We start from the raw sequence: 72089 nt of genomic DNA, 5'->3' as shown, positions 1-72089 counted from the left end.
TTGTTGAAGCAACAATGATATGTTGGCCTTGTTTTTGTAGCTAGGGTATTGTGTCCATCCCGATGTAAACTTGACCACCGAGTATGTGTTATAAACTCACGGCAAGTATGGGATGCTTGGGTCATTCGTTGGTCATGAAAGTCAAGCATGTAATTTGCAAAACAATGTACTACAGGTTGCAGAGGTTGCAGGTGTCGGCTCATCGCTTAAGGCTCCGAAGGACAAAGGTGAAGGAGATGGAAGCGATACCTTTCAGGATGCTTGTGATGCAGACAAGGTACAGATTATTTTTCATGCTTTTGGAGGACCAAAAGCTCCTCAGTGGGGAGGATTGCTCTAGGTGGCTCCAGAGACACATAGGACAAAGAAGGCTTATGGGAGCTCAAAAATCAAAGTGATCGAAATACTTTCGAACTAGGACTAGAGCGTAGATCCCATCGTCCTGATCGTGGCAGTGTGAACGGTTTGTCAATCCGAGCTTGTATAAGGGAGAACAAGTCAGTCAAATTTTTGGTCAAAGTTCAGATATGGGCTAGGTTTAAGTGTCCTACAAATTGAATGAGCCCCAAGCATGGAATTTGGCTCCTGAAGATAGGCGAAATTGTGGCCTCATTAAATTGCCCAATATCCCTTATTTTCTAAAGATTTGAAAAAGCCACCCCTATTATTATAAAAAACAAAAAGATATATATATTTTGGGGTGGCGGGCAACAAACCCCGCCACCCCCCGCTAACCAACATACAAAATTGTTAAGTTAAAATTGGTTGATGGGCCATGACCCCCGTCGGCCCTCCCAACCCATCGCAACCACATTAAAATTAATATGGGGTGGGTGTGGGCCACTCCCAGTGGTCCCGGCCCACACCCCCAAAACATTACCATAAAAAAGCCGAGGGTGGCGGGGCTCAAACCTGCCCAGCCGATGTGGTCAGCCTGCCTCCCAGGCACCCTCACACATGCAACAACCAAACCTTAATGCACCCCTCGTACCATTTAATGTGCCCAACCATGAGCCATCATACCAAAACCTTAAAACGCGCCAACAGATCCCAGTTAATTACGTGTGCAGAGGGTATGGGGCGGGCCACCCAATGTGGACCCGACCCCCAAAATATTCATACGGTTGTTAAAAATCAAAACAACATATAATTTTGGTGAGGTTGGGATTTGATCCCCCGACCTCCACATTACTAATTTCGCCTTCACACCAATCTGCCAAACAGATTCTTTGGGATATCCACCCAAAAATGTATATTAACCTTCATTTCATCAGTGCGCCCAGGCATGGAGGAACCAAGGGAGTGCATGGAAATCGAGGCAGGGTAATTTTTAATTAATGTATTGTAGGTGGAACCATGATTGAGTGAAATTTCCAGGAGGGTGAAATTTTTGCAATGTCGAAATTGGAAAAAATTTATGTCGATCTTATACCTCTCAGTGACACGAAACCGATAGCACAGTCAGTTTCCTGATCTAAGCAGCGGATTTGCAGAGGACACAGAGGAGGCAATCTTTGAGGAATTTAGGGGGAATCTAAAAGATTCCTTAAGCCCCAAATTTCCACTTTCTCAGAATTCATAAATTTGACAGTCGATTTTGCACTATTCGATGCCACAAATCTGATGGTACATTCAGATTTTCTATTTTCTCATTTCATTTTTCGGCCACTTTTCTAAGTGGAGTGCAGGTGTCAACATTCGACGTGCGAGCAGTCATTCCATGAGATTCAACACAACGAGATTGATGGTATGACCAGCGTCAGCAGTTTGACATTCTTTTCTTCAGACAACCCCAGGATGTGAGGTATATGTAGTGTGTTCATGTACTTATTTTGCTATGCATTGTGCTACACAGATCCCTGTTTGATGTTTGATGTGGGATCTTGTTTTCTTACTTGTCTCATGATTCCTGCTTGATGTGATGTGGAATCATTTGTGGGATGTACTTGTTGTCATGATTTGTCATGTCTTTTTCGAGATCCCTTTATCGTTATGTTGATGGGATACTCATGTGTCTCCATGTATGTTTGCATTGAGATCCCTTTTATGCCATGTTGGTGGGATGCACATTATCATCATGCATGAGTTTGTGTCATATTGATAGGAGTCTTTTTTATTGAGAGTTATTATAGCAGAACATCACTTGGAGCCACTCTTCCGTGAGGGCATTTTCCTTGTATGATATAGACATCACCTCTTATGTACATCATCACTATTGACAACACTTAATGCAGTGGCCTACACCAACTTGACATTGAGACCTGGAGATGTGGTCCCTCCTGGACGAACTCCATTATCAACGGCTTATGTTTTCATGTGTTGATGAATTTCATGTTCCTCTTCCTTAAAGCATGTAGATGTATTCATTTATGTTCTTTTAAAAATGAAATTTAGCACATCATGAAAGTAAAAGGTCTTGGAAGGGTCCTTTGTCACACCCAGACCTAGATCAATCGTGTAGATATTTTTGAGATCTTTCCAATGACAATTTAATAATAAAAAACCATTGTCATGTGAAAGAGTTATCAATGTTTGAAGTTTAAAAAAAATAAGCTACAAAATTGCATCAATTCTACAATTGACAATTTGTTTTGCAGCTACTAGATTGTGACGATTTTGAAACTATGGTTTTGTTTTGAAATTGCAATTGAAAAAGAGACGAAGTGGATGGATAGTTACACCAATGTATGGACAAGTCACCAATCATCATTAAATCTGTGGTATCATCTCTATTGGCACTAACAAACACCAAAGAATAAGACGCTTAACCATCTCGATTCAATTCACAAAATAAAATTCGATTCATAATCGATTACAAAAAATACGCCAAACACAAGGAATTTGCTTGATTAATAGATCGATCCAACAAATTTATCCATTCTACAAATATCAGTTTCAATTCAACAATCATCAAATTTTTTAATTAGAGGTTTATAATGGTGAAAGGTATAATAAAAATTGTGTCAGCCCTCAGCTTTAATTTATGTAGAAAATCTTATAGATTCACAAGACCATGCAATTTACTAAAGCATAGGACAAGAATCTACTTCTACTTTCAACTAGCGGAAGCCAATAGATCGATGAAAACAATAATAATAAGAAGAAGATAAATCAATGACACATAAAAAAAGATGTATCCAGGGGAAGCCACTACTCAAAACCTCGCTATCTGTATTGCATATATTAGAAATATGAGTGAAGATACAAAGCTTGTTCTCACTATAACAATTCCGCACAAGTATGCTCAACTCTATTAGCTCACAAGCAAGCTCAAGCTAAATCCTTAGCCTATTCTATAGCTCTCCAAGCCCCTATTTCCTTTTGCAATTCCTATGGTTGAATAGCCCATATTAATGGGACTCCAGTGCTTCCAAAACTATTCAATCCAAACTAGGTCCAGTTCCTAATTGCATGCATGATATATACAACTCAGTAAATCATACAACTAATAGTACATTGTCCCTGCACTCTAGTCTCAACTGGGTCTTTCTCTGAACTGACATGCATGAGTTTCTCATGATGAAATCTTCAATTAACTGGAGTACCACTAGTGGATGGATTAGTGCACCAATTGAATGTTAGTCCTCTATTAGTTCCAAAAACAATTTAGAACTAATTTAATTGAACTTAACTCAGTAAACTGAGTGATCTAATTTCCAACTCGCTTTAAACTCATAGTAGACCCCTAAAACTTAGGGAGAACATATACATGACTACAGAAAGACTTCCAACTTGAAATTCCTAGGCTAATTAAGTTAATTAAACTTAATTAACTATTTACAAATTGCTATGAAAATATAATTCGATTTTAATTCTCAGTTTAATTCAAGGACAAATTAAACTGGAATTTCTTGTTGCCATTTCTTAACACTCCCTCTCAACAAGAAATGGATTATTAGCCACCCCAATCTTGTCTCTATGAAGCTCGAATTTACATCTTGACAATGACTTTGTCAAAATGTCAACATATTTCTCCTTCGTGGGAACATACTGTAATAACATAATCCGCTTCAATAAAGAATCCCTGAGATGATGATATCAGATATTAATATGCTTGGACTGATCATGAAAAATTGGATTTTCAAAGATTTTAATACAACTCTTATTATCAGAGTAAATCACAGTTGGATCCATCTGCTGACTAAAAAAACCAACTAGGATCTTCCTCATCTAGATAGCGTCACATCCTGCCTGAATCGCAGCCATGTACTTTGCCTCTACCGAACTGAGTGCAACCAATCTATATTCCCTATTGTACCAAGAAACGGTCACTGACCCAATATTGAAGATCCGTCCTGATGTGCTCTTCCTGTTGGATGGACTCCCTACCCAATCTGCATCTGTGAAGCCTTGAAGCTTCACTCCCTCTGTTTGTCTATACCATAATCCATACTAAGAAGTGCCCCTGAGGTATCTCAACACATGCTTTGTCACCTTCCAATACAACTGGGTAGGCCTAACCATTGCTTGACTAAGCTGGTTAACTACATACCACATATTTGGTCATGTGTTCACCAAGTACATGAGTGAACCCACGGGCTTCCTATAAATAGTAGCTTCCACTACTTCCCCAGAACTAGCATCCTCCTTCCTCCAGTTACATGTTATAAGAGTCTCCATGAGTTTGCTTCTCTCCATATGGAATATCCTAAGTATCTCATTGGCATACATGCCTTGAGACACAAACAACTCCCCATCTCCCTTCCATACCTCCATGCCAAGAAAGTAATGCATGAGCCCCATGTCCTTCCTCTCAAACTCTCTTGCAAGGTCCTCCTCGCAAGATTTGATCAGCTAATTATCACCTGTCAGTATGAGATCATCAACATAAAGTAAAATGATCAACAACTTACCTTCCACCAATATGTGGTACAGGTTCGCATCCGCTTCACTCTTCGTGAAGCCCAACCTGGTGAAGTAGCTATCTATCTTGGTATACCAAGCATGGGGTGCTTGCTTCATCCCATACAATGCTCTCTTGAGCTGGCACACATGCGACTCACAGTCAAAGGTTTCAAAACCTTCAAGATACTATATGTACACCTCTTCCTCAATCATGCCATTAAGGAAGGTGTTGTAGTTGCTACAACACCACCCAAATTTTTGGGCATATTCAAAATTTTGGGTGCCCCATTACTCACCCCAAGCTACTAGGGTTTTGATAAGATCCCCAGCCAGTTGCTCTCCCCACGAACATGCCTATCCAACCCCTTTAGTGCGCCCACTCACGTTTCATGCATTTCATTCACACATCATGTTTTATCTCAGACATATGCTTTAGGATCACATTAGGGTTTTGAAGGTCCATAGCTCGATTGATTCAATTAAGAGTCTCCCATGATTTTGAAACTCATGACATGCATCGCAATTAGTAGATGCACTATATTTGGAAAAACATCCATTCAATTTGGCTTTCATCATGACTGAAAATATTAGGGTTTGGGAGAAATTTGTCAAAAGAGTGATCCCCTCCCTGTTGTTTCCCAATTTTCATGCCTATAATGGTGCATCCTCATCAGCATCACATAACATCATGGTGAGGGTCATTGCAAAGCATTTTCCCCAAGTTCTTGGCGGATCCTTCACCTCAGCATGTGCATTAGGGTTTATGGAGCACTTTCCTCGATGATTTTCCCTTACAAATTCATTAGGGTTGATGAGTTGTTGTCCTCACCGTGTGCATTTTTGAAGCCCTAACTGGTCAGAATGAGAGTCACCTTCATTTTTTAGCCTCGCCCTTATGGCCCCATGCATGCACTCCCATAAGCATCGCATCTCACTGGCTTTGCATCGTTATAGGGACCCCTTGAGATGTGATCACCACCCTGGATATTAGGTTAATGGCTGTGTTCGGTATTAAACAAGCTTGTATAAAAGGATCGGAGTCCAAAACATGACATTTTCAAAAGAGCATTGAGCATGCATTGATGCACCCTAGGCTGTAGCATTATTATTATATATATATATATATATATATATATATATATATATATATATCTATATATATATATATATATATATATATATATATATATATATCAGGAAATTAACATGTGTATTATTGTGCTGTACAGGGAAACGAAGACAACACCTTTCATTCTTTATGTCAGTCTTAAAATGTAGGCCTCACCTTTATCGAAGCCCTCTCAAAACACATATGGTGTCATCGTAATGGACCAACCCACACTCTAATCATGCACAAGGTGTAAGTGGCACCATGAAGGAATGACATGAGGCCACACCAAGATTTAAAACATGATGGTGAATCATGTAAATCCCACATAATACAGGTTCATGAATCCCTAGTGCAAACAGTGGCATTGTTTATACATCATTCGAGCCTAGGTGTGTTTACAGCACCAAAGCGATATGGAAAACCAAAATATCGTTATCCTATGGAGACTAAGGGAAGGTGGTCGGGTTTCACATCAAACAATGCAACACCTACTATTTCATGGTCAACAAGCCATGTTTATTCATTGAAGTTGCATTTGAATAGGCTCCTCCAGGTATTGGATAGGACAATCATGCTAGAAGAGGCACATTCATATTTATGAAGCAGTAGTGAGGTCACAATCTGAAATATTTAAAGAGTTGTGTTAACAATGCTAAAGTTGTGTTCATCACTTCACACTAGGCATTCAGTTCGAATTGGGATGCATCACATGATACACTCTAATCGATGTTGAGAAGGGATCTATCTCGCATCGAACTCGCTCTATTGCATGACATCAACCCATAAAATTATGATAATGAAAGATGCCTAAAAATTCGAAGTCTCGATGATCAACATATTGTAAGATAGTGGTTGGTTTCCCATGTGGAGATAGAACATATCTAATATTGGAGTTAACATCTCCCATAGCTATTCCTTGACCAAGAAGTATCATGGGCATCGTTGGGGAAATTCATTTCAATAGTCATAAAATAAGCAGCAATGTTGATAGGGTACGCAACAGGGCGCTGAGTTGTACTTGTGACTTACGCCGGATACGATATTGTGCTCAGAGCATTGAGGTGTTCACACCCAGGACGTAGACATCGGAAGGCCTTGGGATATCACGTGAGTGACATAGCACTAGACACTATTTTCTGGCAGTCAGAAGCATTGTACCATTGATGGTAGCCCTTTAAGAAGTCCACATGGGAACATGCAGACCCGAATGGAATCTAACATGATTGGGATGAGATTAAGAAGGCCACCTTGGAAGCCATGCTGAATAATGCGGCTCAAAAATTCCCTACCACCGCATTCCAAACATATAAACTATGACCCATTCCAGGATATGTTAAGGACCACAGCCACATCATTAGGGATCATCGCTCTTCTAAACGAACACTTCGTATGACTGGAAGGGAAGCACTGCACCTATTCGGATGTCTACAGAATAGGTATGTTGTAGATTCTGAAGTCATAGCATTGATTTTAATTGGTAGTTTTGACTGTAAGCTACACGGCACTGCGTGGAAGACAAGTTTCAAGCAAAGGGACATAACACTAAAACTTCAAGTTAACTGGAGCGGCCGCGAGGCCACAGGAGAGGATTCTCAGAGATGAAGCTCTAAATGCAGCCTGCGACCATGCTACTTCTCTGAGTCACAAAGAACAAAATTTCGAAGCCTCAAACAAGTGTTAGAAGTGCGACCTTGTTCCAAATGCAACTGTACAACTAATGGTCATTATGTTGCACTCAAAGACCTAAAGTGGGAATCCAAGAGATGTGACCTGCGTTGCGTTGTGGCCTGGCGACCTCCAAGGGGTTCATAATTTCTACCAAGACACTGAGTCGCATTACAACTCCTTAGGTGAGCTCACCAAAAATACGACTAGCCATCAGATGCGACCATGCACGCACGTAGGTTGTGTCACACATTAGCATGAGTTAAAGCATGTTAGCCATGTTGTCGACATTTGAAAGACCAACACGCACTCCAGGTGTTCGATGGAAGAATTGTCTAACCACAAGCCTTGTAGAAAGCATTGAGCGCTTTCAAAATATGATGTCATGTGTTGTGTTAGAAGGAAAAAAAATCATATACAATGAATGGGAGGAAACACATGAAAATTCTAGCCACACCACCGATCGATACAATGCTAGTTTTTCAAAAGGATTACACTGAAATTAGCAATGGAGTCAGTTTGAGTAAAATGTAAACCCATTTCAATGCTTAAGTTGACACTCAAACCATATGCTAAGAACGTGAGGACTTTTAGGACATTAACTGCTTACTATGAAGATCTTGGAAAAGGATATTATGTTCAAATATTTCACTGGTCGTAATTTTTTTGGTGAGCTCAGAATTCGCAAAGTCACGTCTTAAAATCTCAGCAATGCAACCTGGAGGTGTGCCTGCTTATTGTGTGACTAAGTGACCTCCATAAGTTGTGTTTCTAAGTTGTGACCCAACTTGCCAGAAGGGATGTACGGTGCAACCAAAGTAGAAACCATCGTACTGTATGAAGAGATGCATTGTATTGTATGAGGTGTTTATTGGTTGCATATGATAAATTAAAGTGGTTGAGGTTTCATAATGAAAAGGACATGATTTATATTACTACAAAAGCAGTGATGGTGGGAGGAAAACTCATCAACATGTTTTGAGCCATGTATAGTGCCATGCAATTCAAGATGATGTGGAAGGCATTAAGAGAAGGTCATAATTTCCCATGTAAATCACACTCCATAATGCGATTTGGACTGGGTCACATCGTCACTCTTCACCAAGATCACCATGACAACTCGCAAGTCGCAATACGATTCCCCATACAAGCACAAGGTGTGTAACTTTCAGTAGGCTCAGACCATGCGATCGAGATTCAGGAATCTTTGTTCTTCTTATGTCGCAATCCTGTGTGACATATTTTCGACCTACTCCTAGATCACAAAGTCACATTGGAGGTCTCACAGATGTCAAATGAAGATGTGACCCACCTTCCACCTCCGACCTCCTCATCAAATCTGCGACCTAAGGACGAGCTCACTCCTAAAACATACAGTGTCAAGAAATATGCTAGGATATATCTTGGAGAACATATTAAAATGATGATACAAATAATGGTGAAGACCATTATAAAGAGCCATGGAAGACTGAGCTATTTTGATGATAATGTATCAAGGGCCATGAATTCTTGCTTATTATTATTTTTTATATTTTCTAATTGTCTTATTTAATTAAATTCATATTGATAATTAATAAATGGTTGTATGTGCTTGCAGGGTTAAGGTTGTGAGAAGTTTGTTGACATAACGAAGATATCATCCAATTTCTAAGCATTATGCTAGATGACATTGCATAACATGAAGCTGCATTCAACACTCATTATGTGGATGATAGCTCAGAGAAACAACCTAAATGGCAAGAGGGTACCTCCGGTAGCAGTAGAGGATGAGTCTCAAAGTTAGAAAGAAGGAAGCAAGATGTTGGTCCATGCAGAAGAATTACATTTTATCATGAAGCTTGCCTGGCTAAGGTTCTCCTCCAACAAGCCAGATGGTCCCTTACAAGCTTCAAGAACCCCTCAATAACCCCAAGGCACATCACCAAAGGATTGATGTATGCGAGAAAAGCAGTGGCAAGAGAACTAGATGGTTCAAGGACCACACATCTACATCATTGTGATAGATGGGAAACGAGCATTCTAGGGTGTCTAATAACCCTCTACATCCCTCCCCTCTCTCTTTCATCTTAATGTAAATTTCACCCACCATTATATCACCCACTATGTTGGGACTAATGTGGGCATGTAAAAAATCATTCTTGGCTTAAGAAAGGAGTGGGTAATCTCAAGAGTCATGAGGGTAGCTGAAAGGTAATGAGGGAAGACCAAGGGTCACGGTAGGTGAGCAATCACCTCATCTCTATAAATTTTCCCTTAGGCCTCATTCATAAGGAACTTTAGCACTTGAGTTAAGGCTGAGATAGATAGATGATTTATGGTTGAGAACTAGTGCCACTCAGCTCTTGGTATCTGGTAGAAGAGATTTGTAGTGGAGTTATGGTTTTGGCACTGTGCAACAATATGAACATCCTATGTTCGACTATTGGGTATTGACCGATTACATGTTATGTATTTGAAGTTGTAGGAATAATAATAAGATGTTTTCTCTTATCTTTGGCATTGATTCCCATGCTTATTAATGGTGGTTGTATTATCTGTCTGGCACCTCACCATATTTGAATGTGTGCTTTCATATACGCAAGATGTTATGTACTGATACATAGTGGTTGCATGTATGTTTCACTTTTGAATCTGTGTTTACTTGTTCCTTGTCATGTTGCTAACTTATTGTGAACTACTTTGCAATTGAATTCTTGTGTGTTCCTGTTTATAATGTCTGATGGGGTTTTGGCTCACTAATCCCTCTCATCGTTTGTCTCTTCTTATTGCTGTTGAGACTTGTTTACACCTCTTTTTGAAATTTGTCAATCTTCGACTGATTTTGTCTCACTACCCAAGCATTTCATTCTTTCCCCACTCTACCACCTTCTCATTTTATAACCAAGAGCAGAAAAAGTTCATGCTGGTAGCTGGGCCCACATACCAGATGGTGCTCGTATACCAAACAGTATGAGGTCTAATTGGGACTTCACACCAAGGAGACCACTTAGTCGTTGGTGGTACATTTTGGCCCATCAACAAATTAGCACTAGAAGGAGGGCCTACTGACAAGCTTTACCATTAGAGCCTACAATTTACTCTCATATTTGTTAATGGCTTCGACCATATTCTTGCTCCCGGGTTGTTTATCTGGTTTGTCTATTTTTCGATTTTCCATCCCCTAGGAGTAGCTCCATCACTTGTCCCAGCTAAAGTTTGATGGTGAGGATGGAACACCCATAATCGAGCACATTTCTGATTTCCTTGAGTTTTGTGAATCTTTGAGATCGACGACGAAGAGTTTTCTTATGTGTTCTTCTCCCTCACCTTTGAAGGCCGCGCCAAGCAATGGTGCCACACGTTCCCAACAGTGTCCATGCATTCATTCAAGCAACTCATCAGTAAGATCCAATGAGCATTTGACAGGTATGATTTTCAAGATTTGTTAAAGAGGATAAACGAGCTTAGGATTAAACTTGAAGAATATTTAGAGGATTTTTCTTACATATTTGAGAATATTTGTTTTGAATTTCCTGAAAGTGATGTCGATTGGGTGTATTTGAATATAAATTTTCAATGATTGGTTCTCGTTTCTTTACAACATTTTCAATTAGAAACATGTCTTGTTTCGCATGAGTATCATCATAATTTTAAGATTACAAAGTGTCCGGATTCTGCACATAATTTTGTTTTTCCTATCTATCTAAATCTGGAACAACCTCAAGCCCCCAAGGAAGAGATTACTGTTTGTGGTATTTCTCATCCTCCTCTTGACTCGTTACACAATAATATTGTGGCTGTAAATGGTTCAAATGATGAACAATGCTTTCTAGGAAATGGATCTGATGGCCTCGACACTAAATCCATTGTACATCATTTTGATCTTTAATTTGAAAATTACATAACATCTCTTCTCACTGATGGAACTTTGATCGAGTCCATTCAACATACGACTCACTATATTCCAAGATCTCATTCACCTGTGCATGATGGCTTTGGTCTTGTCTCAAGTAAAGTTGATTGTCCTATCAAATCCATGGACCACATCAGGCGTGGAAATTTGTCTTTCTCTTTGGTGAGCATAAATTGATAGGATGTCAGTTCGGGTCTGATCAGTGCCCCTTCATCTGACCCTATGCATCCATTCTACCATGATTTAGTCCATGGTCTACTGCACCGATGGTCCATTTCGATGATTCACATTTGTATATTACTCGCATTGATTACAATCATGTACATGGGGGTGATGTTTCATAGTCAAGGGATCCAGAGTCTGAATCCCTTATGCCTGATCTTGCCACTCGCAGTCTTTAACAGGTGAAGAAGAGGGCCATGCATCTCGCTCGGCTCAATATGGTTCTCTCATTAATCCTTCTTCACTCCCAATCCAAGAAGATCCTTATGTGTCAGATACCCAACTTGATCAAACTGGTGGTTTCAATGATTCTCATTTTACCAAAAATATTTTCACTCACACCTCTGGTGATTATCCTATGTATTCGTCTATTGATCCTATGAAGCCTACAGTTTGATGATCCACCTTTCAAACGTTTAGGGACTCATTAGGAAGTTGAGGCACTTCATCTTTCGTTTATGATTATGTCAGGTTTTCACGTTCCTGATGAGACCACTGAACCACGTCGAATTAGTGTTTTTGAAATTAGGGTTTCTGCACATCATGCTCCTCTCAACATCATCTCCCCAGATGCGAGCTCATCTTGGAAATCCTATGATACTAGCAATGTCTCTCTGAGAAAATATTTCCATCACCTTTCAACTGATGTGCATCAACCACTATACCCTAATTTATTTGCTAAAGGGAGTACTTTGGCCATTGTCTCAAATATTTTTTATTGTTTCCAAGCCGATACAGTCTGTCAACATACACTATCAAGTGATGTATTACAATTTCATATATGGGAAGGTGCCAATCGCCCGATCTACCCTCTGCTTGACACTCTTTCGGTTGATTCAGTTCATTCCTGGGAATCTAAAGAATCTCATTTGTCAAGTTGTCAATCTATCAATATTGAGACAATGGATCCAATCCACAATATTTTCATTGATTGTTGTCTGGTCACAACCAACGATAACCATATACATCCATCTACAAATCTTGTGAAGCTACCAATATTTGATGGCATTTCATTTGAAAATTTAGAGTTTTGTCAGGACAGTGAGCCACTTCAGCTTCTGCTGATGGCTATGTTAGATCCTCACGCCCTAGCCAAAGTCTATGAACAATTTCAAACTAGGTTTTCTGAAATTAGGGTTTCTGCGTTTGAATCCTCAAGGATCTCAGTTACACCCAGCAGAAGCCCCTCTTTTTGTAGTCATCAAGTTGATCGACCTCTACATCATGATCAGGTTGCTGATCAGATTAATCTGGAAAATTCCTTTGCTAGTCGACAACATCTTTCCTTACTTACATTGGATTTAGGGTTAAGTAGGAATGGATATATGTCATTTCTAGGTGACTATAAATTTCACGCTTATGATTCGGTTCGCCAAGATTGGGTTGTAGTTTGCATTGAAAGGTACTTTTTGGCATGTTTCCCTGGAAGTAGATGAGATTTTCTTTCTGTTGTGCATGCTTTACAGGTAAGCATTTTATTTTTTGCACAACTCTTTTCACAAATTCTGATTGTTGTCATCTTTGTTTTGGTAGGTTAGGAATTGCTGTGGTGGCTGCATTGGAAGTTTGATTTCACATAACTCGACCTATGCTTCTGTTAAATTAGGATTTAGGATTTAGACTAGTTAGGTTTTAGTTTTTCTTATTAGTTGGCTGGTTAGAATTTTCTTTATGATTTAAATTTGTCATTATTCATTTTCTTTACTATAGGTAGTTAGTTCCTTGCTTGTTTATTTATGCACTGATGTCCTTGCATTTTTTCATTATGGCAATCATGAAATCTCTGCATATGCATTGAATTGGTCCTTTATTTCAAATTAGTTGATCTCTTCTACACATAGCATTACATTGCATCATTAGCCTCATCTACTGCATTTCATCATACACTTTCCTTCTTGCTTGGCACACACTCACCTTTGACCTAGCTTGAAGATTTCATTTATGTTGCATGCCGCTACATGAGCCTTTACTAACCTAAATTTTTCAAACCTGTGGTGTTGTGAATAGTTTTATCACACCTTTTTCTCTTGCCCCAACCTCAAAGTGCATTGCTTTGACCTCTTCACACCTGTTTGAAAACCCTAGGAGAGTTTCTCGGTTACCTTAACCCTAGAACTGAAACCCTAGCCCTAATAATGGTGTGGAGTTATGATGGTTACACCAATGAGTAGCCACTCTTGGAACAAGTCATCAAAGTTCCATCCTAGATATCTCTCCTACGAGTCTGATTTATTAACAAGGAAGATAAGAATAGATTTCTCATGGGGAACCTTCATAAGTTTGAATGACCTATACCCATAACTTAAAGCTAGTGCTCAACGCAGTCTTGATTGTTCCAATGAATTTTGTTTTTTTTTGTTTTTTCGTGTTCACTTACTAACTAGAAATGGGATGTGGAATATTGGCAAAAGGGAAAACATAAATCAGGATATCTCTTAGTTTTTATCAAACAAGAAAAACCTCTCTTTCTTGTAAAATAAGTCGAGATCCCTCATCCGCCCTGGCGCAACGAAATCTTAGTAATAAGTTAAATGCACACATAAAAGAAAATGAAACCAAATATAGGGTAAAGGATCGAGAAAGGCTTCCTGCGCAGAGAGGTAATGCAATGACTCCGCCGAGGTACTGACCAAGCTTGCTAGTAGTGGAGCAACATTTGTGATTTCTTGGAGTGACTCCACCAGGGTACTGTCCAGGCCCGCTGGCAATGGAGCAACACCAGAAGCTTACTTTTAAAATTTTGAATATTATAAGTCCTTTGCCTCATTCTTTACGTCATCATAAGCTACCAGCGTGTGTGAACTTTTAATTAGGTGTTTTCTGACTAGCAAGAACTAGCTAAGACACAAAGGGAAGACATATATCCAAAGTTCAAGGAAACACAAGAGGTTCCCGAGGCATTTGTTTGATTTTCCCTTGCATCATTATTCATGCTTGGACTACTGCAGGGGTGCTAAAAGAGATATTAGATTCTACAAGTGGTTCGCCAATTGTTGTAGCCACTACAACACCACCCAAATATTTTGGAATATTCAAAATTTTGGGTGCCCCAAGCTACTCGGGTTTTGATAAGATCCCCAACTAGTTGTTCTCCCCACAACCTTGCCTATCTAACCCCTTTAGTGTGCCCACTCACGTTTCATGCATTGCATTCACGCATCATGTTTTATCTCAGACATATGCTTTAGGATCACATTAGAGTTTTGAAGGTCCATAGCTCCATTGATGCGATTAAGAGTCTCCCACGATTTTGAAACTCATGAAATGCATCACTATTAGTAGATGCTCTATATTTGGACAAGAACACATTCAATTTGGCTTTCATCATGATGAAAATATTAGGGTTTGGGAGAAACCATAATTTGTTAAAAGAGTGATCCCCTCCCTGTCGTTACCTAATTCGGATGCCTTTGAGGGCGCATCCTCATCAGCATCGCATAACATCATGGTCAGAGTCATTGCAAATCATTTTCCCTAGGTTCTTGGTGGATCCTTCACCTCAGCATGTGCTTTAGGATTTATGGGGAACTTTTCTCGACGATTTCGCCTCGCCGTCACCATCATGCCTTCCAAACTCATTAGGTTTGATGATTTTTTTCCTCACCGTGTGCATTTTTGAAGCCCTAACTAGTCAGAATGAGAGTCACCTTCATTTTTCAGCCTCACCCTTATGGCTCCATGCATGCACTCCCATAAGCATCGAATGTCATTGGATTTGCATCATTACAGGGACCCCTTGAGATGTTATCACCACCCTGGATGTTAGGTTAATGGCTTTGTTTGGTATTAAACAAGCTTGTATAAAAGGACCATAGTCCAAAACATGACATTTTCGAAAGAGAATTGACCATTCATTGATGCACCCTAGGTTGTAGCATTATTGCTATATATATATATATATATATATATATATATATAAGGAAATTAACATGGGTATTATTGTTTTATACAGGGAAACAAAGAAAAACCTTTCATTCTTTATGTCAGTCTTAAAATTTAGGCCTCACCTTTACTGAAGCATTCACAAAACACATATGGTGTCATCGTAATGGACCAACCCACACTCTAATCACGTAGAAGGTGTAAGTGGCACCATGAAGGAATGACATAAGGCCACACCAAGATTTAAAACATGATGGTGAATCATGTAAATCCCACGTAATAAGGGTTCATGAATCCCTTGCGAAAACAATGTCGTTGTTTATACATCATTCGAGCTTGTGTGTGTTCACATCACCAAAGCGATATGGAAAACCCAAATATCATGATCCTATGGAGACTAAGGGAAGGCGGCCGGGTTTCACATCAAACGATGCAACGCCTACTATTTCATGGACAACGGGCCATGTTCATTCGTTGAAGTCGCATTTGAATAGGCTCCTCCAGGTATTGGAGAAGACAATCATGCTAGAAGGGGTGCATTGATATTTATGAAGCAATAGTGAGGTCACAATCCGAAATATTTAAAGGGTTGTGTTAAGAATTCTAAAGTTGTGTTCATTATCTCACACTAGGCACTTAGTTTGAATTGGGATGCATCATCTGATACACTCCAATCGATGCTAAGAAGGGATCTGTCTAGCTTTGTGAACTTGTTCTATTGCATGACATCGACCCATAAAATTATGATAATGAAAGAGGCCTAAAAATTTGAAGTCTCGATGATCAACATATTGTAAAGACAGTGGTTGGTTTCCCATGTGGAAATAGCACGTATCTAATATCAGAGTTAGCATCTCCCGTAGCCATTCCTTGACCAAGCACTGTCGTGGGCATCATTAGGGAAATTCGTTTCAACAGTCATAAAATAAGCAGCAACCTCAATAGGGTACGCAACAAGGCACTGAGTTGTACTCATGACCTACGCCAGAAATGATATTGTGCTCAAAGCATTGAGGTGTTCACACCTAGGAAGTAGACATCGGAAGGCCCCGCGATATCACATGAGTGACATAGCACTAGACACTATTTTCTGGCAGTCAGAAGCCCTGCGCCATTGATTGTAGCCCTTTGAGAAGGCCGCATGGGAACATGCACACCTGAATGGTAGCTAACATGATTGGGACAAGATTAAGAAGGTTACTTTGGAAGCCATGCTGAATTATGCGACTCAGAAGTTCCCTACCGCTGCATTCCAAACATATAAACTACGACCCGTTCCAGGATGCGTTAAGGACCGCAGCCACAGCATTAGGGATCATCATTCTTCTGAACAGGCACATTGTATGACTGGAAAGGAAGCACTACGCCTATTTGGATGTCTACGGAAAATGCATGTTGTATATTTTGAAGTCATAGCATCGATTTTAATTGGCAGTTTTGATTGTAACCTACACGGCACTGCATGAAAGATAAGTTTCAAGCAAAGGGAAATAGCAGTGGAACTTCCAGTTAATTGAACTGGCCGCAAGTTCATAGGAGATGATGCTTAGAGATGAAGCTCTAAATGCAACTTGCGACCATGCTTCTTCTATGAGTCGCAAGATCACAATTTTTGAGCCTCAAACAAGTGCTAGAAGTGCGATCTCACTCTAGATGCGAATGTGTGACTAATGGTCGCTAACTTAGTCACACTCAAAGACCTCAAGTGGGCATCCAAGAGATGTGACTTGTGTTGCATTGTGACCTGGTGACCTTCAAGGGGGTCGCACTTTCTACTAAGTCACTGACTCACATTACAACTCCTCAAGCGAGCCCACCAGAAATGCGACTAGCCATCATCTGCGACCATCCATCCATGCACGTTGTGCCACACATTTGCATGAGTTAAAGCATGTTAGCAATGTTGTACACATTTGAAAGACCAACGTGCACTCCAGGTGTTCAATGGAAGAATTTTCTAACCACAAGCCTTGTAGAAATCGATGAGCACTTTCAAAATATGATGTCATGTGTTGTGTTAGAAAGAAAATAAACACATATACAATGAATTAGAGGAAACACATGAAAATTCCAGCCACACCACCATTCGATTCAATTCTAGCGTTTCAAAAGGATTACACTAAAATTAGCGATGGAGTCAGTTTGAGTAAAACGTAAACCCATTTTGTTGCTTAAGTTGACGCTCAAACCATATGCTAAGAGCGTGGGTATTTTTAGGAGGTTAACTTCTCACTACGAATAGCCATGAAAAGGGTAGCGTGTTCAAATATTTCACTCGTTGCAATTTTTTTTGTGAGCTCAGAATTCATGAAGTCGCATCTTAAAATCTCAGCAGTGCGACCTGGAGGTGCGACCTACTTATTGTGTGACTAAGTGACCTCCATAAGTCGCGTTTCTAAGCTGCGACCCAGCTTTCCAGAAGGGATGTAGGGTGCGACCAAAGTAGAAACCATCGTACTGTATGAAGAGGTTCATTGTATTGTATGAGGTGTTTATTGGTTGCATATGATAAATTAAAGTGGTTGAGGTTTCATAATGAAAAGGACATGATTTATATTACTACAAAAGTAGTGATGTTGGGAGGGAAACTTATTAACATGTTTTCAGCCATGTATAGTGCCACACAATTCAATATGATGTGGAATGCGTTAAGAGAAGGTTGTAATCTCCCATGTAAATCACACTCCATAATGCGACTTGAACTTGGTCACATCGTCACTATTTACCAAGATCACCATGACAACTCGCAAGTCGCAATGCGATTCCCCATACGAGCACAAGGTGTGCAATTTTCAGCAGGCTGGGACCATGTGATCTGGATTTAGGAATCCTGTGTGACAGATTTGCGGCCTCCTCCCAGATCATAAATTCGCATTGCAGGTCTCATAGATGTCAACTAAAGATGTGACCCACCTCCCACCTGCGACCTCCTCATCATATCTACAACCTAAGGACGAGCTCATTGCTAAAACATACAGTGTCAAACAATATTCTAGGATACATCTGGGAGAACATATTAAAATGATGATACAAAGAATGATGAAAGCCATTATAAAGCACCATGGAAGACTGAGCTGTTTTGATGACAATACATCAAGCGCCATGAATTCTTTCCTATTATTATTGTTTATATTTTCTACTTGTCTTATTTAAGTAAATTCATATTGATAATTAATCAATGGTTGTATGTGCTTGTAGGGTTAAGGTTGTGAGTAGTTTGTTGACATAACGAATATATCATCCAATTTCTAAGTATTATGCCAGACGACATTGCATAACATGAAGTTGCATTCAATGCTCATTATGTGGATGATAGGTCAGAGCAACAACCTAGATGGCGAGAGGGTACCTCCAGTAGTAGTAGAGGACGAGTCTCAAAGTTAGAAAGAAGGAAGCAAGATGTTGGTCAATGCAGAAGAATTACATTTTATCATGAAGCTTGCTTGGCTAAGTTTCTTCCCCAGCAAGCTAGATGATCACTTACAAGCTTCAAGAACCCCTCAATAACCCCAAGGCACATCACCAGAGGATTGAAGTATGTGAGCGAAGCATAGTGGCAAGAGAACTAGCTGGTTCAAGGACCAAGCATCTACATCATTGTAACAGATGGGAAACAAGCATTCTAGGGTGTCTAATAACCCTCTATATCCCTCCACTCTTTCTTTCATCATAATGTAGATTTCACCCACCATTATATCAACCACTATGTTGGGACTAATGTGGGCATGTAAAAAATCATTCTTGGCTTAAGAAAGAAGTGGGTAATCTCAAGAGTCATGAGGGTAGCTGAAAGGTAATGAGGGAAGACCAAGGGTCACGGTAGGTGAACAATCACCTCATATCTATAAATTTTCCCTTAGGCCTCATTCATAAGGGACTTTAGCACTTGATTTGATGTAGAGATAGATAGCTAATTTATTCTTGAGAGCTAGAGCCACTCAGCTCTTGGTATCTGGTAGAAGAGATTTGTAATGGGGCTACCGTTTTGGCACTGGGCAATGATATGAATAGCGCATGTTCCACTATTGGGTATTGACCAATTGCATGTTATGTATTTGAACTTGCAGCAACAGTAATAATATGTTTTCTCTTATCTTTGGCACTGATTCCCATGCTTATTCATGGTGGTTGTATTAGTTGTCTGGTACCTCACCATATTTGTATGTGTTCTTTCATATACACAAGATGTTATGTACTGATACATAGTGGTTTCATGTATGTTTCACTTTTGAATTTGTGTTTACTTGTTCCTTGCCATGTCGGTGACATATTGTGAACTACTTTGCAAATGACTTCTAGCATGTTCCTATTTATAATGTCTGATGGGGTTTTAGCTCACTAATCCACTCATCGTTTGTCTCTTCTTTTTGCTATAGATACTTATTTACACCTCTTTCTTCAATTTGTCAATCTTCAGTTGATTTTGTTTCCCTACCCAAGAATTTCATTCTTGCCCCACTCTGGCACCTTCTCATTTTATAACCAAGTGGAGAAAACATTCATGGTGGCAGCCGGGCCCACATACCGGATGGGGATCCTATCCCAAATGGTGTGAGGTCTAATTGGAACTTCACACCGGGGAGACCACATAGTCGTTTGTGGTACATTTTGGCCTGTCAACAGAAGGCTATCTTCACATCCATCTAATGTATCTTCCAACCCATCTATGCTGATAGTGCCAATATAGATTTGATTGACGAGTACCTTGCAACAAGAGAAAATGTCTCATCATAGTCAATCCCCTCTACCTTTGAAAAGCCAAGGGCCACAAATATAGCCTTATGCTTCTCCAGACTACCATCTCCAACTTGCTTTACATTGTAAAGCCAATGGGAGCTCACCACTGATGTGTCTTCCAGTCATGGGACCACATCCCAAACATTGTTATGAACTATGGAGTCATACTCCTCATGGCATCAACCCAAACCAACTGTTGCACTTCTTCCTTAAAGGAATGCTCTATGAAAACAAATTCGCCCATAAGAGCCATGTATGTAGTGTACCTCTTAGGTGGCCTCCTCTTCCTATGCTAAGAAGTGGGTTCTCCCACATTCTCCCATATATCATCCAAAAATATGTCAGCCTCTTTGGTGTGATTTCTTCCCTCTCTAGAAAACTCTTCCTGAGTGGATGTCTCCACTCTCGGATCCTATGCATGTGGTTACTCCACATCAATCTAAGGCTCCTCAACCTTATGAGCTAAAATATTCTCATCCACATGTAGCTCAAGCTCCCTCTCAAGGGAAACTCAAATGGCCTTCTCCTCATCAAATATGAAATCCCTATGAACCACTGTCATCTTGTTGGTTTCCAAGTACACGCGATAGTTGTGAGGTGTATCAGTGTACCCCAAAAATATCCCCAACTCTACTGTCGACTCATGGTTCTTCTGTGCATATTTGGTCAAATGGAAATATATCGATGACCCAAAAATCCTGAAGTGACCAACATCTGGCCTCTTACTGGAATAAGCCTCCTCTGGTGTATTCATTTGAAATATCTGATGTGGGCTACGGTTCTGAACATAAATTGTTGTGTTGAACACCTCAACCAACAAGTATAGTGGTAGGCCCTGATCATGCAACATTTCCCTCGCTACCCCTACTATGATTCTATTATTCCTCTCAGCCACCCCATTCTGTTGAGGGTTATGGGGTGCTATCAACTCCCATTTAGCCCTTCCACTGCACAGAAGTTTTTAAACTCATTTGAGACATACTCACCACCATTATCACTCCATTGAGCTTTAACCTTCTTTCCCTACTCTTTCTCCACAAATTCTTTAAACTCACAAAACTTTGTGAAAGTTTGATCCTTTTCGTGCATGAAAAATATGCAACATTTACAAGAAGAGTTATCAACAAATATAACATAATACCTGTGTTTCGTCGTGGACGTTATCAAGAATGGTCCACACACATCTGAATGGACTCTCTCAAGAATAACCTCTACTCGACTGCCTCTTTCGTGAAAGGAAGACTTGGTGTATTTTTCCAAAGTACACCCCTTGCATGTATCAACTTGCTCAAGCGTACCTTTGGGAAGACCGATAGAGATCTACTGCAATATCTTCAAAGCTCCATGATGAAAGTGGCCCAATCACCTGTGCCACAACTCGTCAACATCTCAAATTTTCACCCTTTCTACTTTTGTGCTCAAAGCAACACACTCCTCTACCTCCAACTTATAGATATTCTTCACCCGAATCCCTATCTTCTTTACCTGAACCATGGTTATGTGTCGAAGGAATGCCTTTCCTTTCAAGAAGATCACATCATAGCCTCTATCCTCAAGCATGTCAACAAATACCAAGTTGTTCTTCAGCCCGAGCACATACATAACATTCTTCAAGGTGAGAAGAGCCCCATGCTCCCTTTGCAAAGTAATCATGCCCAATCCAGTGACATTATACTTCCTGTTGTCACCCATCATGATATGCATCTAGAGATATTTATCCTCTAGGTCACTGAATAACTCTTTGTCACCAGTCACGTGGAATGAAGCTCCACTATATAAGTACCATACACTTCCCATCATTGATGACACCATGCATGCAACAAGGGAAAATTCCAATTCAAATTAAGAGGAATTCTTCTTGAACTTCTTGAGTGGACAATTTGTAGCAAAATCACCCAGCGCATGACAATGAAAGCACTTAACTTTTTTCATGGCTTTCTTCTTACGTCCATGATAAGAATCCAATCTGGAATGGGAAGCTTTCCCATTCCCCATTCTTCACCTTAATTTCTAAGGCACAATTCTCTTCATCATCAGTCTTTTATGAAGAGCCATCTCTGGTGTTCCTCCTGATCTCCTCTTTCATGAAATCTGACCACAATCGTTACCAATCTGGCAACTTCTCCCGACCATTGACAGAGTCCTAATAGCTATGCCAACTCTTTGGGAGTCCTAGGAGAGCAAGACTCATCATGACATTGAGTGAACTTGGTAAAGTATTTTGAATAGTCTCACCTTTCTCCATTTTGATTTTTTGAGTTTTGTCCTTCAGATCCAATTTCCTTTGGTCACTTCTATTTTGATACAAGTCTGTAAATTCTTTCCACATATCATATGGAGTTTCCTTGCCATGGAGACTCGAGACAATTTGGTCTCGAATTCCCTCAAGGATTATCGCCTTGCCTTTGCCACACACTTCTTCCATTCGACCAAATTTTGTGCATCCGATGCTGTTGACTTAGGAATTTCTTGATCAAAAAATTCCTTCAAGCCATTATCCTGTAGCACAACCTCCGTTCTGTCCCCCTAGGCTATAAAATTTGAGTTTCCTTCAAGGCATACTCGAGCTCCAAACCATAGAACATCATCTGCCGATCCTGAAGTATGTATTGCAAATTCGAATTTCACATGTAACCCAAAACTAAAAACTTCGAAATCTCCTCTAGTATCCTGTTCTCAGCTCTGATACCATGTAGAAAATACTGTAGATTCACAAGCTCATGCAATTTACTAAAGCACATGACATGAATCTACTTCTACTTTCAACCAACGGAAGCCAATAGATCAATGAAAACAATAAGAACAAGAAGGAGATAATCAATCGCACATAACACAAGGTGTATCTGGGGAAAGCCACAGCTCAAAACCCCACTATCTGTATTGCATATATCAAAAATATGAGTGAAGATACAAAGTTTGTTCTCACTAGAACAATTATGCACAAGTATACTCAACTCTCTTAGCTCACAAGCAAGCTTAAGCTAAATCCTTAGCCTATTTTGCAGCTCTCCAAGCCCCTATTTCCTTGCGCAATTACTATGGCCCAATAGACCATATTAATGGAATCCAGTGCTTCCAAAACTGCACTATCCAAACTAGGTCTAGTTCCAGGTTACATGCATGATCTATACAACTCAATAAATCATACAATTGATAGTTCATTGTCCACGCACTCTAGTCTCAACTAGGTCTCTCTCTGAACTGGCATGCACAAGTTTCCCATGAGGAAATCTTCAGTTAACTAGAGTAGCACTAGTGGATGCATTAGTGCACCAACTGACTGTTAGTCCTCTATTAGTTCCAAAAACAATTTAGAACTAATTTAACTAAAATTAACTCAGTAAACTGAGTGATCTAGTTTCCAACTCAATTTAAACTCATACTAGACCCCTAAAACTTAGGGAGTGTTGGTACTATATAATTTCGTGCCAATTCATAAGCGTATTGAGCTCATTTCATGGCATTCCCAAATTTAAGGATTTCATAGCTCATACTATTTTATTAGTAGAATGTTTTGGGTAAGGTTGCAATTGAACCAAAAGGATTGTCATGACAATCAAGAGCATTGTCTTCATGGTGAACAACTAGATAATTACTTGAAAATAGAGGAGGCAAAGGTTGAAAACATATCTAAATTGTTGTTGATCTTAGTACCAAGGTTATTGTGAATAGTGAAGGTGGTGAAAGACTTTCCCAAGTAGTAGAAGGACTTCTTTTCCTATACCTAACAAAGCTATTCCAATTTTGGAATTAATCCTCATAAAACATATCACAACTCTTGATATTGGGATAGTGCAAACACTAGGTGAATCTAAGCTTGACTTTGAGATTGTTGATGGTGAATCTGAGAAACTAGGGTCTGCTTATGTTAATATGGTGGTGGTGCACTCATCATTGATTATGGACATAATAGAATAGTTTCAGACAACTTATAGGATATAAGAAAGCACAATGTACATCATTTCTTATTCTCTCAGATGGCACTAGATTGGATGAAAGTCACAGGAAAAGCTACCTCAATTGGAGGCAACACTCATGGAACATCCTTTGAATTTTCTCTTCATTCATATTTGTACATTCTTTTGCATGCATTGGCAGTTGCTCCAACTTCCTAGGTGTTTGGGGTAAAATAAAAGATTTTGGGTGCTCATCTATTCTATCTTCAAGGTATTGCGTGGGGTTTTCTAAAGCTTCTTGAAACATGAGATGGATGTCACAACTGAAAACAAGGGATTTACTGGACATTTTCGCCCTTGTATCCAGTTAACGTCCGAGATAGTTTCTTGGTAAATGGGGACGAGTTCTAAAAATATGAGAGAGGTTATGGTCCAGAACAAATTAAGGAACATTAACTGTTTTTAGTTTTCCCACAAGTGTTACAGACTAGGAGAATAAAATGCATCTTTGAGCCCTAGTTTTTGGGATTCAGAATTTCCCTGTTTAACACATATTTTTCAAATGCAGATCCCGGGTAAATAGAGACGAATTTCAAAAAAATGAGAGAGGTTTTTTCTTAGAACAAGTTGATATACAAAAACTCCCTCCAAAGTTTATACAACTATCATGATTTACAAGATATGAGCTCCTGAAATGACCCCTATCTTTCAATAGTCTCGTCCATTTTTTTATGGCAGATAGTTCCAAACTTCAATGTAACTGCTGCTATCTTTGGAAATTTGGTTAGATTCGACCTCTTGAGACTAGGGGAGAATTATTTCCTATATATTATTGTAATTTTAATGTGTAAAGGTTAATTGTAGCATTGTTCTAAGCTCTTGGAGTGGTTGTAATCCTTTTCTTGAAATTCAATAAAATTGGGTTTTGCAAGCTTGGATTCAATCTACAGAGATTCCTTTGATGTATTGGATGGTGTTTGTCTTCTCTATGTACGTATTTATTTATTTTCTAGGTTTTTCATATCTACTTATATGTTTAGATTGAGAAATGTGTCAGAATTCATTCTCACAATGCTTTGATTTTTGCCTTCTAACATCTGTCTGTAAAGTCTTCAGCATGTTTTCAAGGTATTCTATAGCTGAGACCTTGATGCCCCACTGAATGTTTCTATTTCCATCCCACTACAATGACAACCCTCTTATTTTGGCACAGTCCATATGTCTATCTTACCCCTGTTGACAAATTCCAGAGTGGATTTCCCAGATTTGTTTTCATTTCAAACCTCTTGACTCCAGGCCCAATGCATATCTTGGCTTGTGTTGCAAGGAACTGGATTCAATCATTTTATAATTTAATCCCTAATCTAGCCCCTTGAGTCAAATAGAGGTCAGATCTAGTATTTGATCCAGAGAGAGCCCTCTCTTAGGTTGGAAGTGGCTAGTTACCAACCTAGAAGTGGTTTGAAATGGTTACCTCTGTGGTTCCTCTCCTTAGCTTGGAGGCAATTACATAGCATTAATAGAGAGAACATATACATGACTACATAAAGACTTCCAACTCGAAATTCGTAAGGTCATTAAGTTAATTAAACTTAATTAACTATTTACAAGTTTCTATGAGAATAGAATTCGATTTTAATTCTCAGTTTAATTCAAGGACAAATTAAACTAGAATTTCTTGTTGTCGTTTCTGAACACTTTATTGTGGAATTGATTCTTGCTAAAAACATGTTTTGATGCACATCCGATCATAATCAGTTTAAATGATCGTGTGACCAGCAATCATTTTAACATGCCAAATATTTTATCATTGCTCCAGAATTTTTGCTGAATAGCGCAAGGCTCTGTTGGAATTAGATTTACAGTTTTTTTAATTTCTGTTTCAATACAGGTAGCCATGGATAAGCCTGTGCACTAGCTCATTTTGTAACCTTCATTCATGCAATGCATGAATGCATTCATTGTTTTATTATGAATTTGTGTTATGCATTGGAGTTATGAAGTTTTGCTTTTATATGAACTTTTTTATTGTTTTATTTTAATACATCCTTTTACATTTTACGTCTTGTGAGTTTTTAAATGGTTTAAATTTTTAATATATATATATATATTTTCTAAGTAAAAGTAATCTATTAATATGTACAGAAAGATACAAAGAGGACAAGGCCTCGAACAAGGTATCGTAGAGTATCAACAAAATCTAGACTGCCCCAACATTGGGGAAACTAGTCCAGTGAGAGCAGAAACTTCAAAAATGGTATCACTTCTCAAGTCCAGACCCCACAAAAAAAACAGTAAGATGGTTCCTTGACGATTAGTCCATATAGGAAGCCATAACCCAAGCAACACTAGCAAAAAACAAAAAAACCAGATAATGAACACCTGGGCAGCCACAGCCGGCCTCGTACTATCATCAGGCAGCCCCTGCCTATTCTCCATCCCTTGGTTTCCACCCCTTGGATTCCACCGATGCGATATTGCGATGCGATCTGATCGCCATCGCATATCGCTGGAAGTAAAGGCCTTGCCCTTTGGTCTGCCCATTTTGTGATCCGCCGTCGGTTCCGCGTCATCGCATCGCACATGTGAAAGTGTGGAGGCTCCACCCCTTGGTTTCCGCCGATGCGATATTGCGATGCGATCTGATCGCAATCGCATATCGCTAAAGGTAAAGGCATTGCCTTTAGGTCTCCCCATTCTGCGATCCGTCGTCGGGTCCGCGTCATCGCATCGCACATGTGAAAGTGTGGAGGCTCTGCCCCTTGGTTTCCACCAATGCGATATTGTGATGCGATATGATTGCAATCACATATCACTATTGGTTAAGGCCTTGCCCTTAGGTCTCCCCATTCTGTGATTCGCCAATATTGCGATGCAATCTGATTGCAATCACATATTGCTGGTTATCGATCTGTGATCCGCCATTACTGTTGCATTGAAGAGATTCGAAGTCTGAGGTATGCTGGAGCATGCTGAGGCATGAACAAGAGCGGAGGACAGGATATGATATCCGGAACTACTTAAAACAATGCCAATGAACCCTACTCTTCTCAAATGCAGAGATCCATTGATTAGAAGCCACATATCCGACTTGTCCTGGGTAGGCAGGTGTCGCCCCATCTCATCCCACCCCTGTCCCGTCATATTTAACGCCCATCTATATACCTGCATCCGGGAGAGCTGCATCCCTTTGGACCAGTATTTTGCACTCCTAATTTTGATCATGATTCTGAATTATGTCTAGAGCTCCAATGAGAAGCGTGTGCCTAGTTTCCACCCCCAAATTGGCAAGTAGATCAGCGACCTTGTTTCCTTCCCGTTTAATGTGATTGAATATGATGGCATGATGGGTGTGAAGTGATTGTTCTATTGCATCCAATCTGGCTTCAAGTCTCCAACTGTTGGCAATTTTGTATGCATGTGCCCCATTGAGGAGTTGATTAGCCAGGTTGATGAGGATTAGGGAATCACCTTCGATCTCTACAGGTTGGAAGCCATGACGCTGGGAAAGGAGTAATCCTTGCCAGAGACCCTCCAGTTCATCCGAGTTGTTCGTGTCCCAGCCAATGTTTCCGAAGTATATTAGGAGAGGCACACCCTCATGATCTCTAAATATGCCACCAAATCCTGCTTTGCTGGGATTTCCCTTTGAAGCTCCATCAAAGTTGAGTTTGAAAGTATGTGTTACACAAAAATATCGTCATCATGATTATTTGCAATCAGTATGGGTCTATCATCACTTGTACTGTCCTCCTAAGCAAGTCTCAGACCTCAGCTCTTCAAGTCAAGCTTTGAAAATGAGAGAAAGACATTGAAAATCAACAAAGCTCTGGTTCCGCACTTTCTCTCACTGTTGCCTGCGGTCCCACACCTCCTGTTTACAAAAGCTGTGGACCTACCCTCTCTGTCCCTAAAGGATGCGGACCCCTGTGAAAGTCAAAAAGGCGCAAATTTATTCTAAAAAACTCACTTTGGGTTAATTCTAGATGATTCTAGAAGGAATTTTGACGTGGATTGGTCGCTCTTAGGTGGTTCATGCATCCCAAAAGAGAAGGAGCTAATCCCTTGATGAGAGGAGCTATCCCTTTGAAGGAGAGCTCTATCCCTTTGAAGGAGGACCTAGTAACTTCCCTCCATTGCACTATAAATTAAGGCATTGGGCTGGTTGCTAGGGAGGTTAGAAGTTGAACAGTTTTTAGGGTAAATGCTGGTGATATTGAGACTTCCTAGTTAAGCTTGAGAGGAGAGATCACATACCTTTTTGGCTTCATTGGGAAGAGAGTGAAACTTGTCAAAGTAGAGGAGACTTCTTGTTGGACCCTGGGAGGAGCTTGTACAACATCAAGGCACAGGTTGTAAAGTTCTTCTTTGATTTGAATTAATACAATCATATTCATTTTTCTCAACAAATTGTCTTATGTCATTTGTTTCATGAATTCCTTGATCATCATGTTAAGTATGCTTTATGATATTGGTTTTTCAGGTGCTATTTAATTTTTTTGCTTGTTTGTGTTTGCAGATTCGCAACAAGGGAGCTCATTTGTATCAAAGGAGCGAGGCTTCCACAAACTTGCATTGGACCCAAGGTAGGCCTAAAACACTTGTTTGCCTTTGTTTATAAATGCATATTTAGAGAAAGATAGTTTTTGATTGGCTTGCTTGTCACTAGATATCGTTAGATTCTAGGAAGGTCTATCTTGTCCGCAAGATCGACTCATTCCGTGTGACAAAATGGCGACTCCGCTGGGGACTTGATTTTTTCCTTGTTTTTACTTTGACCTGAGAAATGGTGTTTTTGTTTCTGTTTTTGGCTTGTTATGTGTGGAATTGGGTAGATTTAGTAGATCTACGATTATTTTTTGTTTTTCATAACTTTGGGAGTGGACCGCACCCTCAGCTTGTGACACAATGCGGACCTATCCGCACTTTTGCTTTTAGCAGAAAGCGGTACCACACCTGTGTTAACTGTGGGCCTGCGGACCTTGTCAAAATTTTGGAAAACCTAAGATTTTCTCTGTTAGTCAGCTTAGTTTTTTGTTTAGATGTTATTATCCCCTGCCCAGACCTGCATATAACCTGTCAGAAGCTTTCCTTAGGTTAATTTCATTGGTGTTAGGGTTTTAGGTGAAATTCCTAGAAGTTTTGGTTGTTGGGTTTGGTTTTCATTTTGGTATTGTAGTAGCTCTGAGCTTAGAAGCTGTAGAAACCTTAGATCGCCTTGGTTTTTACCAGCCTTCTTATGAGTCTGACCATTTGCAAAATCTACCTTTGTTGAGGAATCCACCTTGCGTTTTCTCCTTATGAAACTTCGAAAAAGCTTGTGTTAAAAGTTTGGATTTCATTTTTATAAAAGAAAACAAAAATTGGTTGTTTTTTGACTGATTTGTGATTCTGCATGAATTAGTCCTTAGTTTACATCTGGCTAAGTAAAACATCCTTGAAAAAGACATCTTGTAAGCTTTGACTTCAAATAGGTTTTTATAGTTTATAGATCTCAAGATTAGTCATTTCCATAGTTTTGAGTGTTTTATAAAAAATAAAAAAATCTCTTTTGGAAAAAGTTTGTTTTTGCAGTGTTTGAGTGTTTGGAAAGAAAAGGGAAATTTTTGTGAAAATAACTAGTTGTCTCGTTTTGAGTGCATTGGAAAAGACAAAAAGCTCTCCTTTTAATTTGTTTGTTAAGAAAGATTTGTGTTTACAAGTATTTGCATTCTCAAACTCTTTCCTAGCTAGAAGTTCATTGAAGGGAAAAGATTGCTTAATCATCTTAAGCGCATTTTTTAGTGATTTCGAGTCGAGTCTTCACATCACGAGTTTCATCTCCACACCTCTTGACTTAAACAAAAACCAATAAAAATAACGCTTAAAGTAAAATCTATCTAGTAATATTTTTATTTCTAGGGCTCTGATACACCAATATAGCTTAGGCTAGTGTCTTGGAGTAGGGAGTAATTAACTCTCCAAGACAGTAAAAAAAACAAGTAGTTGTATCTTGTGGTAGGAGAGAAATCCAATTGTTGCATTTATGCTCTGGGAAAGCTCCTCTTAAAGGAGAAGCACGAGATCGTGTCCAAACCAATGTGGGAATCAATCCTTCCTCATTGCAAACGATGCCAGATATTCACGTATTAAAAACGGTAAACCTCGGATTAACCATTGTCGAGGAGCCTGGGGTCACTTGTTGGTAAACCTTGGATTATGTCAAGGAGCCTTCAAAGGGATTGAGCTTGTTACTCTGCCCTTGCGTGCGTATCGGATCGTAGACTGTTCCCCCAGGTATATTTGTTTCCGTTGGTAACCTTAGTGACCATATTCTATAGGATTCCTCCTAAGGTGATAGTGGTGGGAAGATCCCACTGTACCTGGAGCAGACGTCGACTAGACTCACTTGGATTTTCTGGGGGGTTCTCTTCACTCGAGACGGTTTAGTGGAGGAACTTGTGCCAGTCTATTCATTAAGCAGGTTGCCGGGGTAATTGTTCCAACCGCCATTTCTGTATTGAACTCTGCGACGTTGGGCTTCATCACCAACTAGTGTTTTCAGTACGGAAAGTTACTGTTTGTATTTGTTTGATCTCTTAGATTCTTTAGGCGTGTGATTCAAATTTGTTTGGTTCTTTAGAGGCTTTAGGTGGTTTTCATTGAGATTTTACTTTGTTTGCATGTGAAGTAGTTAAAATTTTTTAATCATGGCTGAATTACCGAGGAAGTCCCGTAGACTTCGGGGCCAACCTCCTGAGTTTTCACCGAGCCAGCCTGAAGGGTTAAGAGCCCTCGTAACTCCTAGAGACAGTAGAGTTGGGTCACCTGAAGAAGGAGAGTCTTCTTTGGTGGTACATCCTGATTTTCAAGCTTTAGTAGCAGATTATAATCCGCAATCGGTGTCTGTTTCCGAAGTTACTGGTAGCTTTTCATCTACTAGTGATATAGGTGAGGAACCTGAAATATCTGAACCTGAAAGTGAATTTGCTGCTACTCCAACATCGCGGTTTGCTTCTCCAGCTTCTAGTGGTCCTGGTTCACCTAGGGTAGAAAGAGTAATTACCCAAAATCTTCCTTCTGGACTTATAGCTATCGAAGAACTTGCTACTCTGGAAGAAGAAGTAGGCATCCCTATCCCTGAAAATCAACATGCTATTGAACTAAGGGAGCGTGAATCAAATTTTTACAGTCCACCTAGGAGCAGTGCTTGGTATCTTTCTTTGACTAATTTCTTGGAAAACCCAGGGCTAAGTTTTTCACCACCTTGTGTTCCTTATCACCCAACACCTAGAGGTTACTATCCTCTGTTAAATATGTCAAGACAGTCATCCATGTTTACTCAATCGCCAGAATCTTTTTTGTACGGCGGTCCTTCTGTTCCCTCTGGGTATCAGTCACTTTCTGGTACTTTTATGGGAGCATCTCCTCAACCCATTGAACAAGGGTTATTAACTAGAAACAATGGTACTAAGCCATTGAGTGTAGAAGATATTCTCATGATGACAGGTACTATTCCTAATCCTCAACCTCAAGGTGGTTAGTTACCGCCTGGGGGGCAGCCTCAAAATCCTCAATTATTGCCTGGGGGGCAACCTCAAGGTACCCAATTTGCGCCTGGGGGACAACCTCAAGGACACTACATATCTACGGGACAGTACGTTCCTCAAGGTCAACCCCAGACTCAATATGTACCTCAAGGTCAACCCCAGTATCAATATGTACCTCAAGGTCAACCCCAGTATCAGTACGTGCCTCAAGGGTATCAACCCCAAGGTCAGTACTCGAACCAAGGTTTCCAACCACCCTCCAGTCAATCATATGTTCAAGGAACGGGAAATGTACCTTTGAATTATCAATCCTACCCTCAACCAGGTTATGGTCCTCAATATCCTCAACCTGTTATGGGTCCGTACCCCGGAATGAATTTAGTGTGGGATCCATCGCAAACTCAACAAGTCTTGCAACCGAATGTACAGTTGTCATCTCAAACTGGACAACCCTTAGTTTCTGGTTCACCCCAGCAACCTGTCCAGTCTACTATTCAAACTTCTGTACCTTCAGTAGTTTCTCAGCCTAGGCCTAGTACGCCTCGTACTCTGCCTCAAACGACTGCTGCAACTGCCGCAACATCTGTTCAATCTACCCCACCTACTTCTGGAGTATCGACAGCTCCGGTTTCTACTGTTCCTGTATCTACTCCTCAGACATCTTTACCTCCGTCTGGATCCACGATTCAAACTTCGGTTCAGATGCCTGTAGGACAACCTGGTTCAAGTACGGTTGTCACAAGTCAACCACAATTTACTTATCAACCGTACCAGGGACAGTACCAATTCGGTCCTGCTGTGCAGCAACCAGTCTATCAGTATCAACCGTACCCTGGGTACACATATCAACAACCTCAACAACCCCAGTACGGTCCGGTTAATCCTGGTTTTTCGGGAGGATATAATATCCCAAACGCAATTCCTATTCCTAGTTATCCTGGATATCCTCCTCCTGGGGCTGGTCTCATGACCCAGAGTTTTAGGGACCCTAATCGTCAGTTACCGTTTATCGCAACTTTGGACTTGCCTGACTTGTCGCGCCTAACAAACGATCCCATTAATTATCTTCCGTTTTGGCCGCCAATGCCGAATAAGTTGCCTAGTGATATTCCTAAGTTTGAAGGCAAATCAGGAGAGGACTCGTCGAACCATGTGATGACTTATCACCTCTGGTGTGCGTCTAACTCCATTTCAGATGATTCAATCTGTCTAAGGCTTTTCCAGTGCACTCTAATTGGTCTCGCGGCCAAGTGGTACATTGAGTTACCGCGAGGCACTTTTTATAACTTCAGTCAGTTAGCTACCTCGTTTTTAACACATTTTCAGTTGCCAGTCAGATATGACAATGGCACGGAATTACTAACTTCATTAAAGCAGTCGACGTCCACTTACATTTAATATCACATTCATGAATGGAGACGTTGACGGCGTTTAGTGAAGGTTTTTATTCCGGATCAGATCTTAGCTGAATGGTTTGTAAAATCTTTATTGCCAAAGATCACTAAGGATGTAGCTAAGGCCGGAGTCGTTACTGAGGAGCAAGTAATTTCTCAAGCACAGTACCTTGACTTGGTTTATACTCAGTCAGGTACGATACACGAGAAAATCTCCGATCTTCCTAAGCAAAATCAAATCGCTGCATCTCCTTCAGGGTCTCATGTTGCTGATGGTATGATTGGTACGGTTAACACCAAAAGTAAGAAGAAGTCTTCCAAGAATTCTTCACCTATCATAACCTTGCCAGATTCCCCGACAGGAGATTCTTCTGCGGAGATTTCCACCGATATTCACGTTGTAGAGTCATCTACAGCCAAATCAAAATCCGGTGGTAAGAAGAAAGGGAAGAAGAAAAATAAAACAGATAAAAATTCAAAAGAGAAACCTGAAAAAGCAGAATCCAATGATGAAAAACGCAAACCTCGTTATCCTTGTCTCATTTGTGACGAAGAGCATTTTACAAGAGACTGCCCTCATCGTGTAGAGGTTGCGAAGATTGTCAAAGGTTCCCAAACGCCTACTGTTTTGAAGGATCCTTTTCCAAGTCAAGACAGTAAGATGATAGGTTCTTCCTCGAGTGTCAATGAAGAACCCATACTGATGATGTCCCATGTTAGGATTGCGACTTGATCGCATGATTATGGTAGTAAAAGTCCTGTTGATGGTAAAGAAGCAGAATCTTCTCATTCTAATCCATCAACCTCAGCTCCCGGTTCCGATCCACTACAGATCGAGAAACCTAATCCAGACTTAGTAATCAAACTGCCCGCCAAGGGTATACTTCGAAAGTCAGCTTTCAATCCACATGTGAGAGCGGCTCAGAACTATAACATTGTTGAGGATTTAGTTGTTTCACCTTCAGCAATGTCAGCTTTGGAAGTGCTGCAATCATGTCCAGCACAGCGTAAATTACTTTTGTCAGCTATAGGAGCTGTTGACGTTCAGGACTCGAACCTAATAATTTTCGATCTAGAAAATAGTACACCACGCTTACCTCATCAAATGGCTTTCCAGATCCCAGTGATAGTAAAAAACATGCCTATTCATAGGACTGTGATTGATGAGGGAGCCTCAACGTGTATTATGTCGATACAGTGTTGGAGATCGCTTGGTTCTCCTTCACTAAATCAATCCCCGACAATTCTAAAGGCCTTTGATGGCTGTGGGTTTCATCCTTTTGGCATTCTACAAGATCTACCTATAGGGGTTGAAGTAAAAACTGTTAATCTAGATGTGGAGGTGGTTGATGCCCCTCTAGATTACAACCTTCTCTTGGGTCGTAGTTGGTCTTACGCTATGACAGCTGTCGTTTCATCGGTCTTTCGGGTTATAAAGTTTCCTCATAATGGAAAGATCGTAACAATAGACCAGTTGGCTTACTTTTCATCCGACCCAGCCTCTTCTGAAAGCATTCAGCATGTCGGTAAAACAACTATCCCGTATAAGGATGTTGGAGTAGGACTAGTTAAAGATGGGGGTTTACTGGGAACTTTTCCTTTTCCTCTGATCAATGCGTCGTCTTCTTTTGCAACCATTCATATGATTTCGTCAAACACCATTGTTTATGATGATCCTTGGATCGTACCTTCTGAATCTGAGATAGACTCATTTGGTGATGTTATGCCTTTGAGTCCATATGAAATTGCGTATGAGGTCGTGCAATCGTTTACCGACCCATCTTCAACCAAAATTGACTTAATGAATGTGGTCCGTGAGGAATCACTTTTCACATCAAGCTCGGATTCAACAACGTTTTCCGAACTTGTTCACTCTGATGAGCAAATTTGTGAAATCCTATGTGTAGATGATTTACCATGGGAAGATCTCCATCACAGATCTTGGTTCTTACCCGAGAATGATCGTTTTGAAAATGATTTCTCATCAATTTTTATGACTGAATATGTCAAGGAACCTCAGAATCCAATGAAAAATCCCGATTCAGAGTTAAATTTGGGAAACATTTCTCGCACTATTCCTATTGACATTTCGGTTAAGCCTGGAATTGTTGAAAACATTCATATAGGTGCCTCGTGTACAGACGATGAAATTCAAATATATAAGGCCCTATTTCAAGAATTCCGCGACATGTTTGCCTGGTCCTATGAGGAAATTCCAGGAATTGACCGCGCAATTGTTGTTCATGAAATCAAGACTTACTCGGACGCTAAACCCGTCTGGCAATGTTTGCGTTAGATTCACCCAAGAAAAGTTGCTGCTATTAAAGAAGAAGTTGAAAAATTACTCAAAGCAGGTTTCATTTATCCGATCCCGTTAACGGATTGGGTATCGAATATTGTTCCGGTTAACAAAAAGCAAGGGACAATAAGAATATGTATCGATTATAGGGACATTAATCGAGCCTGTCCAAAGGACAATTACCCAACTCCCTATATCGATCAAATCATTGATGATTGTGCCGGCAACGAAATATTCTCCTTCATGGATGGTTTTTCCGGATACAATCAAATCAATATTCTACCTGCCGATCAACCAAAAACGGCTTTCATTTGTCCATGGGGGACATTTGCTTATTGCAAATTACCTTTTGGGCTCAAGAATGCCGGGGAAACTTTTCAAAGGGCCATGTCTTATGCGTTTCATGACATCAAGCACATTGTGCAACCCTATCTCGATGATTTGCTTGCTCATTCATTACATCGAGCTAATCATCTCATCCATTTACGAGCAATCTTTATGAGGTGTAGGCATTATCGGATTAGGTTGAATCCACACAAGTGTGTTTTCTGTATAGAAACGAGTCGATTGCTGGGGTTTGTTGTTTCGAAAGCCGGCATTCGCGTCGATCCCTCAAAGGTTGAAGCTATTGTCAAATTGCCTCCTCCTTCGAGTCTTTGCCAACTCCAAAGTTTGCAAGGGAAAGCAAACTTTTTACGATGATTCATTCCTAACTACGGCGAGGTTACAAAGGGTTTTACCCGGTTGTTGAAACAGAATACTCCATTCTATTGGGATGAGATAGCTCAAAAATCTTTTGATGCACTAAAAAACGCATTGACCCATGCACCTTTATTGCATCCTCCCAACTACAACCAGGACTACTTCTTGTATCTCGCCGCCTCTCATTCCACCGTTGGAATGGTCTTAGTTCAGGAAGATGAATTCGGTACTGAACATCTGATATATTACCTTAGTCGAACTTTAAATCCAATTGAGCTAAAATACTCACATGTGGAGAAATTAGCATTGGTAGTTGTTCAAGCTGTCCAACGTTTTCGTCACTACATTTTACTATGTAAAACTACAGTAATTTCTAATTGCAACCCTATGATCTACATTTTGACCAAGCAATTGCTAAGGGGCAAGTACTCTAAATGGATTGTCATCCTGTAGGAGTTCGACTTGGAATTTGAAAAATCTAAGTCTAAGAAATCTTTAGTTTTTGCGGAGTTAATGTGTGATTTCCCACGTGCTGACACGGAAACTGTGGCGGAGGAGCCCATTGCGGACGAATCCTTGTTTCTAATCAGCACTTTAGATCCGTGGTATGGGGATATCATCATTTATCTCCAGACCCAATCCTTTCGGCCAAAAATTTCAAGGTCAGAACGTCGGAAAATACGATTCCAGTCCCAACAATTCAGGATTATTGGAGATACTCCTTATCGCCGTGGGGCGGACTCTGTTTTTCGACGTTGTTTAACTCACGAGGAAGCTGAAAGGGTTCTAAATGACTGTCACTCTGGAGCATGTGGTGGTCATATGTCTGGGTATGCCACAGCCCAAAAGATATTGCGCGCTGGCTACTTCTAGCTGTCTTTGTTTAAAGATTGTATTAACGCGGTCCGAAAATGCCACAACTGCCAAATTTTTGATCGAAAGATGCGTGCTCCACCTACTCCTCTCCACCTTATAATTGTCGTTGGTCCTTTTTCCAAATGGGGTATCGATTTTATTACATGTAACCCTCACTCGGCCGGGGGGCATGCGTATATCATCCTTGCGGTAGATTATTTTACCAAGTGGGCCAAGGCGATGCCTACATTTGAGGCAGACAGCAAAACAGCTGCAATTTTCGTGTTCAATCATATAATTGCTACATTTGGTGTTCCACAAGCGATCATCACTGATCATGGGCATTATTTTCGAAACGTTATGATGACCGAACTTACAGGCCAGCTTGGCTTGCGTCACGATAGTTCAATTCCTTATTATCCAGAAGCTAATGGTCTGGTTGAATCCATCAACAAAGTCTTAGTCATCATGATCTGACGAATCATTGGAATTCATCGGTCGAATTGGCATAACATGCTATTTTCAGCGCTTTGGGCGTATCGCACCTCAGTAAAAACGTCAACAGGGTTCACTCCTTTCCAACTAGTTTATGGTCTGGAAGTTGTGTTACCCATTGAATGTGAAATCCCGTCATTGCAAATGACCATCAAGTTACTTCTAGCCACTTCTGAAGAGGAAAAACGTTTGTTATACTTGGCTCAATTAGATGAGAATCGACGTGATGCTGCATTGGCGATCGAAACTCACGCAAAATGTATGAAAGCTCAGTATGATCGAAATGTGACCCCTCAAAATTTTTTGGAAGGAGATCTAGTCTTATTGTACGTTCAAGCTAATGATAAATTAGGCGCTGGAAAATTCGTTCTTATGTGGCATGGTCCCTATGTTGTCAAGCGAAAGCTAGCAAAACGGGCCTATGAATTGGTAGACTTTGACGGGGACTCTTTAGGTAAACCCAGAAATGGTCTTTACCTGAAGAGGTATTATGCTTAAAGAATGGGTATGGACGATTTTAGTTAGGATAGTTTTCTTTCTAGCTAGTGTGTTTTAGATTAAAAAGTGTGCTTAGCTTAGAGAGTGTTTTTTGTCATTATTCCTGCTTATCTTGGTTTTACTCTTGATATTGCAGATGTCGATGCCTCTCCAAACATACATTGGTTTCGCTAATGGTGCTTGTCGTAATACATGGAACATTTCTTCCATAGCTTGGGTTATCTATTCGCCCTCTGACGAGTTGGTATCTATGCATGGGGTAAGCCTCAGTCAAACAACGAACAACGTTGCCGAGTATAATGCAGTGATTGAGTTATTATCTGAATCTATTTCATTTGGGATTCGGAGTTTGATAGTGAGGTTAGGTTCTGAACTCGTTGTATTACAGCTTAATAGAGTGTATGCCATTAGAAATCCAGTGTTATTGAGATTATTTTTGAGAGTGCGTCTCTTGGAACGTGAATTTGATTATATTGAATATCAGCATATTCCAAGATCTTTAAATACATTAGCAGATGCAATTTCTTCTCGAATGTTAAGTAGACATTTGCAATAATCATACATGTAAATTTAAAAGCATTCCATAACGTGATTTACAAGATAAGCCGGTAATAGTGATATATATATAGGAGTGTGTCAAAAAATACATCGTCCTCGATCATAGGTTGAAAAACACCTTATGATCGGCAAAAATGATAAGTACAAAAAGCAAAAATGTCATATGTGCCTACAATAGGCGATCATCCTATCACTGGTGATGATCTCGATAAGAAACCACTGCACGGGCCACTTTGCAAAGGAACCTCCTAAAAGGTCCTGCGACCCCAATCACATAGCGCTGAAGTCAATGAGGAATGTCATCTATGCTGGTCTCCGGAATGTCTCCTGTTAAGCGCTCTAGATGACTCTCCAACTCGGCCAAGGTCTTTGCTGATTCGTCCTATGGGGTTGGCGCGGCTGCAGCTGGTTGTTTCCTCTCGTAAGGCCGGAGAGCAGCTGGTTGCTGTGGACCCACATCTGCATTTGAAACTTTTACTATCAGTTTTGGGACGAGATTAAAAAAAAAGGTTTAAATAGGAAAATGTTGAAAATGATTTTACTTGAGTCATCCCATTGCTCTCCTGGTGGAAGAGCCATGTCTGGGTCACCACGAAAATCTACCCCAGCGTAAGGGAAGTCCTGAATAGAAAAAACCTGGTTTTCCAACCATTGGAAATACTCAGGTTTGAATCGAACAACCTATGTCCCCTCGTCCAGATGACGGGCCATAACTGCAACCCATCGCATCAGTTTAGGCTCTTGAGGAAGCCCAGCTCCAACAGTAAGGTGCTGCGGGACCAACATTGGGACCCTCTCCAGACCAAAGCTCACAACCAAAGCCCCATAACCAAAGGTCTTTAGTTTTCCGTTCTTGGCTCTAGTCAGTTGGCCTTTTACATTGGCCAACACAGCATCACACCAGTTGAAGATGGTGCCTCGAAAGCAGTCAACTGCCATCCGCATCTGGGATCCGGTGGCAATATGTAGTGCGGCACTCTCGCAAAGTCTGGTGATAGTAAACGCGATCACCATGAGTTCAGGACGGGATATGGTTTTAATGTCTATCCCTTTGTCTCTAGCCTGGCTGTTGCAGAACTCTAGCCGGAGGCTATCGACAGACTGGCCACCTGGCCTAGTCCCGAATAGAGTCAAGTCTTCGCCTCTCTTAGGCAAACCGGTCAAAAAGTATATGTCTGCCGGCTCAATTTCGAGCTGGTGGCCACCAATGAAGAAGCACTGGTCTTGTATGCTCCACCTGTCTACCAGCCACTGCAAGAAGTCCACCTGGGCCCTCATGCCAGGTATGGCCCAGAATTTGTACAAGTCGCATGCCTTCAATGCATCGATCGAAGGTTGATGATTTAACGCGCCAAGATCCACGTCCTCATGCTCCCGTTCTCGCCAATCTAGCATGATGTACACTCTACATCCAACAAAAAGGAAAATTAGAATGCAAGAAATTAAATTGGTTGGGTCAATTTTGAGAATTTTTGGGTTAAAAACCCTTGCTGTGGGGACCGCACCCTCTGTATTAGAGACAGTGCGTAGGTCCGCATCTTGCCTTCATGGAAGGTGCGTACCCCTAACTTTTTCCCAATTGAGAAAAAGTCGGGGTCCGCGGGCTGCCAGTGTTATGCCTGCGGGCCCCCGCGCACGGGTTTTTAGCCTAAAAACCCTCTAAAAAATGAAATAAAACCCTAAAACAAAAATTGAAACGGTTGAAATTGAAGAGTAGGATGATGTGGATTTCCTAGAGAAGACGGCATTCGATTCTGACGGTTGGATTTTCCGTAATCTTCACAGGAAGTTTCTGAACAAAAGCACTATTTTCCCACCCAAATCTCAAACGGTAAAAATGAATTGACGAAAGCCCTTTTTATAAGTTTTTTGAATAAATGAATTGTAAATTTGTTTATGTTTCACTTTAGAAAGGTAATTTTTGCAGCATTTTTATCCATTTCAAACAGGTATGAGTAATGTTTGGATTTTTGTTCAGGATAATGGATTATTCAGGCGAAATCTATCATTTTCGATGAAAAACATTTAGAGTCACCTTTAAGCTCTTTTCTGACTCCTAAAACATGAAAAGATCGCCGAGTTTTTCTTTTTAAACTCGTTAAAATGGAACTAAAAAGATGGTCCACTTACAGCTCTTTTCTGACCGTAAAAACATGAAAAGATTGCCGGATTTTTGTCGTTTCAAATTCGATATTGGTTATAAAACGACGTGTCGTTGATCGCTTTTTTACTTTTTCGGATTAGGGGCACTAATTACGAAAAGTACTTCTTGGTCGTAAAGATCAAGCGGTTCTCTCAAGTATTATTTTATACTTTTTCGGGCTTGGGAGACACAAATTTACGAAAAAGGTCAACCTTGGAGTCTTCTTAAGTTTTTTCAGACTCTCTAAAATTGAAAAACGCCGAGTTTCTCCTATACTGGACTCATTAAAATTTCACAGTAAAGGACCTGTTCAATTACAAACAGGAACGAACCACTCCTTCTTAGGGTTCGAATTTAAACTAAGTTGGACTCATCCAAAGGATGAGCTTATAATCAAGCAAATGTTATCCTCCTCAAGCTTGTCAAAAATAAAGAGGTACTTGCCAGAAATGGTGGGGGAAAAGAGAGAAAAATGAGCCTGTTTGTCATACTTTGTAACCACTCTTGAACACGACACTTTTATTCACCTGGGTTGGGAAATCCTTTGCCTAATAGTTGATCAAACCACATTTGAAAGTCTTCAGCCAGTTTCTGGGTATTAACTTTGGGTCAATTGTCACCAAACCATCTGTTGTGTCGTTATGTGTTCAAGAGGTTAGTGCCAATAAGCCATTCATCTGCAAAATATCTGCCATCCATCTTGACCATCCCTGAGTCAGTCCTTGCAACTAAATTTCTTCAACTTGATCTATGATTTCGTGTTGTGGGCTTGCCTGCGACGGATTGCTTTCTATCGACTTCAGCTCATTATCTAGAAAGATGATCTAGAAATCGTTAGTACCTTGGGATCTGCATGCCTCAATGGCAGGTTTCTCGCCTTTGACGACAGGTTGCATCATTGACCTTCGATCAAAGGATTCCGTGATATGTTCGACATCAACACATCTATTCACATCTCATGGATTGTACTAGGTACTTTGAGAGCCATTGACATCACTGGTGGTTTCTCTCACACTTGTTAACAGTTTACATCATTGACTGGTAATCAAGTGGTTTCTACCATGTTCGACTTCAACACATTCATTCGCATGGATAGAATCGTACTGTTTCGGGAAGTAGAAATGAAGACCCTGGATCTAGTTTCCGCAATCCAGGCTGCGAGGAATTTTGTATTCATTATATAGTGGACTATTCATAAATAGATGGATGCGTCCATACTGTGTCTACAAGTGTCTATACTTGTAAAGTATTACAAGATCATTCCTATATCAGAGCAGTAGTTAGTTTTCTAAGTCAGTTTTGATCTGAGTATGGGAATGCCTACCTCAGCGATGATATGATCTCATATATATCTTGAATTGAATGTTTTTACAGGTTCCGACCGGGCTCTCCACAAGATGATCCTTGAAATGATAAAGTACTTCACTCTTCCTAAATGATAAATGAAATCCTCATCTACTATAGACTTCGCACATTAGGGGGAAATCTGTTACACAAAAATATCGTCACCATGATTATTTGCAGTCAGTATGGGTCTATCATCACTTGTACTGTCCTCCTAAGCAAGTCTCAGACCTCAGCTCTTCAAGTCAAGCTTTGAAAATGAGAGAAAGACATTGAAAATCAACAAAGCTTTGGTTCCGCACTTTCTCTCACTGTTGCCTACAGTCCCGCACCTCCTGTTTACAAAAGCTGCCGACTTACCCACTCTGTCCCTAAAGGAGTGGGTGAGGACCCCTGTGAAAGTCAAAAAGGCACAAATTTATTCTAAAAAACTCACTTTGGGTTAATTCTAGATGATTCTAGAAGGAATTTTGACGTGGATTGGTCGCTCTTAGGTGGTTCATGCATCCCAAAAGAGAAGGAGCTAATCCCTTGATGAGAGGATCTATCCCTTTGAAGGAGGGCTTTATCCCTTTGAAGGAGGACCTAGTAACTTCCCTCCATTGCACTATAAATTAAGGCATTGGGCTGGTTGCTAGGGAGGTTAGAAGTTGAACATTTTTCAGGGTAAATGTTGGTGAAATTGAGACTTCCTAGTTAAGCTTGAGAGGAGAGATCACATACCTTTTTGGCTTCATTGGGAAGAGAGTGAAACTTGTCAAAGTAGAGGAGACTTCTTGTTGGACCCTGGGAGGAGCTTGTACAACATCAAGGCACAGGTTGTAAAGTTCTTCTTTGATTTGAATTAATATAATCAGATTCATTTTTCTCAACAAATTGTCTTATGTCATTTGTTTCATGAATTCCTTGATCATCATGTTAAGTATGCTTTATGATATTGGTTTTTCAGGTGCTATTTAATTTGTTTGCTTGTTTGTGTTTGCAGATTCGCAATAAGGGAGCTCATTTGGATCAAAGGAGCGAGGCTTCCACAAACTTGCATTGGACCCAAGGTAGGCCTAAAACACTTGTTTGCCTTTGTTTATAAATGCATATTTAGAGAAAGATAGTTTTTGATTGGCTTGCTTGTCACTAGATATCGTTAGATTCTAGGAAGGTCTATCTTGTCCGCAAGATCGACTCATTCCATGTGACAATATGCTTTGGAGGGGGGGGCCATAAGTGCTTTCTGATGTTGTTGCCTTCTAAAGGTCTGTGCTTGTGAGTACCTTGTGGGAGTTGTATCTTCCAATTTTCCCGGATGGCTTTCTCATTTGCAAGAGTGAGAAAATCTTCCATGTGCCAAGTTTGAAGTGCCAAGGTCTCTTTAAGATTGAGACAGAAGTTGCCCCAAATGATTTCTACAAGATTGCTTTGATCTTTGAATATGCGCTTGTTTCGTTCTTTCCATATTTTACAGAGGAGAAGGCCAGGAATCAATCTCCATAATTGGTTGAGTAGTTCGCTTTTATAAGGGTTCTGGTGCCAATGGCGAATGGAGTTGATTATATCTTCGGACACTCTGCATCTTTTTTGACAACGGAAGCTAGCCTTCTCCCACAGTTGGTTGGCAAGAGTGCAAGAGTCTAAGAGGTGTTGGAGCGATTCCTCCTGAGAATTACAAATGGGACATATGAAGGGCCCGTGAAAGTTTCTTTTCTTAACATTGTCCCAAGTGAGGATTTTCCAGTGCCCAACAAGCCAGACGAATAGGGAGACTTTGGGCCAAGTACTCGGTGACCAGATTCTACCCCAGATAGGATCCAGGGGCATTGGATCATTGCATATAATTTTATAAGCCTCTTTGGTGGTGAAGGAACCTTTTGGGGTATATCCCCATCTTAAAATATCCCTGCCTTCGGATGATCTAATGCGTCGATTCTAGAGCTCACTCTCCATGACCTCCTTAGTCTGGTTATCTGCATTCCTGATCAGCTTGTCGATCTGCTTCCATTGTCTGTACCCCTGTTCTGTCTCCGGAATCCATTGTTGCTGGATGGATTCCTTTTGTTGCTCCTCCCACTCTTGGCAAGGAGGCGGTCTATAGATGCCGTTGAGCTTTGGTAGTTGGTTCCAGGCATCCGTCCAGAACCGAGCAGTGCTGCCGTTCCTTATTTCCCAAAAGCTGTGTTGTTGGATTAGCAAGAAGTGTTGTCTGGCAGCGTTCCATATTAGTGATCCCTTTTCAGTTGGAGTGAATCTGATTAGCTCCTCTATTGGTCTGTGATTGGCATATTTGGCTGTCCAGATGGCTGCCCATGGCTTATTGGGAGTAGAGAGCCATTGCCACCATATTTTTGCACCCATGATAACATTGTTGTGATGAGGATCTCTCAGGCCTATACCCCCTTTTTCTTTGGGCTTGCATGCTGTCGTCCATTTTGCCAAGGCCCATTTGCAATTTGTGCTAGTTGCACCCCAAAGAAAATTGTGTTGTAGAGCTTTTATTTTTTTAAGGACCCATTTAGGCACTACCGAGATTGAGAAAAGGTAGAGAGGCATTGCCTGTAGAACAGCTTTGATTAGCACTAATCTACTAGCTATGTTCAGAGTTCTTTGAGTCTATAAAGTGAGACGAGGTTCAAGTTTCTTAAGGAGCATACGACAAGAGGCGTGCTTGATGGCAGAATCTATTAAGGGAGCTCCAAGGTATTTGGAAGGTAAGGAGGCTATGGAGAAGCCCAGAATGCGAGTAATAGCATGCTGAGTAACAGGGGGGTGTGAAAAAAGAATATCTATGATTTAGCCATGTTTATGCTCATCCCTGAAGCATCAGAGAAATCATTCAGAAGGTATTTAAAAAGGGAGGCTTCCTGAACAGAGGGGTACCCAAACAACATGTTGTCATCCACGAACTATTGATGAGTGATGGATGGAGAATTGTGTATCGATAGACCTTTGAGATGCTGGGAGAGGAGGGCATGTTTGATATGGTGACCCAGACCTTACGCCATTAGAACAAAAAGGAATGGGGAAAGTGGATCTCCTTGTCTGATGCCTCTAGAGGGACTGAAAGGTCGAGAGGGTATGCCGTTTATGAGGATAGAGAAAAACATTGTGGAAATTAAACTCAGAATCCTTTGAACCCACAATGGGGAAAAACCAAAGGCTGTTAGCATTTTTTGAATATAGGTCCAGCTTAACTTATCAAAAGCTTTAGAGAGGTCAATCTTGAGAATCATACCTGCCTGTTTGGAGTGCTTGAGGGAGTGTATGATTTCATGAGTGAGGATAATGCCGTCCAATATTTGTCTTCCTTCTACGTATCCAAATTGTTCAGGTGATATGAGTAAGGGCAAAAGCGGCTTCAACCTGTTAGCAATGACTTTGGATATCACCTTGTAAATAACATTGCATAGTGTGATTGGATGGAATTTGTCCGGAGTACTGGTATTCTCTTCTTTTGGGATGAGGGCGATGAAAGTTGAGTTCAAAGAGGGTAGAAGCCAATGAAGAGTGTGCGATTCCTCCACCACTAGCCACACCTCCTCTTTGATAAGATCCCAGAAAGAGTGGAAGAAGGTAGTAGTGAAGCCATCCAGACCAGGAGTTTTACCCTCCTTGAGATGGTTCATAGCCAAATCCACCTCCTAAGGCATTACTGGTCGAAGAAGAAGTTGGTTGTGTTCTTCTGTGATAATTTTCAGCACATTTTGAGTGATCTTTTCTATAGCAAGCTGTCTATCAATTTCGGGTTCTTGATGGACCTCCTAGAAGTGATTGATAAACTCCTGTTCAATCTCTGCATGGCTTTCCACTCTTTCCCCCCCTCACTTTTGTATGAAAGAGATGGTGTTGTGCATTCTTCTCTGTATTGTAGTTCTGTGGAAGAATTTAGTGTTCCTTTCTCCTTCTTTCAGCCATCTAATTCTAGATTTTTGCTTCCAGAGAATTTCTTCCTGCTTTCTTCTCTCCTCCAATTGATTGTGAATGTGCTTTTCCTGTTCCAATGTCTCTTCCTTGTAGCCCTCTGTGATTATCTGTTGCTGGAGTTCTCTCATTTCTTTGTTTAGATCTTGCTGAGCCTGGAAGATGTTGCCAAAAGTCTCTTGATTCCAGCGCTTGATTTGGGATTTTAGGAATTTGAGTTTCTGTTGAAACTGATACATTTTTTATCCCTCTGGCAAAGGGAAGTTGGTCCAGGTGGATCTGATGAGGTCATTGAAGGCAGGGTGGGTGAGCCAAAAAGCTTCAAAGCGGAAAGGATGCCTGGTAGAGTTGCTTGATCTTTGCCATTGGAGAGAGATAGGCTAATGATCTGAGCCTGAAAAGGGAAGAATTGATGCTGAAATCTCGCCCCCAAGATGCACTGCATTATCTGAAATGAGGAATCTATCTAGTTTGGAAGAAATTTGATGTCGCCCAACCCTGTGATTGCTCCAGGTGTGCATTCCATTACAGAATTGTAGATCAATTAGCATATTGTTTTGGATAAAATCTTTAAAGTGGCCATTTTCCTGTTCCAGCTTGGCTCGGCCTCCCTGCTTTTCCTCCAGCTTGGTGATCATGTTGAAGTCTCCTCCAATGATCCAAAGAGGATGGAGTCTATTGAAGTTGAGCGCTTCTATTGTGTCTAAAAGAGAAATTTTGTTGCCTGCTTCCTATGGGAAGTAGACATTGGAGAGATGGCCATGAATGTTGGTGCCAATTATATGAAAAGTAGCATGTATAATGTGATGGGAGGCATGAAAGTCTGAGAGTGTTATAGCTTGCGTGTTCCAGGAAATTGCTAGTCCCCCGGAGGCACCTGAAGCATCCACTACAACCGAGTGACAACCTGGCCATGCTCTAGAGAGGATGTTTCCAAGTGTGTTACTATTACATTTCGTTTCCTGCATAAAGAAGATCTGGGGCTGCTCCTGCTTTATCATGTTTTTTATCATTCTGAGTTTGCTGGGGCTATTGAGCCCTCTTAGATTCCATGAAGTGAGCTTCATGATTCACTATTTGTGGTAGGCTTGTAGTACTTTGTCAACTTAGCGTATCTGCTTGAGTCTACCAGGATTTTCCCTATTGCAATATTTCTTTGAAGATCTATCTTTCTTCCACGTTTTTTGGAGTCTTTAGGAAAGAAGCTGCCATCCCATTGACTGCCCGGTTGTATGCCTAGTTGTTGCTGGTAAGCCCTGGAGATGATGACTTCCAGGGTATTGAGCTGATGCTCTTGAATCTTGTCGTAGTCTTTCCTTCTGCATGCTTGTTCAAGCTCAAAGATGTCAAGTCCTCCCAAATCAATGCTTTCTGATTCTTCTTCCATATGTTGCGTCTGACTCCTTTCTACTGAGGTGATTTCTAAGTGCAGGGTCTGGCTGGGGATACCATCAACATCCATTCCATTAGGTTTCCAGTCAGGGTCCTTTCGAGCTGCCTCAGGAATCCCGATGTTGTCACTCAGGGGCAAGGGAGTGGGAGAAGAGCCAGACAGAGGGGGGGAGAGGTCGTGATGATCATCGGTGGGATTGGCAAAATGCTCTGAGGTGGGTCTTCTGAAGTTTTGGCAAGAACCTCAAAGCTATTGCTTGTGGAGGGAATGGAGGCAGCGTCCTGCATGGGCTTTTTCCCGGAGGAAGGTTTTTTATGCGATCTTTTTCGATTTGCGACCTTGGTAAAGCCATCATGAGCCGACTTGTCTGAGGGGTCAGAGGTTTGGGGTTTAGCATTTAGAGGGCAGTCCCGAAAAAGATGCCCATGGGCATGACACTTGCGACAGCGAAAGGGTACATGTTCAAAATCTAAGGGTTGGATCCATTCAAAGTCATCATGGTAGAGACTTACCGAGTCCGGAAGGGCTTTGTCCAGGCGCATGAAGACACAAATACGGGCATAGGAGGTGTATCTGCGCAGCTTCGTTTCCTCAGCAATTTTTATAAACTCCCCCAGCCCCTTGCCAATGTCTCTCAGCGATTCTTCGTCCCAGTATTCCAACGGGAGCGAGTACATCCGGATCCAAACTGGTGCCCAGCTGAAATCCTCCTTGTCAGGGTTAAATCTCTCTACCCATTCCCTTAAATACAGACTAGCGGAGTTGAAGAAGAAGGGACCTTCATCCATAACCATATTCCGGTCTTCGATGCAAATGAAAATCGCAGTGAAAAACCCTTTTGGACCTAGCTGCAGGGTGACATGTCCCTTGGGTTTCCATTTGGCAGAGATCCATCCTTGCAAAGCTTTTTCAGTTGGCCAGTATCCAATAAATTTTCCAATGAGTGCACGGTCCTTCATGTACTGGATTTGACCATTGATTCTTTGGCTGGGAAGTTCTATCTTGGGTCGTTCAGCTGCTATGGGTTTGCATGTCGTTGAAGTAACCTTGGGCATTTCCTGTTGCCCAATATTTTCTTCTTGTACTTCACTGCGCCTATTTGACTGATCAGTGGGAGCATTTGTCATATCTTTCATTAGGAAATCTTCTGTATCTGTGTTTACTTGTTCTGGACTGGAAGGCATTGTCGGTTTCTTCGCTTGATTATCTCTCTTGGCTGAGGGGGAAGGCTTTGAAGCCCCCCCCTGAGGGTCAGCCATTGCAGTGCGGTCTATGCCAGCAGCTGCTGTCGCAAGGAGGAAGGCTGACGGAAAATAGAAGCAGGGAGGGTTCAGACTGCGCCATTGCAGGGGCGAGCAGAAAACCCTAGGTTGTAGAGCGCTCAGGCCAATCTTGCACCTTGAGACATAATTTAGGTTAATGGAGGGTGCATATATATATATATATATATATATATATATATATATATATATATATATTTAATTGGTTTAAAATTTTATTTTATTTGAAAATGAATTCCTAAATAAAGAAATAAAATAAAGAAATTGTAAAATGAATCTAATTAAGATTTTTATTTTCTATTTTTTTTTTTACTTTAAAGAGTTATCTTTAGGTTTTTTTGAGGAAAATCTAATCAGATCTCTTTTTTCTTTAGTGAAAAATAAATTATTTTAGTAAATTTTGAGACAACCAATTGAAATTTGGAGATTAAATTTTGAGTATTTTTAGAATGAATAATGAATTTAGATCTCCTATCCAATTTTTAGATCTATGAGTTTTATTGCAAAATTTCAAAGCTAACTTTATTCAATTTTCCTTTCTGATCTTCTAGGTCGCACAAGGCGCAAGAAGAGAGCATACTCAAGAATTTTGTCAACTCTTTTATTCTTTTGAAATCTAAAATAAAATAAAAAAGCAAAGTAAAAGGATTTGATATCTAACTTCAAATTTTGGCTCCCAAAACTTTGTTTGTTCCCCTCTCCTTCTAGATTTTCCTGCAAAATGATTAGTAAGTGAGGTGGCTCTAACTGTACCACCAAAATAAAATTGCAAGTAAAATAAAATCTAACTTTAACAAAAAAAAACATAAAACATTACCAAACTTGGTTTTATTTATTGATTTTGTCGTACTCTATTGGAAATAGAAAAATTGGTTCAAGTGTGCATATTTCCAGTGTAACCATGTGTGTAACAAGAGTAAACATATATTCATGCTTAGGTTTGAAAAATATTCATTAAAGTACATCAAAACATGAAAAACTAGTTGTTTTGATAATGTAATCAAGAATTAAGGAAGAATGAAAGAGTGATGTGACTTGATCCCTGATTGGAACCATATTTCAATAAGGTCATGAAATTATTGATTCCTTTCTTGGTTTAAATCAATTTGAATATCCTCCTTTATTATGCATTCCTCAATCTTAGATTCTATTGTTTGCTCCCCATCAAAAGTATTGCATGATTCTTTAGTCTCTTCAACATATTGACAAGAGGAATAAAAAGAGACTAGAAGATCTTCTTGTGTAGGTGGAGAGACAGATAAATTTTTGAATGCAGTTAAAATATACTCTTCCTGAGAAGTAGATATCCCAATTTCTACTAGGATTTGAGAGAGTTCTTGGAAGGACATTCTTCAAACTCCTTAATAGTCTATGAATTACTCCAGCTGGTTAATAATTCCTGTCGTGCACACATATTAGTACAAAGTTTTGAAAAATGATTGAAATTTAAAATGAGAAATGATTTTAACATGATTTTAACCATGCATCTAAAAATGAATGAAACTATAATAAATTGTCTAAAATTAAAAATAAACACCTATGTATAACTCCCCGACAACGACACCAAAATGTTGGGTTATTTAATTGTGAGTTAAATCCATGTCATTTAATTTGTCAACCCAGGGTTTTGTAAATTGATGAGGTATACTTGTACTATATGTACTAGGTGGTTATATTTCATATTAGATTAATCTAATGCAATTGAAAGTAAGAAAATAAATAAAACTAAATCCAAACTAAAGAAATTGAAATCACACTTTCATAAAGGAAATTACACCACGCTTGCATAAATGAAAATCTCACTTGCATAAAGGAAATCACACCACACTTGTAGAATTGAAAATTACACTACACTTTCATAACCGAAATCACACTTTGCGGGAAGGAAATCATACTCACACTTGCATAATTGAAAGCACACTTTCTAAAAGGAAATCACACTCCCACTTGCATAATTGAAAGCACATTTGCTGAAAGGAAATGTAATGACAAAACTATACTATGTTACCAATATATACAAATATATGCAAACTGTGGGTTACGGGGCTCCCCCATGCCTCAGTATGCACATCGAACATCTATCACATCTTGGAGATCATCACAACAACTTATATTTCATAAAGATGGAGAAAAGATCCAAAAAGATTACAAAATGGATGAATACATAGATAGGATATACATTAGATACATGGGCTCCTTTGAAGGATGCATCCCTATTTATAAAAAAACTAGGGATAACTGATCAATAAATACATATCCCTCAAATCTATCCTAAATCCACATTTGTCTCAACCAATCTCCTAAAAATACAAGATACAAATCCTCTCCAAATTCTCTCATAGTTTTGATAAGGACACATATCAAAACCTTCATGATTCTTCTACTTTGAATGTGCTTAACTTAATGATTCATATCTTCCTCAAATATTCTACAAATCCTCATTAGTTGGTATTTGAAATTCGAATTTGTAGTTAGGAGGCCAAGTAGGACCCTTCTAGAATATTCAGGTAGGCGTACCATATCATAAAACTCATAACACTTTTATATATGTGGAAATATGTTAATTTCCTAACATTTAATCAGAAATTGACTTATAATACTTAAAATCAATGACTTTGGAAAATAATAATGATAAACCCATGTAATGATGAAAATGGTTACTTAATCTAAGGTTATGGAGTTATAGATTTATAAAATGAGGGTAAAATGATAGAAATGAAGGTGAAAGTGGATGACATTTTGGAGACTCGACAACTCTTACAAGTCAGAGAAATGATGAATATATATTCCTCGAAGCTTTGAAAGCTCCATCGATCTCCATATTGTCTTCAACTTCGCACATTCAATTAATTCAAGCTCCTCCAACGACCTTAAATTTTCAAAAGCATGCATCTCTTCCAAGTCAGAGCAATCACTAACTGTTATTTTTCGGAGCTTTGTAGGCTCCACTGATCCTTGTATGCTCTTTAGTTTCCTACAATATTTAAACTAAGCTCCTCCAATGACCTCAAATTTCGGTAACCTGACAATGCCTCCAACTTAGAGCAAGAGAAAACTATTACTTTTCGAAGGATTGCAAGATTTGCAATCCCCTTATGCTCTTCAGCTTCCCACATGCACTTACAAAGAGCTCCTTCAACGACCTCAAATTTTCAAAACCCGACAGCTCTTCCAAGTCATAACAATGATAAATTTCTACTCTTCTAAGCTCTGTAAGCTCCGCGGATCCTCGTATGCTCTTCAGTTTCCCATAACCACATACATTAAGCTCCTCCAACGACCTCGATTTTTCAAAACCCAACAGCTCCAATTCTATTCCATCCTGAATGCTTAGCCTTTTTAGTTCTTCAAGACCGCATAACCCTTATATTTTCCTCAATTTACAACATTGCAATTACAGTTGTACGAGTGCCTTTGGAAAATTTCCAATCACTGCTAGATCATTACAAAAGATGATGGCAAGTTGTTGAAGGTTGGGGCAAACACCTTCGCCAAATGACACCTTATCCAGTATTTTTATGTTAGAAAATCACAAGAAGTTGAGCCTATCCATGCGATATTTTCACTTTCGCCCTCAACGGGCTTTTTAAAAGGTAGCTCTAGCAAGGAACATTGCGAGACTTCCAACCTAGTTAACTGATTCAACCATATAATGGATTCTAACAAACATTTCAATGCAAGGCAACATAGCCACAAATACTTCAGGTTGCTTAGTGTTGGGAATTTCTAATAATTCCAAACAAAAATGAAACTAAATAGAACAGAGAATAGTGTTGCGTTTTTAACACAGAGGAACAAAAAAAAATTGTTTCCAGAGGACAGATTTTTACACACACAAAAGAATTCTATTCATTTATAAGACTGACTGTTACAAAAGATTCTTCTTCTATCAAAGGGATTACAACATGCATGCTTCAGAGGCCTTAAGTTCTTCACTCTGTCTCTACAATAGAGAGCAATACTCTGTTTCTTAACACACACACTTAATCGGTTTCAGGATCAAAAATGATGAGCACATTATCCTTGCACTGCTGTGCATTATAAAAAAAATGCTCTGTCTCTGCTGGAAAAATACACTTTCTTTGCTTGCAAATTTCTCTTACACTGCTGTGTGTAAAAAAAAATTCCTTACATTCGCATTGCTGTGTGTAAAAATTTCTTACTTCTTTTCATACACGTGCTGCTGCTGCGTATTGCCCTCTTTTCATATTCAACAACAAAAAAAAACATGACATAAATTTTTTGTTTGACTTGTGCCGTGTAAAAAAATAATTACACCCGTGAATTAAAAAAAATGCTACACCTCCTATTTACCAACCACAATACATTTATATTAATTACATTTAACATGGCGATTTTTTTTGTTTTAACCGTAGATTACGGTTCTCTGCAATATCGCACGGAAGATCTAGGGACAAGAAGCAGTGAAGTACCCTCATGCTCATGAGCTATCATAATGTTGATCTTGCCCTCAATAATTGGACGGCTGACGCAATTACCCGGAGGTCCCCTTTTACCGAACTTTACCTGCCAGGAAAAGTTGTTTTGGCAAACCACGTGTCAGCCGTTGAATGTGCTCATTGCCCTCAGAGGAAAACCATCAATCGGTGAAAAGTGGTGCGGGGAAACTTTGGCGATTTTCTGAAATAAAGGCCGCAGTTGAAATTATCATTTCAACACTCCCCTTTAATTTCAACTACTGGGTTATCAGTCATACCCAGACATTTCCTCAAAAACTCAAAACTTTTCTGCCCCAATGGTTTGGTCAGAATATCTGCAACCTGCTTCTGAGTTCTACAGTGCTGTAAAACAATTTCTCCATTGTTTACCAATTCCCTGATGTAATGAAACTTTGTGTCAATGTGTTTCGTTCTCTTATGAAACACAACATTCTTGGATAATGCAATAGCTGAGCTATTGTCACAAAAAATCACAGTTCCTTTTACTTGCTCTTGGTAGAAGCTCCTTAACATCCTTCTCATCCAAATTGCTTGACACGCTGTTGCTGTAGCTGCCACATATTCTGCCTCTATTGTAGACAACGCTACAATAGGTTGTTTTTTAGAAGCCCATGAAATGGCTCCTGAACCCATGTGAAAAACATAACCGGATGTGCTTTTCCGATCATATACACTTCCACCCCAATCACTATCAGTGTATCCAATTAAATCTGAACATTCTGAAGTAGTATATAAAATGCCAAACCTTTCAGTACCTTTAACATACCTCAGAATCCTTTTTGCTGCCTGCCAATGTGCTTCTTTTGGCCTCTCCATGAATCTGGAAATTAAATTAACAGCATGCATTATATCCGGCCTAGTTGCAGTCAAATACATGAGGCTGCCATCTATGCTCTTGTACAAACTAGGATCAAAATCCTTGCTGCTGTCCTCTTTACTGAGTTTTAATCTCATCACTGTGGGAGTGATTGCTACTTTGCTCTCCTGCATATTAAATCTTTCCAACACTTCATTAACATATTTCACCTGTGAGATAAAAATCCCATTTCATTTTGTTCTACTTCTATTCCTAAGAAGTATCTCAGCAAACCCATGTCAGTCATTTCAAATTCTTCTTTCATGACTGTTTTGAAATTTTCAATAAGATAATTATCATTACCTGTGAAAATAACATCATCAACATATAACACAAGAATTAGTATTTTACCATCCTTTTCTTTGATGTAGAGGGTGGGTTCTCCCTCACACTTTTCAAATCCATTTTCTAGTAGATAGGAATCTATCCTACTGTACCACGCTCTTGGTGCTTGCTTCAGCCCATAAAGAGCTTTCTTCAATATGCACACTTTGTGTTCTTGGCCTTTCTTTTCATAGCTTGGAGGTTGTTCAATGTAAACCTCTTCCATTAACACTCCATTTAGGAATGCCGACTTCACGTCCATTGGGTAAACTTTCCACTTGTTTTGTGCTGCTATGGACAACACTGCTCTCATGGTTTCCATTCTAGCAACCAGTGCAAAAGTTTCCTCCTAGTCTCTCCCATACTGCTGCTTATATCCTTTGACAACAAGTCTTGCCTTGTGTCTTTCTATTTTGCCTTCAGCATTACTCTTTGTCTTGTAGACCCATTTAACTCCAATGACTTCTTTTCCTTTTGGTAGTTCAACTAAATCCCATGTCTTGTTTCTTTCTATGGCTTTGATCTCCTCATCCATAGCTTCTATCCATTTCCTATCCTTAATTGCTTCTTCGAAATGAACAGGGTCATCAACATGACAATATAAAGCAAACAAAGAGTTCATACCTTTATTTTCTGCCTCTTGTTCATAAATGTCACTTATATTTCTGAACTTCTTACCTCTTTCATTTGGTGTACAAGTGCTTGAAGAAGCACTTCAATTTCCTCATTGTGATGTGCTTGGAGAAGCACTTTCATTTCTCCTCAAGGGTGTCTCTTACTACCCTTGTGTTGGTGCTACTATTTGGAGATGTATTTCAGCCATCTCCTCATCATCTTCATCATGTGACAAAGAGTTTTTAACATTCACTATTTTCTCTATGCTTCCATCCCAAGCTTCCTCCTCAATGAACTAAACATCTCTACTCACAATAAGCTTCTTGATGGATGGGTTATACAACCTATAAGCTTTGGATTCCTCACTGTATCCAATGAAAATACATTTCTCCCCTTTGCTGTCCAACTTCTTCCTTAGTTGATCTGGAATGTGTGCATAAGCCACACATCCAAAAACTTTCATGTGGGTGATTCCTTGCTTTGTCCCACTCCATGCTTCTTTCGGCACTCTATTCATGACTGCTTTTGTAGGGCATCTATTCAAAATGTACGCTGCACAGTGTACAGCTTCAGCCCAATAATCATTTGGCAAATGCTTTGCCTTTAACATACTCCTCGCCATATCCATGATTGTCCTATTCTTCCTTTCGGCAACTCCATTTTGCTGCAGAGTGTACCTAGTGGTAAACTGCTTATGAATTCCATTTTCTCTACAAAAACGTAGAAATTCTTTGGAGATATACTCACCTCCTCTATCAGTTCTTAGAACTTTGATATGCAGCCCACTTTGGTTTTCTACAAGTGCTTTGAAATTGTAAAATCTTTCAAACACTTCACTTTTGTTCTTCAGGAAATAAACCCAAGTTTTTCTAGTAAAATCATCAATAAATGTTAGTATGTAGTGGCTTCTTGCAAGTGATGGATTTTGCATCGGTCCACATAAATCTGAGTGGACAATTTCTAAGGGTGCTTTTGCCCTTATGCTTTTCCCAGATGGAAAACTTTCTCTGTGTTGTTTCCCCAAGATACAACCTTCACAAAGGTTGTCTGGTTTCTCTATCAATGGTAATCCTCTTACCATTCCTTTTCTATTCAACAAGTTAAGACCTCCAAAGTTGAGATGTCCAAATCTCAAGTGCCACAACCAGTTTTCATCTTTTGGTTCGCTTTGGAAAGCCTCTTGTGTCATTGCTGCTATTTCTTCTCCATTCTTTAAATCTGCTTTCATTCTGAGAGGGAACATCCTGTTCCTTGTCATCTTCACTTCAGCAATACACTGTTTGCTGGGTGTTTTATCCATGATGGTGCATACATCATCCACAAAGAAAATATTGTACCCCTTTTGAATAAGTTGTCCAATACTTAAGAGGTTACATTTCATTCCAGGAACATAATAAACATCTGCTATGGTTTTCTTTTCACCTTTCTTTGTTAAGACATTTACTTCTCCTTTTCCCATAACAGAAACTTTATTATCAGTCTCTAGTGTGACTTGTGACTTCACACTCTGATCTAACATAGAAAACAGGGCTATGTTTCCTGTCATATGGTTACTACAATCGGAGTCTAGAAACCATATATCTTCACTCTTTTCTTCAGCTATATTACAGGCTAAAAACAAATTATTTTGGCTGATATTTTCTCTAGTGAAATTTGCACTAGTTTTATTACTTATATCATGCTGCTTCTTCCTACATTCATTTGCATAATGCCCATATTTTTTACAATAGTGACATTGGACATTGGATTTATCATACTTTTGTCCTTGAGCATGATGTTGTCCACTTTGTTGGCTGCTGCCTTGGCCTTGGTTCTGATTTGGATTGCTGCCTCTTCCTTGAGCATTTGCTGGACTGTTTCTTCCACCTCTGTTTTGGCTTCTGCCTCTTCCTCTCTTGTTTCCTCTGCCTTGACCTCTTCCTCTTCCAAAGAACATCTGGGTCTTAAAGGCATGTTTTAGAGATGAGTTTTCATTTCTACTCAATCTCTGTTCATGTGTTATCAGTGATGCATGTAGTTCATCAACTGAGAAGTTTGTGAGATCCTTTGTCTCTTCTATGGTGGTGAAAATCACATCGAACCTTGAGGGTAGGATCCTCAATAGTTTCTCCACAATCCTCCTTTCTTCAAGAATCTCTCCATGAGACCTTATCTGTGTGACCAGACCAATCACATGTGTGAAGAATGAGTCAATATTATATGACTCCTTCATGCAGAGAGTCTCAAAATCTCTCCTCAGCAACTGTATTTTTGCTGTCTTCACTTTCTCCATGCCTTGATAGGCTATCTTGAGAGTTTCTCATGCTTCATTGGATCTCTTGGCTGCTGCTATCCTTGGAAACACACTCTCATGCACTGCTTGATACAAAAAGTAGAGGGCTTTAGAATCCTTCTTCATATTGCTCTTCAACAGATCTTTCTCTACTTGAGTTAAATTATTAAACTCATTTTCATCTGTTGGTTCCATCCTCAACATATTTCCATAAGTCTTGGGAAGCAAGCAAGGCTCTCATAGTTATTGCCCAATAGTCATAGTTTTTCCCATTAAATTGTTGGAGCTGAATATTATAGATACCCATGCTAGTGCTGGCTCCAGCCATTCTTGCACTCTTAACTATGCTTCAAAATACTTGACTGTGTATTTAAAATAACTGACTGACCTCAACAGTAACACAGAAAACTAACTTGAGAAATACCTTGGATTTTTTTTTTGACTGAGTCTTCACTCTGCTAGAGAAGCTGCTGCAACAAGAAATCCTTCCTTCACCTTCTTTGACACCTTCAAAGAGCCTAGACAAGCTCTGATACCATGTTGGGAATTTCTGATAATTCCAAACAAAATGAAACTGAACAGAACAGAGAATAGTGCTTTGTTTTTAACACAAAGGAACAAAAAAAAATTGTTTCCAGAGGATAGAGTTTTACACACACAAAAGACTTCTATTCATTTATAAGACTAACTGTTACAAAAGATTCTTCCTCTATCAGAGGGATTACAACATGCCTGCTTCAGAGACTTTAAGTTCTTCACTTTGTCTCTGCAACAGAGAGCAATACTCTGTTTTTTAACACACACACTTAATCGGTTTCAGGATCAAAAATGATGAGCACATTATCCTTGCACTGCTATGCATTACAAAAAAAAAATGCTCTGTCTCTGTTGGAAAAATACACTGTCTTTGCTTGCAAATTTCTTTTACATTGCTGTGTGTAAAAAAAAATTCCTTACATTCGCATTGCTGTGTGTAAAAATTTCTTACTTCTTTTCATACGCGCGCTGCTACTGCGTATTTCCCTCTTTTCATATTTAACAAGAAAACAAAAAAAACATGACATAAATTTTTTGTTTGACTTGTGCCGTGTAAAAAAAGAATTACACCCGTGAATTAATAAAAATAAATGCTTCACCTCCTATTTACCAACCACAGTACATTTATATTAATTACATTTAACATGGCGATTTTTTTTGTTTTAACCGTAGATTACGGTTCTCTACAATATCGCACAAAAGATCCAGGGACAGCCAGCAGTGAAGTACCCTCACTCTCATGAGCTACCATAACCGTTGATCTTGCCCTCAAAAATCGGACAGCTGACGCAATTACCCAGAGGTCCCTTTTTGCCGAACTTTACCTGCCGGGGAAAGTTGTTTTGGCAAACCACGTGTCAGCCATTGAATGTGCTCGCTGCCCTCGGAGGAAAACCATCAATCGGTGAAAAGTGGTGCGGGAAACTTTGGCAGTTTTCTGAAATAAATGCCGTAGTTGAAATTATCATTTCAACACTCAGGTCACCGATCGAAGATGACAAAGTTTCCAACAAAAAGATTTGTATACAAAACTCTTCCAAATAGCTTAACTGTCTAATGTCACTTGAAAATTCCTTTAACATTCCTAGATCCAAATATAACTTTTGCAGGTATTGTTGATGTGCAACTTGAAAATGAAATACTTCAATATTGGTACAACCCCTTAGATCAATGTATTCAAAGGTTGTGATGTTAGAGAGAGTTTTGACCGAGATGGTTAAATTATAATATCCACTTAAATTAAGATATTTAAGCATAGTAAACTTCCTGAAAGTATTTGGAAGCCTTTCCAAATCCCTGTAGCTAGACAAATTGATGTGTTCCAGGTTTGTTAGATTCCCTAAGAAATTTGGTAGAGCCCTTATTTTTTACTACCATATTCGCTCCAAGGCCTTCAACGACTATGGGTTACCAAATTCTTTTGGCAGATATTCTAAGAACGACCCTTGCAACCCATCACCATGGACCATGATCCGTTCTAATTGCTTCAACTTTCGTATGGACTGTTGGGAATTTTTCTGGTAAAATTCCAAAAACAAACAAACTGAACATAGAGACAACGCTCTGTTTTTCTCCAGGATCTTTAACACAGGGAAGCTAAATTGTTTTCTAAGAACAGAGATTTTTCACACCCATAAAAACTTTGTATTCATTAATAAATACTGCTTGTTACATATTTCCTCCTCTCTCTCAGATGGATTCACCAAAAACTTAAAAAAAATTACTCTGTCTCTTTTGCAAATAATTTTACACTGCTGTGTAAAATTCTCATTCACTGCTATGTGAAAAAACTTTTACATTCACTGCTATAAAATAAGAAATTCTTACATAGATTTACTGTTGTAAAAATTCATCATACGCTCATGCGTATTACAAAACCTTCAGCACAAAAAGCATTACATGCTCTGTTCTTGTTTTCATTTCATTTCACACTGTTGTGCGTTTATCCTCTTTCACACTACACAACTTACATTACAATGAGCAACACATTTCTTATGCACTGTTGTGCATCTCAATAACAAGAGACTCTGGTAATTTTTTTTGTTCGCACGAGCTATGCGTTTCATTCCCTTCTCATTACATATGCAAAATGAATACAAAACATTACATATACAAAAAAACAAAAAAACTTAACAGTACGTTGACTTGCCCATACCTTTTGTAAATTAAAAAACAATAAAATTAAAACTCTTACCAATACTTCTACGAACACAATTAATTTCATTTATATTTTACCGGCGGTCAACCAAAAACTTCACGCAATGTCATTCCCTACAGGCCTGAATGCAGCTTTGGATTAATCGGACGGTGGACAACGTTGAATTCAATCGGACGGTTGCAATCAATATCAGGCAGACCTTTTCTACTGAACTTTACGTCCCGATGAAAAGCTGTTTTGCAAAACGTACAGAGGACACGCGTCAAAAAATGATTGCATCGGGTGCGTTTGGAGGAAAACCACTTTTCGTGAAAAGCAGTCCGATAAGGTCTGGTGGTTTTGTGCATTAAATGCAGCACGACAAGTTGAAATTAATATTTCAACACTCCCCTTTAATTTCAACTGCTGGGCGTTCAGTCATACCCAAACACTTCCTCAAAAATTCGAAGCTTTTCTGGTCCAATGGCTTTGTCAGAATGTCTGCAACCTGATCCTGAGTCCTGCAATGTTGTAAAACAATTTCTCCATTGCTTACCAATTCCCTGATGTAATGAAACCTTGTGTCAATGTGTTTCGTTCTCTTATGAAACACCGAATTCTTGGATAATGCAATAGCTGAGCTATTGTCACAAAAAATCACCGTTCCTTTTGCCTGCTCTTGGCCTAAGCTTCTTAACATTCTTCTCATCCAAACTGCTTGACATGCTGCTGCTGTAGCTGCCACATATTCAGCCTCTGCTGTAGACAATGCTACAATAGGCTGTTTCTTAGAAGCCCATGAAATAGCTCCTGAACCCATGTGAAAAACATAACCGGATGTGCTTTTCCAATCATCTACACTTCCAGCCCAATCACTATCAGTGTACCCAATTAAATCTGAACATTCTGAGACAGTATATAAAATCCCAAACCTTTTAGTACCTTTAACATACCTCAGAATTCTTTTTGCTGCCTGCCAATGTGCTTCTTTTGGCCTCTCCATGAATCTGGAAATTGAATTAACAGCAAACATAATATCCAGCCTAGTTGCAGTTAAATACATAAGGCTGCCAACTATGCTCTTGTATAAACTAGGATCAAAATCCTTGTTGCTGTCCTGTTTGCTGAGTTTTAATCCCATTACTATGGGAGTGATCGCTGCCTTGTTGTCCTGCATATTAAATCTGTCCAACACTTCATTTACATATTTTTTTTGTGAAATAAAAATTCCATTTTCATTTTGATCTACTTCTATTCCTAAGAAGTATCTCAACAAACCCATGTCAGTCATCTCAAATTCTTCTTTCATGACTGATTTGAAATTTTTAATGATGTAGTCATCATTACCTGTAAAAATCACATCATCAACACACAACACAACAATTAAAATTTTACCATCATTTTCTTTGATGTAGACGGTGGGTTTTCCCTCACATTTTTCAAATCCTTTTTCCAGTAGATAGGAATCTATCCTACTGTACCATGCTCTTGGTGCTTGCTTCAGCCCATAAAGAGCTTTCTTCAATCTGCACACTTTGTGCTCTTGGCTTTTCTTCTCATAGCCTAGAGGTTGTTCAATGTAAACCTCTTCCATTAACACTCCATTTAGGAATGCTGACTTCACGTCCATTTGGTAAACTTTCCACTTGTTTTGTGCTGCTATGGACAACATTTCTCTCACGGTTTCCATTCTTGCAACCGGTGCGAAAGTCTCCTCATAGTCTCTCCCATACTGCTGCTTGTATCCCTTGACAACCAATCTTGCCTTGTGCTTTTCTATCTTGCCTTCAGCTTTACTTTTGGTCTTGTAGACCCATTTAACTCCAATGACTTCTTTACCTTTCGGTAGTTCAATCAAATCCCACGTCTTGTTTCTTTCTATGGCATTCATCTCCTCATCCATAGCTTCTATCCATTTCCTATCTTTAATTGCATCTTTGAAATGAATAGGGTCACCAACATGGCAATACAAAGCAAACAAGGAATTCATACCTTCATCATAAAAGTCACTTAGATTTTTGAACTTCTTACCTCTTTCATTTGGTGTGCAAGTGCTTAAAGAAGCACTTGAATTTCCTCTTTGTGGTGTGCTTGGAGAAGCACTCTCATTTCTCCTCAAGGGTGTCTCTTGCTGTCCTTGTGTTGGCGCTGCTGTTTGGGGATGTATTTCAGCCATCTCTTCATCATCTTCATCATGAGACAAACAGTTTTTAACATTCACTGTTTTCTCTATGCTTCCATCCCAAGCTTCCTCCTCAATAAACTGAACATCTCTGCTCACAAAAAACTTCTTGGTGGATGGGATATACAACCTGTAAGCTTTGGATTCCTCACTGTATCCAATGAAAATACATTTCTCCCCTTTGTTGTCCAACTTCCTCCTTAGCTGATCTGGAATGTGTGCATAAGCCACACATCCAAAAACTTTCATGTGGGTGACTCCTTGCTTTCTCCCACTCCATGCTTCTTCCGGCACTTTTTTCATCACTACTTTTGTAGGACACCTATTCAAAATATATACTGCACAGTGTACAGCTTCAACCCAATAATCATTTGGCAAATGCTTTGCCTTTAGCATACTCCTCGCCATATCCATGATGGTCCTATTCTTCCTTTCAGCAACTCCATTTTGCTGCGGGGTGTACCTAGTTGTAAACTGTTTATAGATTCCATTTTCTCTACAAAAACGCAGAAATTCTTTGGAAATATATTCACCTCCTCTATCAGTTCTCAAGACTTTGATATGCAACCCGCTTTGGTTTTCCACAAGTGCTTTGAAATTTCGAAATTTTTCAAACACTTCACTTTTGTTCTTAAGGAAATAAACCCAAGTCTTTCTGGTGAAATCATCAATAAATGTTAGAAAATATTGGCTGCCTGCTAATGATGGAGTTTGCATCGGTCCACATAAGTCTGAGTGGACAATCTCTAAGGGTGCTTTTGCCCTGATGCTTTTCCCTGATGGAAAATTTTCTCTGTTTTGTTTCCCCAAGATACAACCTTCACAAAGGCTGTCCGGTTTCTCTATCAATGGTAATCCTCTTACTATTCCTTTTCTGCTCAACAAGTTAAGACCTCCAAAGTTGAGATGTCCAAATCTCAAGTGCCACAACCAATTTTCATCCTTTGGTACGCTTTGGAAAGCCTCTTGGGTAACTGCTGCAATTACTTCTTTGTTTTTCAAATCTGCCCTTATTCTGAGAGGGAACATCCTATTCCTTGTCATCTTCACTTCAGCAATACATCTTTTTCTGAGTGCTCTATCCATGATGGTGCATACATCATTCTCAAAGAAGACATTGTAACCCTTTCGAATAAGCTGTCCAATACTTAAGAGGTTACACTTCATTCCAGGGACATAATAGACATCTGCTATGGTTTTCCTTTCACCTTTCTTTGTAAATATTTTTACTTCTCCTTTTCCTATAACAAAAATTTTACTATCAGTCCCAAGTGTGACTTGTGATTTTACATTTTGATCTAAAGCAGAAAACAGGGCTATGTTTCCTGTCATATGGTTGCTGCAACCGGAGGCTAGAAACCATATATCATCACTATTTGTTTCAGCCATGTTACAAACTAAAAGAACATTATCTTGGCTGATATTTTCTCTAGTAATATTTGCACTAGATCTATTATTCATATCATGCTGCTTCTTCCTACATTCATTGGCATAATGCCCATATTTTTTACAGTAATAACATTGGACATTGGATTTTTCATACCTTTGTCCTTGAGCATGATGTTGTCCACTTTGTTGGTTGCTGCCTTGGCCTTGGTTCTGATTTGGATTGCTATGTTGATGACCCTATTCATTTCGAAGATGCAATTAAAGATAGGAAATGGATAGAAGCTATGGATGAGGAGATGAATGCCATAGAAAGAAACAAGACAAGAGATTTGGTTGAACTACCGAAAGGTAAAGAAGTCATTGGAGTTAAATGGGTCTACAAGACCAAAAGTAATGCTGACGGCAAGATAGAAAGGCACAATGCAAGATTGGTTGTCAAGGGGTACAAGCAGCAGTATGGGAGAGACTATGAGGAGATTTTCACATCGATTGCAAGAATGGAAACCGTGAGAGCAGTGTTGTCCATAGCAGCACAAAACAAGTGGAAAGTTTACCAAATGGACGTGAAGTCAGCATTCCTAAATGGAGTGTTATATTAAACATCAGGTACCTGCAATATGTTATAGTTATATTAAACATCAAGATTATTGTCATCTACAAAACCCTTTCCTTCGAATTCGACGCTGTGGTGCCACATCAACACTAACAAATGGACCCACAATATTCATGCCAAGCTAATTTCTTGTTGGGGATTTTTCTGTCAAAATCCCAAAAACACAATATAAAATGCACACAGAGAACAAAGCTCTGTTTCTCTCCAGGATTTTCACACAGCGGAAAGCAAAAAAAAATTATTTACCAGAACAGAATATTACACCCATAAACTAGGATCTGTATTCATTAAAATGAAAAGCTTGATACAATATTCTTCCTCTGCTGTTCAGAGGGATTTACAAAACAGTTCAACTCTATTCATTCAAATTCAAACTCATTCTACGCTGCTGCGTATTACAAACATACACTTGCGCTGCTGCGCTTCTACTCACACACACACCTCTACAGTCTTCCTCAACACGACATCAACTATATTTACATTCAAAATCTGAATGGTTTTAATGAACAAAAATGGAGTCCCATACTGGGAACTGTTCGAGGCTGTCCTCCTCGTCCTTGACTGAGTTACTTATTAACTGCGGTAGCTGAAGATTGAATGTCTTCCTACTCGCCCATGCTGTAAATTGAAAGCTTCTACCTGCTATGCTGTACTGTTCCATGCTCACTTTAACTGCCTCCGCGCCAATTCTCTGTTTCTCCATATATTTGAAAACATATGCAAAACACTGCTAAATCATGAAAAATGGCCTTGGGCGGATTTCAAATATTATACAGTTTGGCTCCGGAAACCCATCGGGTCCGAGCTTCATCGCATAGCGCGCATATATGAAAAGTTTTGCACCCATGGTTTCCCCGATTGCGGTATGCCGATCGCACTATGTGCCGATACCTCCGATCATATATATGTATATGCCTGAAATACATTAAAAATGCCCTGAGCGCGGACTTGAAAGTTTATCAAAAACTATTTATAATGTTGTCGGGTCCGCTCCATCGCATCGCTACATAACTCATGTTAAAGGCCCCGACTCTATGACATTGCCGATAGCGATGTGCCGATAGCGAAATCGGCGATCGCTCATCGCAAACACAAAAACATTTTGTAAATCCTTTCGCTGCGACTTCGCCGATGCGATATCGGCGATCGCTCATCGGCGATGTTTCATATCGCTGCCGCTGCCTGCCTCCGATGCTCCAACCCGCCGATATGCCAACTTGCCGATACGCCGATGCGATCTGGACCGTTGATCAGTTAGATTCTGACGGCTGAGGTTAAAGCGGATCTTTAAGCCTGCAGTTTGATTTTTGAAAGTTCTTGCCTCCCGATCCTTGGTGATTCATGCTGCCGCATGGCTCAACTGTTGCACAGTTGAAATTATATTTTCAACATTTCTACTTAATTTTCTATTTAAATGGTCTTTCCACAATGTTCTCAATTGTTGTCCATGCATTTGTAAAAGCCGGAAATTATGAATTTGAATCTAAGAAGGCATGGATGGGAGATGACATGCGCGCTAGCGGAGCCATATGAGATGCAATGCTTCCACCCCGTTCAAAATCTGTTTTGACCAAATATCAACATCGAGAAGTTGCAACCTCGCTATTTTAACTTCATTAAGTTGCACCAACGTTTTTCGCCCTTTTTTGCAACTTCTTTGTGTCCACTTCACCCAAAAACTTCATCAACTGGTGCCATGAATGGTTATCATCATTGTGCTAATCTTCAACCTCTTCATCTTGATTACGAATCGTCTTGTGAAAGAAGTTGGGCAAAACATTATTCTATTATCGTTGATCGAGAACCTTTGCAGATTCGTAAGACCGTTAAAGAAATCTGCGGGTATGAAATCAAACGCATTGTTTCCAAGAAACACTGATTGGAGATTCGACAATCCATTCAAACTGACAACGAATTCCTCTGCATGCTAATCAAGATCAGGCTGCTTAGCTTGTTGAAATTTGCTGGCAATGTCCCTTTCAAATTCTTCCATTGAATGTCGATAATCGTCACTTTGTTGTCTGAGAAGGAAACACCCATCTGTCTGAGAAGGAAACACCCATCCACCAGCTGCACATGCTTCTATTTACTTTTTTTTACCAAATTACGTTTTACTTTTCTATATTCAAAATTTCGACCCTAATTTCTAAATATATGGCCAAATTTTGAATACATTTTGAAATTATTATCTTTCATACAAAACTGTGAAAAATACATTTATCTCACACCTTGTGTTTGGCGTAAATAATTGTTCACGCCGTATTCCTCCAGTGTAAGTGTATCTTTGCACGTTTAAGGACCATGGCTAATTTAAATTTGCCTAAAATTAATGAACAGAAAAGTGTTTTCAATAATAGCGAGAGTTACTCAAGAATATTTTGTTTTAATATGGAGTAGCCTTTTAATATTTATATTATTATAAGTTAATTTACGTGTAAAACAATTAAACTCTCTTAAAAAATATTAAAATAGTGAAACAAGTTATTCGAAAACATCTTTGTAATAGTCTTTGTATGTTTTAGTTTCAAGAAAAAGGTAATGAGGTTGCTGATGATTTCTCAAGTTCGAATTAGAGGAGGAGTGTCTGGCTGCTCTAAATTCACAATTCAATATAAAATAATGATATTTACAATTTAATAATATTCAACCTTTGCTTACAATAATCATGATGTAAGCAGATGAAATCTTCCAAGAAAGAATCTGCTACAAGCTATTTAGCTGAATATCTTGGGATTGTTGTATGTTTTTGATGGAATTTCGTCGTGAACACAAATATTCCTCCTCTCCTACAAGAGACACAATGCCTTGAAGATTGCTTCGTTGGTCATATTTCATTGGCAATAAAGACGAGACCTTTCTTGGGCATACTTACAAGCTATTTAGCTGAATATCTTGGGATTGTTGTATGTTTTTGATGGAATTTCGTCGTGAACACAAATATTCCTCCTCTCCTACAAGAGACACAATGCCTTGAAGATTGCTTCGTTGGTCATATTTCATTGGCAATAAAGACGAGACCTTTCTTGGGCATACTTCGGTCGGTGATGTATCATCCTTATATCAAACTGCTTCTCATTCACACAATCAGAAACGTAAACCTGATTGTCCTTCAAATGTACGCTATGTATTGTTGACATATTTCCCACACAGAAATTTAGAGGCCTCTCAAAGTCCCTACGATCCCACACAAACACACAGCCCTTTTGCTCTCTCACCATAATACCGTTCAAAATGAATCCACGGTTATCGCCAATATGGCTGCCCACAATTGCATAGTCATTGACCATCATTTTGTTGATGGATTTACCAACCTCAATATCCCAGACACGAACAGTGTTATCAATTGTGGAAATAGAAGATAAGCCCATATTCCATACCATGTCAACTGATGTTACAGCGTCTTCACGGAGTGAAAGGAGTTTAACAAGGCTTCTTCTTGGGCTGTCTAAAGCATTAGCGACATTCATATATCGGACTGGATATTTTGATAATTTATCTAAATTCAACACAGACTCGCCTGTATAGCAATTCCAATTCCAATCATAACCCAACCTTAAAGACTGCAACCTGTCCAACCCAAACTGATGTTCAAATGATTCAGCCCTACGCCACACACTCAGATCAACACAGTTATGTAACAGGCACGGTCCCAGCTGTCTCCCTCCTCCATCATCGTTCATAATAAACAGACTCGCTTTGGATTTTTCCTTCCAGCCCGCATCATAAATCATATCTGAGGAAATTTTAATCTTAGCTCTACGGTCCTGCTTAGGCTCGTTTAAGCTTCTGCGTTCACGTTCCCCAAATTCGTTAGCTGGCCTAATCTTATCATGTCTAGAAAATCTAATTAAATTTTGACGCAGGCAATCCAATTGTTCGTCTGAGGTTGGTGATTCCAATTCGTCTTCCCCAGATGTCGAAGAAGATGGCCACGCAGATTTGGCAACAGAAAATGATAATGATTTCTCAACGATTAACATCATTTTTTTCGTCAGGAGACATGCAGGAGTAGCCGCCTCTGCATAACTCCCCTGGGCAGGCTTCCCCCAACTTGAGAAGCCAAAATGGAATCCCTTGACTCCTCTACGTCGCCAGAAACTGAGGATAGCAATAAAACCCAAACCCATCCACGTCCAATGACTGCTTACAAGTGCTACAACCTCATCTAATCCATAACCCAATAAAGAACTCAAGATCTGAAGATTGTCTTCGAGATAATCCATTCCATCCGTCAGAGCAACAACCGTACAATTTCACTTTTAGAAACGGTGTTTAAAGAGCAATATGATAACACCAAGGGCGGGGTGCTTCTAGATATTCAAACACCTGCACCTGGTTATATATATATATAGATATCCACGTGGTACACATAGTATCAAATTTGACATCGGTTTTCGTGGCCCGAAATTCATGCGAGCTTGATGCAAACAGGGTTGGTTGACATTCCTTCGCTTTAGGAGGAGATTGTGACTTGTGGTGGTGTATATGCTCGAAACCTGCAAAAATTGTATATCTCCTTATTGTGTGACATTCGAAACCTGAAAAGTTGTATATCTGTTTATCGTGTGACATTCATAACCGTGTGGAAGGCATCCGTGAATTTATTAACGTTTGTCCCAAAATTCATCTCATTTGTAACTTTTTGGTTATCGTGTGCCAATAGTCCCTCGTGTCTGTGACGTGATGGCGACGTTGATAGTCCCAAAACTTTAACACGAAGCTCGTATGATTACATCAGCGCAAGCAACATACCTTTCATACGGAGTTGTCTATAATGCGACTTTTTGAGATTCCGGTGACGGAATCCGGCGGAAGAAACTTTTTGAGATTCCGGTGACGGAATCCGGCGGAAGAAATTGAGATGAAATCATGATTTGTTGCAGTTAAAATGGTTTTTTAACTGCATATTCGGATTCAGCACCCTGAAAAACCCTTGGGACACTTTCATTGTGCAAAAACTAGTTATCAAACTTGGATTTCAATAAATTACTACGGGATTTTCACCGGAAAAAATCGCCGGAAAGACTTTCAAAAAGTCGCGTTAAAGACTACGGCCATACCTTTTTGCCCAGAATAAGCGGAGCTGCGGAACCACGATTCCGGCACAGATAACATTGTCACAGTACCCACGTAAACTCTGTGAGATTATCAAAGTACCCACGTAAATTCTGACAAATCTCGGTTCAAGGTTTTGTGCACAACGTGCAAGCAAATCGTTAGCCTTGGACAAACTTGTAATTAATGTTTGTTTAGGGATTTTTGAAGAATGGTTGAAATTCAAAAGGTTTTTTGATATCTCGGCTAGGATTTTCATAAAATGAGTCGGAAACGTGATCGTGAAAATTTGGAAAGTTCAGAAGGTTTTTCTAAATTTCGGCTATCATTATCGGTAAAATAAGTTGGAAACGTGATCGTGAAATGTTTATATGACGTTTTCACATCTAATGAAAGATCTTTTGAAGTTGGAAACGTGATTCTGAAAAACTAGAAAACTGAAATGTTTATATGACGTTTTTAAAATTCATCAAAGTTCCCCCGAAGGTAGAGTTTGTATTGCTGGCCTATTAATATTACTGGTCCCTCCTCAAAGGGCCGGGCAGGGACTCTGGTAATCGAAATGCTTTAGAAAATGTACGGACATTAAAAAAACCGAAGTTTAAATTTAAATTAGTCAAATTTTTTCGTTCTTTTGTCAGTGTATTGAACGATGCCACTATTTTATTGAATAGTGGCACTGTTTTATGTTAACCAATCAAAACATTAAAAAACTGAAGTTTAAATTTAAATTAGTCAATTTTTTTTGTTTTTTGGTGAGTCTATTGAACAATGCCACTATTTTATTGAATAGTGGCACTGTTTTATGTTAACCAATCAAAAATGTTTTGAGTTCTTATTTGGTCTTTTCTTGAGGTTGAGGGTCACCTGCTTAAAATGAGATTTATTGAATTTTTTTTTAAATGCTTTGGAAAATGTACGGACATTAAAAAAAACTGAAGTTCAAATTTAAATTAGTCAAACCTTTTCGCTTTTTTCTCAGTCTATTGAACAATGCCACTATTTTATTGAATAGTGCCACTGTTTTATGTTAACGAATAAAAAATGTTTTGAGTTTTTATTTGGCCTTTTCCTGAGGTGGAGGGTCCTGTTTCCTGAGGTTGAGGGTCACCGGCTTAAAATGAGATTTATTGATTTATTTTAAAATGAGATTTATTGATTTTTTTGAAAATATGCTTTGAGTTGTTATTCGGCCTCTTCCGAGATTGAGGGTCACGGGCTTAAAATGAGATTTATTAAGGGTCACGGGCTTAAAATGAGATTTATTAATGAGATTTATTGATTTTTTTTAAATGAGATTTATTGATTTTTTTTTGAAAATATGCTTTGAGTTGTTATTTGGCCTCTTCTGAGGTTGAGGGTCACGGGACTTGGCTTAAAATGAGATTTATTGAAATATTTTTGAAAATATACTTTGAGTTCTTATTTGGCCTCTTCTGAGGTTGAGGGTCACGGGACTTGGCTTAAAATGAGATTTATTGGTTTTTTTTGAAAATTAAAATGAGATTTATTGGTTTCTTTTGAAAATTTATAGGATAATTGAGTAATGTTGGGTTGAAATTAATTTGAAATTAAATGTTATGAGACCATCTGCATGCAGGCTACTCATCTGCATTAATGCAGGCTGCTCATCTGTTGTCAAGAGGGCTACTCATCTTGCAGGGTGCTCATCTGTTGTCAAGAGGGCTGCTCATCTCTTATCTATTGTGTCAGGCTGCTCATATGCGAGATTGCACCTCCATAAATAATCATATACCAGACTGCACCTCTGTAAATAGCCATATGGAATGCTGCCTATATTACATGTACTAAATAATCATATACTAGACTGCACCTCTGTAAATAGCCATATGGAATGCTTCCTATATTACATGTACTAGCATGATTACATGTAGCCTCCATAACATGATTGCAGGTGGCTCCTTGTGTGGCAAGATGTTCCCCAAATTGGTTTGCAAAGCTCTGTTGTTGTTTGTTTATTTCACTCTGTTTATTTTCTTTCTTGGTTATGTGCAGGACAGGTCCCTGCATTCTAGTGATAGTAGGGAAACCTAAGATAGTGTAAGCGGAGCTCCCACGAATTGAAAATATAGCAAATATAGCTTTGTTGGCTTTGTGAGCTGCCAAATGTTGTGAGTTGTCCTCCTTGCATATATAGCTCGGGCTGTCCTATGTACAAATATTGTTGGAATTTCTGATAAATCTAAACAAAACTGAAAAACAGAACAATACTCTATTTTAACATAGCGGAAATAAAAATCGTTTGCGGAATACGGTGTTTCAGCAACGCTGAAACTGGTGTTTCAGCAACGCAGTTTCGTCAGTTGCTGTTTGCAGTGTAACAGCATCGATGTTTCAGCAACGCTGAAATTGGTGTAACAGCAACACTCTGTTTTGACGTCAAGACTATTTTCTGCTTACGGTGTAACAACAACGTGCAACTATTTTCTGCTTACGGTGTAATAGCAACGTGAAAATAAAACTTTTATTTATAAATAGTAAACCAACTGGTACAAATTCGTCTTCCTCACATAGAGGGATTTTCACAATTGCTATTACAAAACATCTTCCTCTTAACAGAGGGATTCACCAATTTATACTGAAGAGCATCTTCCTCTTAACAGAGGGGTTCACCAGTCTATGCTGAAAATCATCTTCCTCTTGACAGAGGGATTCACCAGTCTATGTTGAAAAGCATCTTCCTCTTGATAGAGGGATTACAATAGGAACGCTTCAGCTCCACAAACCATTTTCTACTATCTCAGAAAATTACAGTTTCAGCACTGCTTTGCATTACAAGAAAGACTCTGTTTCAGCACTACTGTGCGTTACAGAAAAGACTCTCTATCATTCTTCTAACTTAAAACAGAACTCTTGTTCATTACATTTATATGTTAAAAAATATCTGACTTTAAACAATAAGATAATAAAAATATCTTCTAAAGCTTATCTGTGTATTGAATGCAGCAAGCGGTGATGCCTTTTGAAGAAATGAAGTCC

This window comes from Pinus tabuliformis, chromosome 4_1 (assembly GCF_031772625.1).
Source record: "Pinus tabuliformis cultivar Carrire ecotype Pingquan chromosome 4_1, CPIR1, whole genome shotgun sequence".
Classification (NCBI taxonomy): Eukaryota; Viridiplantae; Streptophyta; class Pinopsida; order Pinales; family Pinaceae; genus Pinus; species Pinus tabuliformis.
Note: the sequence above shows the minus strand (reverse complement) of the source record.